This window comes from Passer montanus, unplaced genomic scaffold (genome assembly GCF_014805655.1).
Source record: "Passer montanus isolate IOZ18808 unplaced genomic scaffold, ASM1480565v1 scaffold57, whole genome shotgun sequence".
NCBI lineage: Eukaryota > Metazoa > Chordata > Aves > Passeriformes > Passeridae > Passer > Passer montanus.
This window is the reverse complement of record NW_024370705.1, coordinates 23569-94312: the sequence shown is the minus strand read 5'-3', so window position 1 is coordinate 94312 and position 70744 is coordinate 23569. Positions and strand designations below refer to the sequence as shown.

Genomic DNA, 70744 nt, shown 5'->3' with positions numbered 1-70744 from the left:
TGTGGGTCCTGTACCCGGTGCCCAGCCCTGTCCCGGCACCGTGCACCAACAGTCGTGCTGTGCCGTGCCGCTCCGGACTCACTCCTGTCCCGGACCCCACGCCGCTGCCGTGTGGCGGAACTTGGGCCTGGCCCCCTTGGGGTTGCACCCCAGGGCGTATCGCTGCCCGCAGAGTGTCCCCGAGCCCTGCCTGGCTGTGGGGACTCCCCACCCGCAGGAGCTGCTGCGCCCCTCGGCTTGCGGGATGCGGGGCCACCAGCATCTCCTGCCTAGAGGCCCTCCCCATCGGGCCTGGGGGGTCACACCGTGGGATGCCCCTGCATGATCTGGGGAGCTGTTTGAGCTGCTCCCTGACACCGCTGCAGGATTAATGCCCAGGGCACCCCCAAAAACTTGCGAGGGCTCCCTGAGGATGTGTTTTGCTCCCCACATGATCCTATTGCTTGCTCCAACTCAAAAGCTGCTTGTGGTGCCCTTGTCTTTACATCCTGTTCCAGGTCCTAGAAGGCAGTGCTGGGACAGCCAAGCCCTGGTGTCTCACTGTCGAGAGGTTCCCCTGGAGACCCCAAGCTCCTTACCTGCAGTTGAAGTGCAGACCTGCTCTGTAGAGGACAAACATGTTGAAGCTCAATCCTGTTTCTGGGCAAAGGCCAGAAGTATTCCCTGGAGAGGACTAAGTACCTGACATAACCCAGAGGTGCTGTGGGCTCTGCAAAGCAGGCAGCTGCCATCTGACTCCAGCTTGTAGGTGAGGGGGAGAGGTGCTGCTCCCTGCCTTGTCCAGCAACCCGGAAACCAAGGGGCTTCTCCAGAGAAGGTTATAGATATTAAATTCACTGCTTTTCTGGGAGTTCCCAGTGATCTGGGAAGATGGATGGGATGGAGCAGGACCATGGCATCATCTGACACAGGGAAGAACCCATCATGGTAGGCCAGAAAGGTGGGGTGTGGTAGAGATGCCTAGAAGGTCCAGCAGTTTCCATACTGGGAATGTTGGTTCAGATGTCTCACTTCAGGCCTGTTTGCCAGGGTGGGTCTCCAGCTGCACTGGCATTCCAGAGCCCTCTGCTGCCCTAGATTCCTCAGCAGCTCTCCAGTCTCCAGGCCTGAGCAGCACTGGGCTCCACTGGAGCATGACAGCCCCTGCCCAAGCAACTACACTAAAGCCGACCCCTCCAATCACTGTGCCATCTAACATATCACTCTCTGCCAGTCTCAGCAGCATCATCATCTTCACTTGCTGGATGATCCCTGCCATATCTGTCACAGAGCCGCCACACAGGGGCCTGGGGTCTGCCGTGCCCTCCATCTCTGCTGTCACACAGCCCCTCAGGAACCAAGCACCAGCACACTCAGGGGTCTGCATCACTTGCAGCTCTGCTGTCACGTGGGAGCAGGCCCTGCCACATATCCAGCTCCTGGCCTTCAGGCAGCACAGCTGGTAGCAGCTCTTCTGCCCTTGCAGTATGGGGGGCACCCTACTGCCAACCTTAAGCTATTGAAATTACATCAGGTTTCTTCCCCAGCCCCTCTGCCAGCAGCAGCACTGGGCAGGGCAAGGGATACAGATGTGGGGCTGGCAGCACGGATGGGAACCTCCCTTCCCTGTGTATGCTGGCATTTCCAGATGGATCTGTGCATGGTCTTCCCATATGGAGCACCTGGAAGCAGAAGCATGCTGAGCTTTGTGGATAAAGTAGCCTTGGATGCACAGCTCTCAGCATGTGCAGCGGCACTTATCCTGCCTGTGCTCCTACAGGTCTGCACCACTTCTGGTTCCATCCCCCCAGGTAGTGATCCTGTCACATCCTCACTGACCCACTGCCACATACCCAGGATCACCACCCACTACACAGCATATGAAGGGCTCCCCAGGGCTGAGGTGGACATGCAGCCAGCCAAGCACAGACTCCAAGCAGACCTCCTTATTCCATGAAGTGGAGCAAGGAGATATTTACAAACCCCTTGGAGAGCCCAGGGCTTGTTGTGGTGCACCAGTTTAGTTGTTCTCTTGCACTGGGTGATTGGGAATTTGCACAGAATAGTCTTATATTGCACTGTATAGCTTATGTTATATCGTGTGGTTTGTTACCCCCTTTCCCCATCACATAGTCTTTCCCTCACCTGTCCCAGTACCACTTGGTGGTCTCTCCCCTGGGTTACCCCTCCCCTTGCCACTCCTCACTGGTGTCCCATTGGCTGTGGACCTCTCCCTCTGTCCCCATCCCGGGGGTATAAAAGCTCCCTGCCGCCTGGGAATGCTCTCTCTTCTCCCATGGGTTTGTCTGCCTGATGTGTGCCTTGGAATAAAGGACAAGGTTTCCCACATGGAGGAGAGCGCTTCTCTAATCTTTTACCTTTGTCTATGAAGTATCATGTGGGCAAGGGTCTATAGCTAGCCGGAGTGGACCCCAACAGCCCAGGCAACACGATTCTTCAAGGGCTCCAGCTCTAAGCCTGGCTCTGGGAGGGCTGTGGGGAGGCTACCCTGTGCATTGGCACAGGGCAGGTGAGGGAGTGGTCTCACCAGTTTTCAGCAATCACAGTATGCTGTTGTGTGTTCTGTGCTGACAAAGGTGATCATATTACCCAGTAGATGGGATGAACCTGCATCAGGGGGCAGAGGCCTGGGTGGGTGCACAGATCCTGGGGGCTCCCTCTGCCAGGGGATAAGTGCCGCAAAGGGAGGAGGGGCAAGAATCCTTTGGGTTCCCTTTGGGGATGCTAAACATAATGTTAAGTAGCAGTGATGGAATTTTATTGTGCAAGCACACGTCTGGAACAGGTCTGGGCACCTGCCTGATTCACGGATGGGATAATGCAGACAAGGGTAGGGATGTGACTAGTGCCAGGCAGGGAGAATTCAATCAGTTCAATTCAATTCAATCTCATTTGGGGCATAGCCCTTCCTCTGGGCCCAGGAGCACAGTGTGGGGCCAGCATTACCCTGCTGTTCTGGAAGCAAAGACCCTCAGGCAGTGCAGGGCTACACAGGCGGCAGTGGGCAGAGGAGGGTCCTGGAATCCATCACTTCTTCTTCCTCCTGAAGCTTTCCTGGTTTCATACCTCCTCTCCTGGGAACTTCTGACATGCACAGACCTTTGTCCATCCCAGTGTCCACACACCCAATATTTTGTTACTGTTCCCAAAATCACAAATTGGCTTGACCTGGCTGGCCTCAGTCCCAGAGGAAGCCAGGGAAGGGAGACCTGTCACCCCAGGTGTATGTTTGGGCTAGGCACCCACTCCTAACTGACCAAAGCAGCAGGATGAGCTAAGCGAGGGGGAGGGGGGGGGGGAGGGAGGAGCAGGAGGAGGAGGAAAAAGGGGAGGAGAAGGGTAGTTCTTGGCTCCACTGTACTGTGCTGTTTGCCCATGGTATGCACATGTGAACCCTGATGCTGCTACTCCTTTGTATGCTGACAACAGGGCAGGTCCCACAGGGCACCATGCTATTATCAACAGTGACATCATGGTGGTTGAGTTTTGGAGCTCTCAGACCTACTTCTTGGGGCCTCCCATGGCAGAGTACTCCATGGTTCCCAGCTCCTCGTGGCAGGAGAGAAAATCCTCCATCTGCCTGGGCTGCAGGAGAAGCTGGGCTCTCCCTGCTTCCTCTTCCTCTTCTCACTCCTGAGAACTGCAGCCTTGGGTGTGATGATGTGACAAGATCCTCCTTGACAGTAATTCCCTGGGAACTATGCAGCTTGTTTAATTCAGAGGCTGGCACGAAGAGAGGCCAGAGCAACAGGACCTGGGGTGGATGTAGTGCTGTACCCTCTGAGAGACGGCAGAACCTGGGTATGGGCACACCTCAGAGATGGGTCAGGGTAAGGGATGGGTTAAGGGCTGCCCTTGGGTGTGGATGGAGGCTGGGCAGCACAGAGTGGCCAGGGTGACGCACAGGAATGTGTCTTGGGACACATAGTGCAGCTGGAGAGCAGCATCAGCAGAAGGGCAGCAGTATGGAAGCTCTGCAGCAGCCAGACCAGCCACAGGGACCACCTGCCTGCACAGAACTGGTGCCACTTGCTTAGGATAGGATACTCATGCCTAAACATATCCCCATTTCTCAGGAATGATTCATATCCTGCTGGGAGCCAGGGCAGGATCAGGTGTAATGGATCCCTCACATCCTGCTGCTGGCAGGGGCAATGGGCAGCCTCCTACCTGCCTGGAGGTGCTGCTTCATCTGGGATAGGAAGGAGCCATGTGACAAGGAAGGTCCCACTTTTGGGGTGCTACATTGCTGCCACATACAGAGGGCTCCAGTTGTCCCACTTGGCTGGCTGGTATGGGCACCAGCATGCAGAAAGCACACACCACTTCCCTATGAACTAGAAGCAATTTTCCCCAGGTGTGGGTCTCAGGGGCTGGATCTCTGTTGTGCCTCTTTACCTGCATAGAGGAAGAGAACGGGCAGGTCTATCTGTCAATCTGCAGGCTCTTGTCTGTTGCTTGTGCTGGTATAGGAGTAATGCTGGTGAGTCCTCGGGGGCTCAGGACATGCACCTGCACTCCTGGTGGAGCCACTCCAGAGGGTAGATCCACACACAAGGTGCTGGGTTAGCACCCTTCCTGTCCATGCCCACCCCAGTCCAGCTCAATTTGTGCTGTGGGGGTTGCAGCACTGGAGCACTGAGCTCCTGCCTTGGCTTGTAGGAGTTAAAGCGTGACTCCATTTCCTTCCAGTGACCTTTGGCCCCTGTCCTGAACAGAATCCCCCATGGATCCTGTGAAGCGAGCACAGTCTATCCCATTCCCTGCCCTGCCACAGGAGCCAGTGGGTCTATCCTTCAGCACCACATCTGCCACAGGAGCCTGGATCTGCTTCTGCTGCAGTGCCTCTGACACAGCCTGCTCCTAGCTGGGCACCTCTTGGCCATAAGTCTACCTTGCCCTGTGCCCCAGGAAGGAGAGGAGAGGGAAACACTCAGTACCCAGCACTGCAGGAGCCCAGGAGCCCAGGGCACTGCACAGCACCCCACAGTGCAGCATGCAGCCACAAGCCATATCCACCAGAAGGAGAGGGAGCCCACAGGCAGAGGCAGCCATGGAACTAGCATCTGCTCAGGACACAACTCCCCAGGCTGCAGCCTGTTCCCTGGTAGTGGGTCCAGATGACTAGAGTGCTTGAAAACTGTCAGGGCCTTGGTGTTAGCATCTCCAGCAACCACAGGTCTGCCAGCCTGCAAAGAAGAGTGGGAACCTCCCTTCCCTGCTGTATGCTGGCATTTCCAGATGGATCTGTGCATGGCAACATGTGTACCCAGGCTGAGTGCATGGTCCCTGTCCTGTTGCACAGCCGGTGCTGCCAGGGCCTGCAGAGATGCTCTGTGGCATCTGAACTTCCCACGGAGCTGTGAGCCTGCTTAGATGGCACTGGTAGGCTGCAGAGTTTTCCCTCCAGCCTGCCCAGACCTTCAAATCCCCCTTGTCTGACTGTTCTTCCTCCAAGGGGTTGTATTCCTCCTGTCATGCTGATCCACAGGACTCTCATCCTGCTTTTCTCTGTGCCTTGAGCAGTGGTAAGAAACAGGGTCCCAGGGGGACTTTAGCTCCTGGTCACATCAGAAACTCCACCTGAAGCTGGAGAGAAGTATCTTTCTCTCCAGAATCTGTGCTATCAGAACTGAGGGAGGCTCCAGCTCAGCTGCAGCTCTGGGATCTCACATGAAGCCCTGGCCATGTGTTACACTGAGGGAGGCTGCTTCAGTATTTCGACAGACAAGGCATTCCTGAGAGGTGACCTGACAGCAATCTTCCATCCTGCCTTTCCAATTTCTCTGTCATACTGAATGAACACAGCACTTTTTTTTCCATTTTTGAGACACCTCAAAAGCCCATAAATGAAATGTTGAGATCTGCTGTGGCCAAGAAAGGGTTTGGAAAAAGAACAGGGATTCAGGAAAGATACCACTCCTGGTCACTTACCCCTAAAACCCAGGTTCCAAATGCTGCTCAGCCTGGACAAGGCTCTAGGGAGACCTTTTATTGCTGCCTTCCAGTGCTTAGTGGGGGCAGGCAGTGATAGGATAAGAGGGAATGGTTTAAAACTGTCAGAGGAAAGATTTATATAAGATATTAGGAAGAAATTTTTCCCTGTGAGGATGTTAAAGCACTGGCACATTGCCCAGAGAAGCTGTGGCTGCCCCATCTCTGTAAGTGTTCTGGGCCAGGTTGGACAGGTCTTGGAGCAACCTGGGATAATGGAAGGTGTTCCTGCCCATGGCAGGGGAATGAAATGAAATGAGTTTGAGGTCCCTTCCAGCCTGAGCTATTTTGTGAAACACAATAACACTTTCAGGGCTTTCTCAGAAGACTAGAGCAGCCATCTGCATCTCCAAGAATCCTGCCTGTCAGTTAGGAGTTAGGGGTTTTGACCACCAATACACTGGGAGGCAATCAAGGAATTGTTTTCCAGACTGCCTAAAAAAATGTCTTTATTTACAAGCTGTATGTCAACAGCAAGACGATTCTTGCAGGGATGGGTTTGGGGAAGGTCCCCCAAATCACTGGGACTGGAAACCAAAGTAGCACTACTGTACCACAAGCAAGTGCCACTTGCCCTAAGCAAGGCCAAACAGACCTGGGTAGAGGTGGCCAAACCCCCTGGACTGCCCAGGTCTTCTCTGCAGCCTTGTGCCAAGGCAAACAGAGTGTTTGTCCTGGAGCTGTGACACTGCCTGCATGGAGGGAGACACAGCCCCAAGTGCAGGGTTCAGCATGGCCCACACTCACAGGCTGGCTGCAGGCAGCCCTGACTATGGGCAGCCCTGACTATAGACACAATTACACCTACAGAACTGAGGAGCTGGGGACAAATCTGCCTCAGCATTCAGAAGCTGCTGTCTTGTGGTCACTGGCAGTGTGGAAACTGCATCACAAGCGCCAGCGACCCCAAGAAGCCTGAAAGCTATAATGTTATGGAGCACCTGTACATGATCAGACCTGCAAAATATTTAGATATTTGCTAATGAGACACGTCACATGCTGACACAAGACAGTTGGGTGTGCTGCTCCCAATGGGTCATGTCCTACCAACAGGTGGACAGCCTGGCTCTGTGTCACACCTCTGGGCTTTCTGCTGCCTGTGGTTGGTGACGGCTGCCCCATGCTCCAGGACTACCACATCCTCATGGATCAAGAGGATGAGGTTTCATCTGTTACTCTCTGGTGACAGGTCTGTTTGCCTCTGCACCTGAGGCAGGGGCCCTTCTGTCTCATTTATCATGTAAAATATTTTAAGACCAGACTCTTTTCTGAACATATTCTCTCCTTATAGACACTTGATTCTCCCCAGGACAGTCACAAGGAATTAAGAAGACTTGGAAAAATATTCCTGAGTATACTCTTCAGGGCTGTTCCTCCCCACGACCACCCTTCTCCTTTCCTGCTGTGTCCTCTTGCACTACCTGAGTTTTGTGGGCTTACCTTGAGATTTTTCTTGGCAATGCTGCACCTTCTGTGTGCAAAATATTAGATGTTTTCCTAGCTGTAATAAATCTCACTAGTTACTGTTCTTTTCCATTACTTTTATAGTGGTTTCTAGACTTTTCTCTGATGCATAGCTGGCTGCACTACCAACATCCTTTTTCTGTTCCCTTCCTGCTTTGTACAAGATCAGATATGAAAGCTGTAGACTAGAGACCGTCTGTGGAGGGAGAAATACTCTCATGCCAGAGCATTGCTTCTTCTTGTCTGGGTGGCTTACCTAAGAAAGAACCGAACAGCCACCTGGTCAGGAGTCTTCCCTGCCCAGCTGTGATTCTGCCAACACTTGCACTGGACTCCTAATCCTTGCTGCTATGCCTAATATACAACAGGCAGGCTGAGCTGTTGCATTAAAATGTCCTGTCCATACACAATGAGATTCACAGAGCTCTTCATGGAATCACAGAATAGTCTGAGATGGAAGGGACCCAGAAGGATCATCAAGTCCAACTCTTAAGTGAATGGCCCATAGGAGGATCAAACCCACAGTCTTGGAGTTACTAGCACCATGCTAGTAACTGACCAACTGAGATTGCTAGTACTCCATTCAGCATTTTGCATGTGGTCTCCAATTAACTTTGGAGATAGATTAATTTATCCACTGCAAAGCCAGTATGAACAAGTATGCAGCAAAAACTTCCACCAGCATAATGTGATGCTCTGCTGGCTCCCTGTGAAGTGCTTTCCCACCCTTCCCTTTTCTGGAGGTCATTCTCTTATGTCCCAACTTCAGTCACTGAACTAGAGTCAACTGCAGCTCTATCATGTATGGTGGTTACAAACCAGCATTTGGCTCCTTTTGATTCATTTACAGCTGTCAGGTGCATCCCAATCCAGCTATCTCCTTCCATGATATTCCTTCTCCCTCCTTCGTGGTATGATGGTACACAGAGAAATCTTAAGATAACCTTTCACAAAAATTCTGCCATCCCTTGCAAGTTGTGCCCGCATTTTAATGTCCCTTATGCTGTGTTTCGTCCCTCAAGAAACTGCTCTGTCTGCCACCCAAACCATGCCCCATTCCTATCCCCACTCCAGCAGCTGTGATGCAGGACACAAAAACCAGCTGTCACAAAGCAAAGCTTCTCACAATCACCTCACAGCATTTATGTTTTATTCTTAACACCCACACACCTTTAACATCTTGCATATCAGCAGGTGGTGTTACAAGGCTTCTTCTCTTCTCTCTCTTTTCTCTTCTCTTCTCTTCTCTTCTCTTCTCTTCTCTTCTCTTCTCTTCTCTTCTCTTCTCTTCTCTTCTCTTCTCTTCTCTTTTCTCTCTCTAGTACATGTTAAGATGTTCCTGGCCCCAAGTACACATGGTAAAGTGAACCAGCAGAATAATGAAGGATATCATCAACATCCACCAAGATCATAAAATGGATCAAAGTCTCCATCTGATGTTACAAAAATTCCTCACAATTCTTCAGATGCTCCTATAATGGACTTCTCAAACCACCCCATGGAAACACAGCAGGTACTGCCAGACTGGTCACTGAGGAAACACCACAGAACACACACTAACTGCCAAACTTCCCACCGAAAGCAAAAAGAGCAGGCAGCTTGTCCCACCAACAGCTATGTGTGACAAGACACCACTGCTCCAGGTTCCCTTGAACCCACATGCTATGCCTAGTCTTGTGGCTCAGCCTCAGTGGCAGCAGGAGCCTCCAGTTGGTCCAAACCCCATTAGCTACACCTCAACATGAGGCTGGGGTGATGGGCTCCCAGCTGAATGTGCTTCCCTGTGCTGGGCAGAACTTGCATCAACACGCTGCATGCTGTTACTTCTTCTCTTGAATCCTTTGGCCTCCAGTCTTCTCATCTTCCTCCATGTTTCAGGGAAGCACTTGCTCAAGAGACACCCAGCTCCTATCAGTTACTGGCATCCCAAAAGGAAGTTGGGCTTCACACATCTGCATACCTGGAACCCAGTGCCTGCTCGTTCCAACACCTACAGCCCAGCAGCCTGATCTCAGCTCTGCCACAAACCTGGGAGAGGGGAGAGCATGCCCAACCACTTGGGTGCTCCAACAGCAGTCATGCCAAGGCGCATCCCTCAGTGCAGGCTCACACTCCTCTCTGCCTGGTGCATCTCCAAACCATGAATCCAGCAGACACTTGTGAACATTTCAGATCCTTGTGTGCAGGGCAGGATGTTTCTCCACAGCAGGGACCATGTGGTGTGCCTAAAACCCTTTCCACACCATGAAAGCAGGCAGCACCTTTGCCATCCAATGGGAAGGCAAGCTCCTTAACAAGCAAAGGCTTTGGAGAACCTCAGGGAGGAGCAGGCAGGGACAAATTCCAGTTGTGGCACTTGACCCACACTGCCTGCTCTTCACCATGCTAAGCTCCAGGGATCTCACAAGCTCTGAGATCCCATGGCATCTCTTTCAAGGGCTCTCCATTTCTGGCGAGTGACCCCTTCCCTGCACAGCTGATGCAGCGAGGGAGGCTTGGTTTCTGCCCCCCAATTCTCCCATCCTCTTCCAATGTGCATTCTTTCATACTCCTCATTCGAAGCGCATAAGTCAGATGGAAAACTCTTCCCAGGATTAACTAAGGATGAATTCTTTTCTCCCCCTTGCTATGACAGTGGCTGGATTAAGACCGTAGCTATATGTGAACAGTGTAGGGTAGCCCTCATCACAACCAGAACCTGAGCTACATAATCAGAAAAGGTTTAAAGCTCTGTGAGGCGGGGAAAGGAAGTACTGTCTTAGAGCAAAATATTTAGATTCTGGAATATTGGCTAATTACAATATTTTTCTTCAAATAGAACATTTATAAGAACACTGAAACAAATATTTGAGAACACTATATACCAAAGCCTTGAGTAATTCTTGATACAAAAGTGTTCCCTCATTTTTCAGGCAGCTTTCTCATTTAGTGTTTGGAGTTGGGATGACTTCAGGTGGGTCTGAGTTGCACTGACAGGTCTGGTGGCATGTATCCCTATGGCCTGGAAATGCTGAATCCCTCCTGGCAAGGGTCACCTCCCAGTTTGAACCAAATGGCTGGGTGTGCTAGAGTGTGAGACATGCTGTCAACTTCAAAGACCCTGCCAGCCGCAACATGGGAAAGGGCCAGCAGAGCTCTTCCTGGGAAGTGGGAGGGCAGTTTATGACCTACCTCTGTCTTTCAGTCCTGTCTGGAGAGTTGCAGAGGGATGTGAACACAAACGAGATTCCTTAAATGGCCTTTTCTGAGATTCTGATGAACTGAGCTGCTAATTTAAGTCACACTCACAGCTGCCATGTCAGGACACTTGTTCAGTGATGCTGGGGGTCACATCCCACTACCATGGCTGCAGAAGCAAGGCAAACCACCCAGAGAACCCTAGCAGATTTGGTGTCACGCTCCCAAGCTGATGCCCACCCTGGCACCAAACAGCCCCATCACATGCTTTGCCTTCTGTTTTGCCCCTATTTCCCCCTACCATATGAACAACCTAGCCCAGTTCTCTCTCAGGCTCAATTTCTGCTGATTTTGCAGAAATTGTTCAGTGATTGTAGCCTTGGTGAGTGATCCCAGTCAGGCAGCACTGCTGATACTCTCACCCCTTTGTCTGGCTATTTCTTGCTTTCTTCTCAGCCTTTGGACAGGGCTGGCATCTCTTTGGCTTAGCGGTCACCTCTCCGTTTAACCTCAGCCCAGAGCCAGACACCTCCTTTAAATTTTGCACTACTGTCATTAATGCTGGTATTCTCCTACATTTCAGCCAGTGCCACCTGATGCAACACCAAAACTGACTTTCAACGCAGGCTGGAGTCTCTTCATTGGTTTTCACATACACATTATCCCACATGCTAGTAGGAAACAAGCCACCACGACACTCCTGTGAGCCCATGGATACTCTGCTCTTTCTTACATTAGGTGGGGCAGGATTAGGGAAGGAGTTTGGGAGAGGCACAGGCAAAACCACTTTCACAAAACAAAATCCTTTGTCTTTTCAAAATATTATGCAGATTATGTATTATGCAGATCACCAGTGCAGGACAAAGAAGCGAGGCTTAGGATGTATTGAACAAGCAAAATTATATCACACATCCTCCAAATGGGATTATAGGATTGATGAGGACTGGTTAAACCATCATGAGATGATTCAACTGTGCTGATAATACATTTCCTGACTTTGTTTCTCTTAAAGAAAAAAAACAGGTTTGGACGGAAGATCTGAGTGACAAGAAATTACTTCAGGGTGAAGTTGCTGAAAAAATGACACTGCCTCACAGATTCTTCTTTTTTGGCCTCCCAAGAACTTCCCAGCTTCCTGATAGTCCTAGCTCAGGCTAGGGACAGTCTCCAGAGCTGTGTACTGATAGCGTACTGACAGCTTTTTCCTGCAGTATTTCTGCTCCTCACACCATCTCTTGACTGCCAGACCGGCCAGCTTCCTGCAAACCATGACATTCCGGGGAATATATTACACATCTGTGAAGTTCTCTTCATTCTCTCCCACCAAGGCAATCAGTTCTTCATGTTGATGTCAGATTCCTATAAGGCAGAAGGGCAGCCCAGGGTTCTCATGCACCTAGCACTTGTCTACATCTAAAGCTAGGGGAGATTAATGCCTTCAGAGATGACAAAAGACATTTGATAAATGATGGCATTCACAGAAAATGCTAGAGGAGCAGTTATCTAGTCACCACTGAGAGATGCTTTGATGGGAATGACTGGCAAAACCCTGCTTTCTCCATAGCATTCCCCATGCATGTTCTGTACCAGATATGGTGATACATCTGTTCATCTCTTCATTCGTACCACAGCTCAGTCTACTTGGATGCTGCTGCCATGAGACACCCAAGAGATTTCCATAAGCTTTTCATTATAAGAGTATGTTTTTGGTTGCTTTCAAGTTACCAGACTGAAATCACCTGAACTACCCACGTCAGGCACACATCCATCAGCCTGGGTAAAACAGACACTCTCAGTTGGACCAAACCCACAAGAAACACAGTCCACATATTTCAAATAATGAGACAGGAAAAACTATTTATTCATAAAAAGAATTGCACTAGTTAGTTACCTTATTAAGAAGCCTGCACACATTCTTACATTGGTCGAAGCCACTAAAAACATCATAGTTACAGCTTAGAGAAGAAAGCCTCTGGGCTTGGGTCCTTTGTAGCATCCCTGTGGAAAACCATCCAACCTCGATCAAACTATCAATTTCGACAATGAGTTCATACCATCCATAACTCTTTCAAGTTTGTGAGGAAAAGTCTTGTAAGACACCACAATGTCTCCTTTTCTACCATCTTCTCATAGGCTCTTCTGCCTGTCTTTCCTGGCAAGGCAGAGTGTTTTCTGCAGTAGGACTAAGGTGGTGACATGAATGCTGTAACAGCTGTGACATTTTTTTCATGTTATAAATTCATTAATCAAACACGGGCTCAGGATACTGGGAGCCTGACTGGCAGGAGAAGATCCTCCCTGTTCACCATTCTGCTGACAATTCACTCCAAGATGTCTCCCTGCTCTCAATCACCCTTTCCACTCTTTTGCAAACTCATTTACAAAGTAATTCCTGACCACCAGTGTCTGACTGAGAATGGTACCTAGACTGAAATAATGAATTTAAATCCATGATGTGACATTCCCTGAAAACGAAGCATCGAGAAGGTCTCTGAACTGCTATGCCAGTACCTTCCACACATGTTTAGGTGCTCATCTTTGACTATCTCGCTCTGCACATCTTGTAAGGACTGATAAACAGACTGTTCATAAAACTACTGTTCCAGAGAAGAACTGCAGGATTTAGGCTTCCCTACACAGGAGAAAAAGACACTTCCATGAAGAGAGGTCCAACTTCATGATACTTACATTTAGTCAGCAAATTGCTCTGCTACTTGATGCGAACAGTGGAGAAGCTGGGCAGATGTGCCTATGAACACAAGAAATAGGGCTGCCCCAGGTCATACAGGGAATAACTTCTTACTAGGAGAAGCCAGGAGGAAAACACTTCCTTCTAAATGTTTGACTTCAGGGTTCTGTTCTTGGATTGTATTGAATTGACACGGAGATACAACTCATGCCCAAGAAAAGGAATGCTTCTGATGCTTTTTGACATAGCTCTTCTCTGAGTGAGACTGGCATGCTCTGTCTAAAGGACAACAACCCACGCCGGAGGCAGCAACATTCCGTACTCATGGCAGAAGTTCCCATTCTGTACTGGGAGACAATGAGAACTCATCACACAGCAGAGGCAGCATACAGCATGACATGAAAGAATAAACCAAAAAGTTGTGAGGCAACATGACTTCAAGCCTATTAAAGGAAGCTGCTTTGAAATTCTTTCTACAAACTCAGGGCAATGGAAAAGAGATCCATGCCAATCTGGTTACTGGGGCTTGCAACTGCACCCAATCTTCTTAGAAGTACCAAGGTGAATGCTCAGTAGAACAGCACTGACCTAGAACTTCAGCAGTTTCTGTCATGAGGTAAGACAGAGGACTCTGCATCCAGAGGCAATGCCATTTTTTCCTTCCAGAAAAACAAAGGATAAAGGCAGGACCAGTAAACACCTGAGGATTACTGGTGATGTCCCAGATTTATTTTTCACTGCCTGCTTATTTAATTCTGACACTGAAAATCTAATTTCTACAATGCAAAGTTTTACATTTCTTCATGTACATAAACACAGAATAAAGCTACAGTTAACTTGGGAGACCTCACAGGTGTGTGAAAAAGACACTTTTTTGCACTCACAGCACTTGTCTGGTGCAGAATCTAGTACTTACCATTATGATGGCTCCTGCATTAAGTATTGCCTTAGCAGGGTAGCTTCTTAAAAAATAGGGAGAAAAAGAACAATTGTTGACTCAAGGCCCACACAGGTGTAGAAGGCGGCTAGCTTCAACTTGCACAAAAGTGGCCACATAAATAAACTCCTCAATGACCTCAGCCTGGACTCCAGTGGAAAGAGGCCTAACAAAATGCTGTGCCAAAGCACCCAGAAAACACTACATGGGAACTCACACCACAGCCTAGAAACATATATTTTGAATCAAAATGTGTGGAATCAAAAGACTAGTTTTACAAGTGAAGTTGGGGATTATTTCAGAGTAAGAAACTCAGCCTTAGGGTTAAAGAAGAGCAGTACAGTTTGCCCCAAGCTCCACTTGTACGGGCTGCACAAACCACCAGCCACAGGTCATTTATGAGGAAAGTTAGTGCAGCAAACTGCTGCCTTCTACTGCACTGGAGACTTCAAAAATGAGGGGGTACTGCCTGTGACACCTGATCAGCCAGACTTGTTTTGTTCATTACTGTAAGATGCAGAGATCCTGGGACTGAACAGAAACTCAGGGAAACGGTGCTGGTAGCAGAAGGAAAAAAAAACCAAAAAGGGAGGTTACCTGTCATAACCAGTATAACTGAAAGATCTAGAATGATTTAAACAAAGTTTAGGGAGAGAGTTTCCAAGGAAAAACAGCTGCCCCAAAAGAGGACAAAGGTGAATTTCCAGTAGGAAGACTTTCATCTCTACAAAGTACTGAGAAATTCAGCAGTTTGCAGCAGTGGGACACAGGCCAAACAAGCCTGTTATGTCTCCATCCACAGACAGAGAGGTTCCTATCAAAGCATGGCTCTGCCGTGGCCAAGGCAAAGCTGTGATATAATCTAAATGCTGCTTTGCAAAAAAAAGGTGAATTCATTTCATCACACCTTGGGCCAATGTCTGGCAGCTGAGATAGCCAGCAAATGAAGGTATAAATCTTTCAAGACTTGGGCAAAATAGACCAAAGAACAGAAGTCAGGAACATGTCCGAAACCTACTGCAGAACACCTAGGGAAAGTGTAATAATTAAATTCTCACTTCACTTTTGTCAGATTGATCACCACCAAATGGTGAGACAGTAATGAGCAATTTCCCGCCTGGGCTGGCCAAATGAAATAGAACCGCATTGTACTGGTCTTCTACCAAGGGCCAGATGGAAAGGACTGGCATCCAGCTAGCCCACCTACAGAACAGGTCAGATCCCATAGGAGCAGCAGGAAGGTGTTCAACTGCTCTGTCCACAGCACTGCAGTACTCAGATAATGTTGTCAACCTCTCCAACACCAGGAAAGAAACATTGGTTCCTCCCTGAAGGTAAGATGACAAGACAAAATTCCTGGTAGGCACAGAGACACTCTGATTACCTAAGAGGACAAGGTTGATATGATGCATAAGTTCAGGCTCATGTTCCTCAGGAACACATATTTTGGTAATTACCTTGCACTTACACTGATAGGATATTGCTTTTGAACATCTGCTGCTGACATTGACTACAATGTAACAAAATAAAACTTAGCACAACAGACGATGTTACAATCTGTAATAGACTCATTGATTGTCATAAACCAAATACACCTAAACACAGTTATCAACAGTAATTTTTATAATTCTTTCATGCAGTTCAATGTCCTGCTGTGCACAGCTTTTCAGAGATAAGGCCTAAAAGAGCCACTGCACACACATGCACAGTGATTTTTTCACGCCTTCACAAGAACACACAGAGAAATCCCTGACAGGAGGAATGATACAACTTGCCGGCCTGAACAGGCCAAACTGAGGGTAAACAGAACTAAAGGCTGTTGTGGGAAGTGAAGTTCCCAGGACAAAGCTGCAGACTCATTAGGTCATGCTCATACACAACTGGGGATAGAGGTCAACCAACTGAAACATGAAAGTCAGATATTAGCCATTTACCAATCATGAGTAACAGATTTAACTTTTTACCACCTCTTGGATACCACAGAATCATAGAATCATGGAATGGTTTGGGATGGAAAGGATCTTAAAACTCATCTTGTTATACCCCCTGCCATGGGCAGGGACACCTTCTACTAGGCCACATTGCTTCAAAAGCCCTGTCCAACCTGGCCTTGCACACTTTGAGGGATGGAGCAGCAACAGCTTCTATGGGCACCCTGTGCCAGGGTCTTGCCACTCTCCCATGGAAGTCCTTCTTATTATTCCAATAACCCTGCCCTCTGGCAGTGGGAAGCCATTATCTCTTGTCCAAAGTCCCTCTCCAGTTCCCTTGGAGTCCCCATAGGTACTGAAAAGCTGCAGTAAGGTCACCCTAGATGCTTCTCTTCCTGAGGCTGAATAATCCCAACTCCCACAGCCTTCTTTTTTTTCCTCTGAGTTCGATTCTATTGTTGGAAAATTATCAGACAAAATTAAAGTGCTTCTCTTTTCTTTAACAAAACCTCTACCTTTTCCCTTTGGTGCCCTATAAATAAAGTGTCAAATAATGTTTATCCTTTTTAAATCTGAAATCTTATATGTTTCATTCTTGCTGGACATTCTTCAAGAAGAAATATACCACAATAATTTCTGCACAGACTGAATTCCTTCAGATTTTGGATATTAAGTTCAGATTCCTATTATCCAAGACAGAGCCATGCTGTTTCAGTGTCCATGTCAGAAGAACAATTGGAGTTGTTTTTCCACCGGACAAGTCAGGTGCTCAGACAAGTACTCCTAGTCTTGAGGGTTCCTGCGTTCAGGCTGCATTTTGTGAGGGTAGAGGGGGGGAATGATGGGTGAAGGACAGAGATAGGACAGCCCCTGAGCTCAATCCTTTCACATTTCAAGATGAACCAAAAGCACAGAATTGAAGAATATTTATGACTTTATATACCCTTTACATTAATGTTTTTTGGTAAGTATGGGCACTTTCAGGAGCTTCTGCTCGGTGACTTCACAGAGCCTTCACCAGTGCAGCAGGACCGGCACCCGCCGAAATCTGCGCAGAGCCTTCATAAGAGATCAGCAGCGGGATCCTTCCATCCAGACGGGTCCTGGAGCCACTCCCGCCGTTCGGGACCGGCGGGCCTCACCCGCTCCAACCTGGCACCCGGCAGTCCCCGCCAGCTGGTGCCCTCCGCGCACGCCCGGCGAACTCACCCAGGGTCGGAGGGGGCTCCCGCTCCCAGGCCACCTCACCGCGCAGCCCGGCCCCACCACAGCCGCTCCCCCGCCCTAGGAGGCCGCGGCCGCCGCTCCCGCGGCGCTGAGGCGCTCGGCTGCCGCCGGGACGGAGCCTGAGGGAAACAGAGGATCCCGTGAAGGGCCCCGGAGCGGCCACGCGTGCCGCACTCGCCCACCTCCGCCGCTCCCACCCGGCCGCGCGCGCTCGTCACGCGGCGGCGCAGAGCCCACATTGGCCGCGCCGAGGCATTTGCATCACGTGCCTCTTCTTGACCAATGGGGGGCGGCCGCGTGGCTCCGCCCCGCGGGGGCAGTTGCGGTGCAGGGTGCGGTCCCAGCGCGGCGGAGACAAAGTCGCACCGCACCGCACCGCACCGCACCGCACCGCACCCTCACCCGGCGGGGGCCGTGACCGGCAGGGGGCGGGGCGGGCTCGAGGCGCGCGCGGCCAACGGTGCATGCGGCGCAGGCCCAGGCCCAGGCCCGATGGCGACCACTGCCGCCATGTCCCTGGGTAATTACAGCAGCCTGAACCGGGCCCAGCTTACCTTCGAATACCTGCACACCAACTCGTGAGTACCCGGCTGGGGTGGTGCGGGCCCGCGGCATCTGGCCTGCTCGGGACCCCGGCTCAGTGCGATGGGCCTGGCCGAAGCCACGAGGGCTGGTGGGGCTAAGCGGGCCCCAGCCCCAGGCCCGGGCGCTTCGTGGTCCTTCCGGGGACCGCGGACAGGTCCGTGGATCACGGAGAGCCGGTGCGTGGGGACAAGAAGCCCCGGGAGGAACGGGGAAGCCCTTTGGGCAACCAGACCCGCACGGTCGGACCTCTGGAGAACAGTGTGTGTGCGCTGTCGTGCCAGCCACCATCCCTCTGTGGCATCTGGCTTTATGCGTGACTGTTTTGCAGGTTTATTTTTAACAGGATTATGATAACATTTTTTCCAGTCAGATTTTTACATGTCGCCAGTGAATGCCCCAAAATAATACCTCTTGAGAAGAGGCAAAGCCATTATTTAAGATGAGTTTCTCGTGGACACATGTCTAGCAAATGAGAAGCACCATCAGGAAGCAGCACTTAAGCGGGGTTAGGGTGCCCATCAACACCCGCCTGCTGCTCCTAAGCCTTGTAATGGCACGTATAGAGGAGATAGAAGAGCTTGTTCTGCCCAAACTGGAAGAACTCTGTGGAATCACTTGGCATTGCTTCATTTTGATCAGCTGGTCACCAGCGTAAGATTGTCTGCTGATGTTCTGTGGAAGACTTGGCTTACTTTTATCCATCAATAGAAGAATAAATAAAGTGCAGGTTTATCTTTTTGTTTCCCTTTTCAACATGTGAAGGATCACAGTGGTCGACAGCAGTCTAAAGAAGGCACAGGAACATGGGCAACTTGATTTCAAAGGATTTTTGTCTGGTTCTGTTGGTAATGAGATGCATCTACAAGAGCAGTTAAGACTAATCTCACATATGTGAAGACCATTACAATCCACTTATTTTCAGAATCAGGAAAGTAATGGGCTTTGAACAGGGAAATAAACCTAGTGGTGGCTCCATGTCACATTTGGGTCTGCTCTTTAGCTTGGCTGGTGGCAGTTGGAGTGAACAGTCTGGTGCCTGAAGATAGACAATACTGAGTCATGTTGTGGTGCTATTGTTGATTTGTGAAATTCTCATGTCCAGCTCTAGAAGACATTTTTTTTATGGATGAGAAGACTGTGCAGATGATGGCAGTGCTCTGTCAGCAGCTTGTGTTTGCTTACAAAACTCTTCATAAGAAGATAAAGCCTGTGCTAAAGACTGAGTTGTTGCTGCTGCTCTCAAGTGTATTAAAGCTACTTCATGTTGCCATTGTGTTTACGCTGTTGTCTGCTTGTGGTGTGCTGCATGTCTGCAGTGATACCTGCATTACCGAATTCTTGGAAAGAGATGGAGATGGAAGCCAATGCTTGGATAAGCCAAAGCCAGAGCTCCTCATCCATCGTGAACAAAGAGCCTTTTGAGGTTATGGGAATCAGTGCATAAATGAAATGCTTCCCTAAGAATGGCAATGGGAGTTATGGAAGTCATTATAAAAACAAAGCAGCAAACTGACCCATAACAACCAACCTCTCCTGCTCCTCCAGAAAAAAAAAGAGCAAAAAAGAAAACGAGCTAATCCCCAAATCAACCCAAGGCCAGTATAGAGATTTTGATAGAGGAGACTGGTCTCCTCTGGACTGCTCTCTTGCTGAGGGAGACCATCCCATCTTAGATAAATTCTACTTCAGTGCTAAGTGTATTCTCATAATCAAGGAGGTAGAAATTCTTTAAATTGCAGTGAAAGACCAACCATCTGACTGCTAGGGTGCAGAAGAAAACCATGTGTTGTTTTTTTTTTTAATTTTTTCTCCCCTTCCTTTTAAAGACTTTCTTTCAGAAAAGTTTCCATATGTCCAACTCAGAGCACTCAATCTGAAGTGCTTTACAGGAGACAGTTGATCAGGTCCCTGAGCTTGAGGACCTGCAGCAGATCTTTCCAATAGCAGCTTAATGCTTGCATGTCTGATGGCACATGGAGTTGAACCTCCAGCATCTACATTAATAGATTCAGTTGCCATATTTTTAAAAAGTAAAAATATCGCTCTGCTTTCCCAACTGATTTATTGATGAATAGTTGAGGGCAGACAGACTTTTTTTGTAAGTTCTGTAGTGATGAGACAGAAGGCCATGGCTTTAACATAAGAGTTCATACTAGATAGGTTCATACTAGATAGAAGGAAGATAGTCTTCCCTGTGTGGGTGGGAAGGCCCTGGAAAAGGGTGCTCAGAGAAGCTGTGGCTGCCTCATCCCTCAAAGTGTCCAAGGCCAGGTTGGATGGGGCTTGGAGCAACCTGGCCTAGTGGAAGGTGTTCCTGCCCATGGCCGTACTTGATGACCTTTAAAGGTCTTTTTCAACCCTTATGTTTCCATGTTAAAGTTCTTTTAAATCCTAGAATGAAAATCAGTGTGCATAAGCACATGAAAATTACATGTGAATTGTTTTATGACTTTCCAGCGTCACCTGCTTACCTTTGCATTGGTTTTCCTTAACAATTAAATGCTGTTACATTAAGATACATTAAGATACTTCCAAAGTTATTAATTGAGATGATGCCAAAAATATAACAGAGACCAACTAATTTGTATTTGCATATTTTGAATATTTATAATAAAAAATTGAATTATTTTGTTAAAAGTTGAGGACCTGTAATTGTCTTCTAGCAGTAGCTAGCCTTTAGCTTGCAACTTGTGTGTTGTTGTATAACAAGAATTGTCCTGGTGAATACAGTTGGAGTGGAAGAAGGTCACTCGAAGAGACTTCAAAATGACTAAATGATGGACTTGAAGAAAACTAGTAATAATAGACCAACAGTATTTCACTCCCTCACCAAATTCCCTCTTCATGTGCTTTTTCTCTATTTTGGCCTGAAACAGAGTGCATTATTTAGAGAATGGCTGTTGTTCTCGATGTGCCAAAATAAACTATTTTCCCAGATGTTCTCTCCTTCAGAAGAAAAGTGAAGTCTTAAGTCTCTCATTAGTAATTAGATACTTGTCTGCAGGGTCTGGAGTCCACCTAGGTTCAAGCAGGAGGTTCCTGTAGGAATTTCTCACAAAACAAGTTTTTCTTCCCTTGGGACACTACTCCAAATGATTCTTTGTAGAGGTGTTTGAAGTTGGTTGTGTTTTAGAGCCATCTAATTTGACCTTTTGTCACTTATGTTTCAATAAATTGCCAAATTCAATGTTGGACTCCCCTTTTTAGATTCCTTATCAAGCCTCCAGTTCTGCATGGAGCTGGCTCAAATGGAAGGCGCACATTGTGGGATGATCCAGGCCAGTCTTTGTCTACCCAGATGAGCTGTTGTTGACACTATGGATTTTGATGCTACTTTCCTCCCTTCCATATGTCGTTTCACCCATTGTATGGCAGTAATAGTTGTATTTTGGATACTCTGATGCAGGTTGTTTTTGCCTCTGATGATGCCTATCTAAAATAAGCCCACCATGTTTGCAGGTTAGTAGCAAGCTCTGATAGGCTTCATTTTGCCAACACTTTGTCTTGTTTTTTGAAGTTGTGCTGCAAGTAAAATCATCCCAAACTTTTTTGAGGAGGTGTGAGAAATGGTCACCGGTTGATCATGATGGATGTGAAGTATTTCAGGCACTTTTGACTGTAAGGCAAGACCATTTGGTTTGTTTGAGATTAGCTGATTAAATCAGGTCCCAAAGCACTTCATCTGACTTAAGTTAGATATTGACAAGTGTGTTCAAATTAATAAATTGAATGGAAGACTTTCATAGTATATATTCTTTTCTCTTAGTGATAAATAGGTGGAGTGAATTTCATTGGCTTGTGGCAAAGTCAGTAGTCAAGGTCAGTAGTGTTGGGCTATGCAGTGTTTTGTTTTGCCTTTCTTGTCACCTGTAGCTGTGCTATCAATTGTTTTGTTCCAGCATCTTTCTTTGGAAATCCTTATTTGTATCTTATCTGCATATTTTCTTTGAAGTATTCCTAAAATTGTGGAGTAAAAAGTGCTCATAAAGCATAGTTACTAGTGCTAAAGCATCCATTTGCTTATGGGTTCCTTCCTAAATAAACTTTGGTGATGTTGACCTGTGGAGCTGAATAGACACTTTTAAACTCAGGAGAACATTTGATATCTGTAATCATCTTGCATATCTGCTCACTCACCTCCCCAGTGGAATGGAAAGGTGAATGGTACAAGGCTAAAACCCATGGGCTGAGATAAGAACATTTCAAATATTGAAGTGAAGAAACATATGATGATAATAGAGAGGAATAAACCCCAAAAGTCAAGTGATGCTCAATACGATTGCTCAGCATCCACTGACCCATGCCCTGCCTGTCCCCCAAGAGTGATTGGCCCCTCCTGGCCAACTCCCCTGGTTTGTAGACTGGGCAGAACATTCTGTGGTACGGAATATTCCTCTGCCCACTTTGGGTCAGCTGCCCTGACCATGCTCCCCTCCAGCTTGTATAGCTGACTACTGCAGGACACTGAAAAGTCCTTGACTTAGGGTATGAATGGCTTGGCACCAGACATCAGTGTGTTATCAACATTGTACTCACACTAAATCCAAAACACATCTCTTAACACCTACTGAGAAGAAAATGAACTCTATCCCTGCTGAAACCAGGACAGCAGGAATTCCTGTTCAAAGGAAGGAATACCAAGATTGTGTTTCTATGGAAGCTTTCTGGTGGGGTAGATAGTCTTCCAAACACTGTTCCCATTGGTCTTGTCTCTGCGGGAGAGTGGAGATAGGGAAATCTCTGTTTCTGTTGTTTTAGTGGTAACTTTAAAGCCTGATGTCTTTTCCTATGACTGGAGCTGTGTTGATGGGTTCAGTGTAATCACCCTGAATATGGCTATGGAAGTGTGTTTTGTGGTTATTAACAGTGTGGACAGCTATATATTTTATGTGTGGGAAGTACCTATGTGTCTGTTCTTGGAAGGCTGAAAATATGAAGAAATACATTCTTTTTGGTCACCTGTTGGCTGTATGTGAGGGTTTTGTGCAAACTGAAACATGTTGATTAAACTGGTTTCCGAGGTCTTGGTCTCTTCATTGAACACCCTAGAGGAGTAACGTATTCCATCAACTGTTTCTCCATGTTTTTCTATTAAACTTATAGTGGATGTGGATCATCTATGTTTGAAAAAATTGTTAGATTTTGAAGTTAGGTTGCCAGCTTGGGCATGAAGTGAAGATATGGCATTTATTCCAACAGACAGTGTATTATAATGATTTTTATTAGCTGCTTAAGTTTTTGTCACTATCTGTTTCAGTTATGAGGCATATAATTAATGGCTTCCAAATGGAAACTGCTTAAAAGAGGTGTCAGTTAAGAGGCTGGAAATGAAACATGTCTCTTGAGATTGTGCTGAAGTGGTAGCTGGGTTCATTATTTTAGTGTTAATTTGGAAAGGTGGCATGGTACAGTGGTGTCAGAAGACTTTCTCTGGATTAGTAGCAGTTGCACCTACTGGATGTTAGCCAGGATCTGGAAGCATTTTTCTGTCACAAATAACTTCCGCAGTAGGACTGTGTGCATGGGGGAGACTCACCTTGTCAATAATGTTGTTCATGTCTTGTTGCCCAGAGTGGCTGTGGGCTACCGCATTCCCAGAAGTGTTCAAGGCTAGGTTGGACAGGGCTTGGAGCAAGGTGTCCCTACCCATGGCAGGAGGATTGGAATAAAATTTGCTTTAAGGTCCCTTCCAACTCAAACTGTTCTGTGATTCTATGGTAATCCTCATCTGGCCATATTTACTTGTAGGCAGTATTTAGTTGCTGTGAAAAGACCTGTCACTGTGCTGTATTAGGACTTCCATGAACTGTTGACTGGATCATAGGCTCATTGGATCATCATGTTCTCTGTCATGTCTGTGTAGCTGCAGTATGTTCTAGACCATAATGAGCTGCAATTTGGGACAGACTGGCTGCTGCATGGCTGCCTCTGGCAGACAGTAAATCACTCGTTCCTAGTCTGCTGTCAGCCAGACCATTGTGTTATACCTATTTGACTGGATTTTTTTAAAATGTAGTTGAGATTCTTGCTTATTTAAAGGTCTCTCTTTTTTTCAGTGTTGGTGTAACTCTGATGATTTCTGTTTCATTGCAGAACTACCCATGAGTTCTTGTTTGGTGCCCTTGCTGAACTTGTAGATAATGCCAGGTATGTAGCTGAGACTGCCTAATTCCTGAGGTAACTTTGGTTAAGATTTAATTCACCTATGTATTAGTTGATCTTAAGCAATTTTCACTTCTAGTAGATTTTACAAGAAAATAGAATTTTAATTTAGCATGAGTATTTCACTTTCTCCTCTTACATTGCCTCATCAACCCCCTTAAAAAAATATTCCTGGAAAGACAGGTTTGAATGAATCCTGGAACAACTCATATTGGAAAAGAATTTGATAGCAGACACAAGAGAGTTTTAAAGAAAAAACTAGTCTGCCCTTTTGTGTAAAGAAATTGCTAAAATAAATATTACAGGAGCTGTGACTCTTCTGATATCTAAAAAATCATAGTATCAAACATTACAATGAAAATCAAATCAGAAGTGGGATGTTGAAAAATAAAGCAAGAACTGCTAAAGGAATTTTGACAATTCAGGAGTTATGGTCTTTGGAAATGGCAGGTGTTGGGCCACCTGTCTCACCTGTATGTGGAGGGAATCCCTGCTACAGAAGCCTCCCAAGCCTTGTGTGCTTTTGTCTTGAGCTAGAGGAAGTACTGTCATGAAGCACTATGGAAGTATTTTGGGATTGTTTTCTCTCAAGTGTGATTTGTCACAGTGTGCATTTTGTGATGTAAGTAGTTGAAACTGGGGCATTTTTGAGTTGGAAAGCTTCTGTTCAGGGAATCAGCTCTGTGTGCGTGTGTGCACTCACATGCGAGCTGGTGCTGTGTTCATGGTTGCAACAAGGTAAGAAAAAGTAGGGGGCCTTTGGGGGTGGTTTTCCCTTCACCTCTTGGCTCCCCTCTGGCTATAGAGAGGTTGTCTTCTGGGAAGAAGTAGCTAGCCTGGGCTGGAGGTACAAAATTGAAACAAAGTGGCTGTGGCATTTGTCAAGTGGGGCTTTGTTACAGCTCTATAGTACCATGCCTCTAGTCAGCAAACCCAGGTTGGTTTGGGAAGAGAGCAGTGGTGCTGTACCAGCTATACTTTCAAATACAGAGAGGATGCAGTGTGTGAAGTGTGGCACTTCAGTGATCTTGTAATGGCAGTTGCCTGTAACAATCTTGAATGTATTGGAATGAGGCTTTATGTGGAGTTACTAAACATTTTGTAGGCAGCTCGACAGAAAAACCTATAGCTGTTGTTTGTTTTGTACAGGAGGGAGCTCAGAAGTGTATACTCATTTGATTCCCAGCCCCAGAATGACTTTTGTTAGAATGCCAGTGGTACTTCCTGTCACCAGACCCGTTTGTGTGCTGGCAATGTCTTATGCTGGAGTTTAGGTTCAGATAAACAAAATGTAGGACAATGTTTTCTGTCACTGATGACTGTGGGGCCTCTGTGGGCTTTGATCTCTACAGCCAGTTATTTTGGAAATGCTTGTGTATGCCGGGATTTTTAGCTTCATTTCTGTTTAATGTTTGGATATCAATTGTGGTTTTATTTCTTTGTAGAGATGCAGATGCCACAAGAATAGACATTTATACTGGTAAGTAACTCATGCTGCTACCTTGCCTGTCAGCAATTAAGTCAGTAGTTAACTTTGATTTAGGCTGCAAATGTATGTTGTCCTTGATTGAATAAGAGCGAGGGTGCTTATGCCCAATCCTGGGATCAGTACTGGGCCCCTCAAGACAAGAAAGATGTTGAGGGGCTGGAGCATGTCCAGAGAAGGGTAAGGGAGCTGAAGAAGGGGCTGAAGCACAAGTCTGATGAGAAGTGGCTAAGGAAGCTGGGGAGCTCAGCCTGGAGAAAAGGAGGTTTATGGGGGGCCACCTTGCTCCAACAACTCCTGACAGAAGAGTGTAGCCATGTAGGGGTTGGGCTCTTCTCCCAGGTAATAAGTGACAGAAATAAGAGAAAAGAGCCACAAGTTGTGCCAGGAGATGTTTAGATTGGATATTAGGGAAAATTTCTTCACTGAAGGTGTAGTCAGACACTGGCACAGGCTGCCCAGGGCAGTGGGGGAGTCACTATCTACCCATATTTAAAAAATGTAGATCTGGTGTTTAGGGACATGGTTTAGTGAACTCAACTATGTTACATTCGTGGTTGGACTTGATGATCGTAAGGGTCTTTTCCAACCTGAATAATTCTATTCTACCATTTCTTCTGTGCCGTAGTGCCTTTTGTCTTTCAAAAAGGAGTACCTTTACAAATATCTTGGGGAAGCAATTAAGTCAGCCTTCACCTGGGGTCAGGTGAAGTGAGTGGCTCTTTGTAGTGAGTGCTAAAAAACTCCACTGACACAATACAGTTTTGTAGTGAAGAAGTTCTTAGTCATTCTGTAACAAAAATCTGGTGCTCTTTCTTACTGCTTAACCATATTGCAGGTTTAAAAGTCCTATTTCTTGTGTTACTTTTGTTGTTAACATAGATCCCATTTTATGGAACTTTTAACTTCTGTTTATGGGAACAGTGAATAACTTTTCTCTTGCAGAGCGACGAGAGGACCTGCGAGGTGGATTCATACTGTGTTTTTTAGATGATGGAACAGGAATGGATTCAAGTAAGTGACAGAAAGTTACATCTGCATTTGCAAGCTGAGGTTTCATGTTCTAGTTTAAGTTAAATTAACAGCTTAGTTCCATTGAAAAGGACATGTTCCATGCCTGTGTACATGCTTCTGCCTCTCCACTTGCTCTTTCACACCATATTACATGTCAAACCATTTACCTCTTCCACTGCAGAAAACTAATCTGGTCAAAAGAAAGTTGTTTTGCTGCAATATAGAGTTGGATCAGCCTGACTTGAAGTTTCCCAGTATGCTGAAGTTGGCCTTGGGGCTGAAGGGAGAATAGTGGAGCAAGAAGGGTAACAAGCGCAAGGTTTGATGGCATAAGCCTTTTCCCCATCTGGCTGCCAGATGATTATCGTATCTCAACTCTAACGAGAAAGTGTGCCATGGCAGAAATTAAGGTTCTGCTTTGAAAACAGTTTGCCATTGTTTCATCATGGACGTTGTGTTTGAGATCAATACTGGACAATATAAAACCTTAGTAATATGAGAATATAGCAAATGTATTTCTGCCTTGTAAGAATTGCTGTAAATTGGCGTTGTATCTAGCAGGAGAAAGCGAAAAGCTTTTCTACTTTACTTTAGCATCAATGAGCAGCACTGTCAACCCACCTTTGAGTCTTGAGGATTGGTAAGTCATCCTGTGAGGAGTTTCATACACAGAAAGATTGGGTGAAATTGGGAGGTGAATTTGGAGAAGACAAAGGAAATGGGTAAATAAGCAACAACTAACATTTTTGCACTGATTCCTCAGTACTTTAAGTTCCTCTTGTGATATTTTCGTAGTTCAATCCCAGCTGGCAACTCAGCCCTACACAGCTGCTTACTCCATCTCCACTGGGATGGTGGAGAGAATCAGAAAGGTAAAATATGAAAACTTAATGGGTTGAAATAAAGACAGTTCAGTAGGGAAAACAAAACCTGTGCATGCAAGCACAGCAAACCAAGGAATTCATTCCCCACTTCCTGTGGGCAGGCCACCCCCAGAAGACAGGCCTCCATCATGTAAAACAGTGACTTGGGAAGGTGAATGCTGTAAGGCCGCACATGCCCCTCTTCCTCCTACTTCCCCAGCTTTATCTGGTGAGCACTACACCAAGTTGCATGAAGCTTGGAACAACCTGGTCTAGTTGGGAAAGCGTCCTTGCCACGGCAGGGGGTGGAACCAGATGGTCTTCAAGGCCCGTTCTAATCCTAACCATTCTGGAATTTTATGATCCTGTCTGGAATCCCTTGGGTCAGTTCGGATCAGCCATCCCAGACTTGTCCCCTCCCAGCTTCTTGTACAACCCAGCCTGCTTGCTGGTGGTGCAGTTTGAGAAGCAGAAAGGACATTGATGCTATGTAAGCTGTGTTCAGCACTAATGAAAACCCTGTATTAGCAACACTCTTCTCTAAAATACATTCCCATGCCAGTTAGCATGGAGAGATTGAACTCTATCCCAGCCCAAACCCATATAGATATGAAGCATTTAATTCAATTTAATTTGTGCTTTGATACACAGATTTGTGACTTCCATAAAGGAATTTGGTTTGAACTATTGGTACCTTCTGTATATTCTTTGGAATACAATTAAGGATGCTAAATGGGTCTCCTAAGAGTACTTTCCTGCCATCAGTTTAGTTGAAGGAAACCGTAAAGCCCCATCCATAAATAAAAAGCTCTGAGATTGAAGTGTGGCCTTCTGATAATCTTTAAGATCAGGGAGAGGAAAGTACAACCTTCTCTGCCTGTGTGGAAAACTGTGCGTTTCTCTGGAAGGTGCCAGATGTCTGTTCTAATGCCGCAGAATTTTATGGCAGCTTTTATACAGTTATTGCATCTGTAGTGCTGATTTTTAAAATGGGATTTAAGTAGTGGCTATTGTCTTGGTTTAAGACAATTTAAGGGGGATGCTCTGAAATGAGTTATATCCCCTTAGTTTTAACCAACCCCTTTCCACAGAAAATAAATGTGTAAAAATAAGTGAAAAAATAACAATTTACTAACAAGCAAAACAGCAACAGGTACAAACTAACAGTAAATAGTCACTAGATACAAAATTGCTAAATGTCATGGACTCCTTGGGAACAAAGAGGAAACTCAAAATGGCAGTGACACCTTTCCCCAAGATGACGCTTGCCATGGGCAACTGTGTGTGGGGAGACAAAGGGAAAATGACAGCAGCTTCGTGGGTATATGTGACTGACACACTCTGGCAGCTGGTACTCAGTCAAGGACTAGGACCTGTGGAAGGACTTCACCTTTGTCTTGGCAGAGGATGGCAGGGCAGCCAGTTAAGGTGGCTCAGACTCTGTGATTTCTCCTGTCAGCTGGGTGCTGCTGGCAGCTGCAGGGTCTGGGGCCTCTTCACTCCTCTTAGCACCATGCTGCAGCTGCAGACACATGTTGCAAAATTCACTCTGAAAGTTTTTTATTGTGACATGCAGCATCCCATTTTGTGGCAACAGTTGCTACTGTTGTGAGCACAGAAAACCTACCTGAAACAACCCCCTCTGGAGGTCAGAGAGAAACAGAAGAAAAAAAAAAACAACCCCAAAGCAGAGCCTCTGCCTTGAGCAAAAGCTATGAGAGGAGAGAAGGTCTGCCTGAATGCTTTGACTTTAAAGAGCTTGACACTTGCCTGTCCCCATCCCCAGCCCTCTGGTTCTGATTCTGGCTGCACTGCTGGGTCTTAAAGAGACTTTCAACTTTGAGCACAGATGGATATGAAATATAATAATATTTGGGTTACCTAGAACAGCTATTAAGTGGCTTCTTTTGACTAATCTTTCAGCTAAATGTTGAAGAATTTTATCCTGATAGCCTGAAATGCTCAGTAAGGAAGATTGGCAGATACTGTGAGTTGCAGGGGTGTTTCACAGCACTGTGAATTTATATATAGCAAATTCCATGTAATTCATGTTCTTTGACTGTCTTGATGTTTGACCAAGGGCTGCCAGATGGAAGTTCTATGTGCTGCACCATTTGCTTGTCAGCATGGATGGAAGCAGCTAAGGAGAGTCTTTCATTCAAACTTGCTGCATGGGACTCTCTGGTTCCATCCCTGGATGTAGGGATATGAGCATAAATTTCTCATATTGCAGGGTCTACCAGTTTTAAAGATATCCTGAAGATCTCCTATCTGACTTTAAGAGATGTCAGCAGAAAACTTTTTATTGGACTTTTCTTCCTCAGTACAGATCTTGCTTCAACAGAAATCATGGATCTTGGGAGTATTTTATTTTTATGCATGATAACTTCAATTAAAAATCATTTTTATTGTACATAAAGCTGACATGTTAAAAAAAATACCTCCATGACTTGCTGTAGGGCTGTTGTAGCCCATGCTAGTATGGGATCTTCACAAGTCAACTGAAAGGATGGCTTGGAAGGCTGCCACCATCGGAGAATGATAAGTGAATAAACCCAGTTGCATCTGGGCACTTCTGAATGGAGGAAAGAGATGCAGGGCTTAAGTTAACTGTTCCAGTAACAGTTTGTGTTACTCTGTCTTGTTGCTGTTCTCTTTGGTCTTGTTCTGTCTTGGGCAATTCTAGATTAGTCTTGGCAGGCTCTGAAAACGGAAGGGTATAGTGAGGCAGTTGGTCATATTTGTGTGCTCTATCTGAATGGCTTCTGATTAGCAAGCCAAATGACAATTCCTCATTTCTAAAAATGAGGGGTGTTTGTCAAGTGATTCCTGCTGCAGTTGCATTCAGTTTTCACTGCATTGGCTCTCTTAATGATCACTCTGGGTTGTGTGGTCTCAAGATCAAAATACGTTTGCACTCAAGCTGGAGACATCTCACATTGTAGTCATGAGTTATCATGAGGTCCAAGGATTCTGTGATGTTATAGGACAGCTCTTTTCAAAAGAACCATCACGTCACAAGGTATCAGAATTATAGAATCTTCTGAGTTGGAAGGGTGGGATTTTGGGGTGTTCTGTGCCTGAGAGAGTTGTCCAAATGCTTCTGGGGCTCTGTCAGGCATGAGACCATGACCACTGCCATGGGGAGTCTGTTCCAGTGCCCGACCATCCTTTTGGTGAAGAACCTTTTTCTAATTTCAAATATTAATAAATATATTATTATCCAGTATATACCCTCTGCTCCCAACACAAAATAATAATACTGGTCCAAAACTGGCTCTTTTGTAAGAAATAGGAGTCCATAGAAAACCAAACAATAGATCTCATGCAGCACATCACATTTCTCATACTATCAGTGAAATCACTACTCAGACTTGAAATTTTACCTAATGCCTGGCTCTGGAAGTGCTGCGTGAATTTAAAGAGTCAAAATACAGGTTGAATGATTCAATGAATCAACTTGTAGGTTGAGAAAGTGTAACAAGTAGTTTAGGAAGTGACTGTAGTTTTATTCTTAAGCAATTGAAGAAAATAAATCTACCTGGCATTTTCATCACAGAAGTGCTCAGGTTGGAAAGTACCTTTGGATCATTTGTTCCAGCCTTTCATGGGAAAGGGAATAGATGATTTAGCACCTTGTCTCTCCAGTGGTTGGGGACTCCACCACACACCTGGGGAGGTTTTTCTAGTGATTGATTAAATGACTGATTGATCTCTAAAAAATTTCTTACTTTTTTAAGAAGAAACCTCTCCCAGTGCAACTTGTATCTGTTGCCTCTTTTTCATGTGGCTCCTAGGGAAGTGTAGCCTTTGTAGCTACCCTTCAAGTACTGTAATACTGTGATGAGATTCCCCTTGGGCCCTCTTTCCTCAAGAAAGGAGACCTAGTTCTTCTCATAGGACAGTTTCTGCTGCCCTCTGATCATCTCCTTGTTCCACCACCCTGTTAAGTCTGTCTGCATCCTTCCTGAATTGAGGAGACAAAACTGGACACAGTACAGCAGGTGGGGGCCTGACAAACACAAAGTTGAGTGGGCTAATCACATTTCCATCTCTTGGCAATGTCCCTGTGGATACAGTCCAGGATCCTGTTTGCCTCAGTTGCTGTTGTGGGACACTGCTGGATCATACTCAGCTTGCTGTCTACCAGGATCCTTCCAGCAAGGCTACTCCTCCCAATCTGCTGATTCCAGTCTGTGCTGGGCTCTTGGGTTATTTAATCCTGGGTGCAGGACTTTACAGTCCCTTGAACTTCAGACACAATCTTGCTTGCCCACTATTTCAGCTGGTCCAGGTGTCTAAGAAAACATTCCTATTTACCCCTATCAACAAAGCTGGTGAGGATTCAAAAGCACCCAGCTGTCCAGATCCTGTTTGGAGATGTTGAGGAATGTGGGGCACAGCATCAGTCCCTGGGGTCTCTGCTTGTGACATCCTGCCAGCCAGAGTGAAAACCATTGATGATCACTTCTGAGCATGACCCATGAGCCAATTCTCTACTTGTTTTATATACCACTTGCCTGGTCTGTGTCTCCCCAGTTTGTCCAGGACCAGGCTGTGTTAAACTGTGTCCAATGCTATGTTGAAGTCCAGCCAAATAACACCCACTACTCTCTCCATAAATACAGGAAGTGCTGCCTTATAGAAGGTGACCAAATCAGTCAAGTGTGACTTGTCTTTGTAAATCTCTGCAGACTTAGCCCAGTTAGCTGCCTTGTTTGGTTTCTAATACTTTTTAAGAGGGCTTGTTCCATTGTTTTTTGAGAGATTGAAGCAAATATATCCGGTCTTACCTTTTTCAACTGTATTTTTGAAGTTTGGAAGCTCAAAACAGCTTTTGTTTTAATGGAAGCAGTTAATTAAGTAGCTGTGTCTTGGTTGCTTTATTAGTATTTTAGTTTTTAATATTTGCTGTTTAGTATTTTAGTAGTTGCTTTATTTGTATTTTAAAAATACTGTTTATCCAAGGCTCACAGTGGTGAGGAACAATGTTTAACTGGAACTCCAACTCCTACTTTAGAGTGTATACACAATCGTGTGTGTGGACGGTGACTCTTGGGGGCTACTTTCAGGGGAGCCACACAATTCTCAGGAGAAAATGTCTCTTTAACCTTGTTTAAGGTTAAATCTTTAACCTAAACATTGATGTTTCCTCTAAAGTTAACACATTTTTAAAACAAATTACAGGAATATATATCAAAGCGATTTGTCAGTCACTGTCTGTTTCCAGTCACTGCCCCATGTGGGGCTGGTGTCCTGTGTTTGTTACAGTGATAAAGGACCACAGCTTTTCCCTTGTTCCCCCATCCTCAGAAAGTTCAACTTGGCTTTAGGCTGATTTCCCCCAGGTAATGAATTAAATCCTGCCATCTTGACCATCTTGAGTGAATTTCTTCAGCTTGTTTTTTCTCTTCTTTGTTTTGCATAGATCTCCCTTCTCTATCTTTCATGCTGGGGAGTTTTGCTTTTTTAAATCCAATAACTCTGAGGCACAATGAAACAAAAATAGGGTGACTAAAATAGCCTTAAGTGGAAACACCCTCCAGAGCCTTTAAAGAGCTGAAAAAAAAAATGTCTTGATTCTTGGGAGGTTATAAATATTAAATCTCTCCTAAAGACAGCCTGGAGAGGGGTGCTACCTCACATTCCCCTCTGCTCAGCATCACTTTTGTCACTCTGACCTGAAAGAAGAGTCATAACAGGGTGGTTTCAGACATCCAACATTGAGTGATAAACCATCTGGTAACCTTTCCTGAGAGGGGAAATGCTTTGGATAATTACTCTTTACCCTTTTTAGACTTTCTAAAAGTTTTTTAAAAATAGTTACTGAAAAATGTTTGTGGAGCAAAAATGTTCCAATAGTCCTTCTCTTTTTAATATCCCGTATCTACTTTCCTCACCAGGCTTTAAAATAACACAGTAATAGTAGTTAGAGTAATAATAATTGGATGATGATCATCATTGCCAACATCCTTACCCAGATCTCAAATACAAGACATTTCAGTGTTTTCTTTCTTTGGCTAGAAAATACTACAGTAGTCTGAAGGGAAGGCAGAGGTACTCTTATCCAGTCCAAAGCTGTTTCTGGAATAGCTGTGGAGCTCCACTGAGAACAGCTGCAGTTGAGGCAGTGAGGTGTTTGCACAGTTGTTCTCCTGCATTTATGTCTTTAAATCTGAATATAGTTTCAACTGAAAATGGTGTTCTGATACCAGCTCAGTGGTGTCATGTCAGACCAATGGTGTTAGTACTGAATATTTTACTGTAAAACTGGTCAATGCTGATAGGCCTGTGTGAGTCTCCTGCATCCTGAAATCTAGCCTGTCCATGGGCTCAGCCTCCCCCCATAGTTGCCTGATGGGGTGAATGTGTCTTGTGCTCCCTTACAGCTTGTGTATGCTTTTGTTTTTAGCCCTCACGGTAAGGCACTTTGTGTTCCTTGTCTCTGGAATTAAACTTCAGTAAACTCTGGTGAAATGATTACTATCTCTTGGGGGAAGGGAAAGGAATCGTTCTGTCCTAGGGATGATGTTAAAAGTCTATCCCTTGAACAATAGAAAGGCTGGAACTAAAAACGACAGACCCTCTCAGCTGTAAAGCCATTGTGTCCTTTCATTTTGTCCTGTGCTAATGAAGTCCTCTGCTAACTGCTGTAGGACCTGCTTGTGGTGACTTTCTCCCAAGCTGTCTGGCTGCCAGGAGTCCAGCAATTTGCTGCCAAAGTTAGCTTGTGTCCTACTGGTGCTTTAATTAACCAGAGTGTTCAGTTCAGCACTGTGAAGAAATAGGAGTGTTTATTCTGGATTACTGACCTTTTTAATAGTCCTGACTTATGCTCTAGTGCCAGTGCTCTCAAGTGTGTGGTGTCAGCGGGACATGGGATACAACAGACCCACTGTATCCTAGGGTCTTAATTTGTAAGAATTGACAACTGTGATGGACACAATAGATCATTTTTGTGAATTTTTTTTTCCAAAAGAAACATCTTCATGCAGTTCACATGGGCCAGTGGACTAGACTGAAACCAAAACCGTTTTTGGTCATCATCAAGGCACCTGTACAAATCTTCTGGTAACATCAGTGCCCTCAATCAGCATGTATCTCGCAGGGCTCTGTGGTACAGCTTCAGGATGCAGCTTGGGCTTTTGGCCTCTTTTTCTGGCCTATTTCCAGTGGTGAAGGAGTTACCTTCCTTCTTTATCTAAAAGATGTGTCTGTGTGTGTCTGTACACTGAAATAAGCCTTTTGTGTTCCCTGTCTCTTGTTGCAGATGAAGCTGCCAGTGTTATCCAGTTTGGTAAATCAGCCAAGCGATCACCTGAGTCCACTCAAATCGGGCAGTATGGGAACGGCTTGAAATCGTAGGTACAACGAGAGCCAGCCTGCTGAGGCTGGGGAGGTCGTAGTCTAGGTGATCAATGTACTTTTTGTTCAGAGGTGTATAGCTTTTTTCCCAGAAAAAAAAAAAAAAAAGCAGATGAACTCTAAGATTCCCTGGTTTGGTAGACAGGAGCTCTCTCAACATCTGTTGTAGTTTTCCAGTGGCCAAGAAGGCTCTGTACAGCTGACAACAGTGATTTGGGACTATGCCTGCATAAGGCAGAGGGTTAGAGCTTGGGGAAAATAATGGAAGAGCTGGAAACAAAATGGTCATCTCCCTGTTGCAGACAGGCAGTAAAATTTGAGCAAAATAGTGCTTCAGCCTCCCAACAGGAAAGTTATCTGGTGCAAGGCAGATGGACTTAAACCGTTTATTTTTGTTCTTAAACCAAACAAATGCAGGGAGAAGGGGAATGATGGAAGCAATGAGAGGAGGGGTAGGATTAAGTGCAGAGGAGCACATGTGGGAAAGGAATCCTACTGGTTGGAGTGGATTTGCTAGGAAAGAGGAAGAAGTTTGCTGTGTCTTTGGAAAAGTTACAGGGCTTTGTGACTTACTCCAGCTGTTCTGCTTTGTGCTCACCCATGTGGCTTGATTATATGCATCCCATTGGGAAATCAGTGGGACTCAGTAACCTGGGGGAAAAATTAGGGGATCTTTTTAGCTGCAGTGCAGGACAGATCCCAGATCCTGACTGTATGCTTCCAGGACAGATCTCTGTCCTTTCCTAACCTTGAGCAAGAGGTGTACTTTATTACATCAGAGAGATGCTGCCTGAAGCCCCAGCACATGCGAAGATAGGTTGTGGAACTGCTGTGGTATGTACTTAAGGCAGTCTGAAGAGAAATGCTCTGACATAACACCCATACTTCTTTTGATGAAATGTTAATTGTTACCTGTTAAGGTGTTTTGGATGAGCTTGGTAACAGGATAACTTGGTAGAGAAGATTGAGAAGATGCAAAGACACTATTTTGGATAGGAGAGTGGGGAGAACGAAGGGACTGTTTTGGATGAGCTTGGTAACAGGATAACTTGGTAGAGAAGATTGAGAAGATGCAAAGACACTGTTTGGGATGGGAGAGTGGGGAGAACGAAGGGACTGTCCCTTTTTGTGACAACAAGCTGCTAAGCTGCCTTAGCTGAAGTATCAGTAAGGCTTTAGTTAGGTTAGGAAATGAATTTTCTGTCTCCAGACTGCTAAACTTGATTCTGGGTACAGTGAAATGAAGAATGTGCTTGCTTTCACACTGACATTTCTGCTCAGAGATTTGAAGGTTATTGTTACATCTCAGTTGTCTTTTAATTTTTTTTAAATTTTTGTTTAAACTTTCTACATAGTATGAATCTGCAGTGCTGTACACCTTTTAATTGTGACTGATGTTAAATGTTTTGAAACATTGTGAAAATGCTCAAATTGATATGCCTTCTGAAAGGAATGAGATGTTTAGCGAGAAATGATAGTTGCTGTTTCAACCCTCCTGCCTAACTCGGTTTTGGCATCTCATAACTGAACATAATGGGAAGAAAGCTCATTAATGTGGCCTGCATTCTGAACAGTATGGTGCATCAGATGTAACACACAGTTTGACCTCTCCCTACAGGGGTTCCATGCGGATTGGGAAGGATTTTATCCTGTTCACAAAGAAAGATAACACCATGACTTGCCTCCTTTTATCACGGACGTTCCATGAGGAAGAAGGCATTGACGAGGTTTGCATGTGCTTCTTGTAATGAACTAATATAGTGAATGCTGCCTCATCTGAACTTGCCCAGCTCTCACAGAAGAGTCTGTGTCAGGGCTGTTTGTGACTCTGGTGGGATCAGTGTAAGGCTTTCTTTTGGTATTATGCTGTAGGGCTTCTGCAAAGTCAACAATTTTTTTTTCCTTTTTGTTTTAATTCTAATTCAGAAGTCTCTCTAGAGTAGAGCAAGTTTGGAGGGCTTATTTCAGTCACTTAAAGGTGTGCTTATGCTAAGTTCAGGACATGCCCAGACATGTTGCATTTTCCTTTTCCCACAAAATTTGAGTTTGAAATGTATTTAATTTTACTGTGCTGATTTGATTTTGTGTAGAGAATTAAAAGTGTTTAATGAAAAAGTGAAGTTGCTACCCACGGGTCATTAACTGCAGGTGTGTCTTCTTACAGATATTTTTGATTTTTAATAAAAAGTCAGTGTAGTTCTACCTATGAAAAACTTGCATATTTTAATAGATAACTCAGGCATTGTTGTTCCAGGAAGGGTTGATAATTTAAATTTGCACTGGGATGGCATCTCAGAAAGCATCTTGTAGTATGAGGGAGGGATTGAAGGGACCTGTGCAGATAAGCTGGGGAGGGGCAGTGCATGCTGGTAGCCAGCCCATGACTGAAGCAGATTGGGAAGAGTAAAGTAAGTCTAATTGCCCCAGCAGCTTTGGCTAATTTTTTGGCTTGACCACAATTCTAGAATGGGATTTGTGTCATTGATGTGCAGCTGCAGTTTATAATTCTGTCTATATTTTTACTCTAAATGGGAGAAACCACCTTGCTAGCATCCTTTAAAAAAATCAAAGACTGAGATCAGGATAAATATGAGTGAAGGATATCCGAATTCAAGAGAGGAATTAAGCCAAAGTGGATTTTTTAGTATTATGAAAATTGCTACATGAAAAGGGCAACAAAAGCCATTGAGTGTGTGAGTAGCCAGTACTAATGTGACTTGGGAATGGTTCACTCTGAGACTGGTATTTTAAGAAGGCAACTCAGAGGCTGGCAGAGAGGGTCTGTGAGCATTTGACAGACATGCGAACTACTGAAGAGCTGGAAAGGGCTCTCATGGTGACTTAGGGGGCTGTCAGGAGGGGTAAGTCACTGGACCATGACCTGCAGGAGGGGCTGACTGGAGTGGGAGAGCCTGAGTCACTCTCAATACAATGGGATTTGCAGGTCATTGTTCCCCTACCCACCTGGAACGCACGGAGCCGTGAACCCGTGACGGACAACATGGAGAAATTTGCTATCGAGACAGAGCTCATTTACAAGTATTCCCCTTTCAAATCAGAACGGGAAGTGATGGACCAGTTCAATAAGATACGTGGTGAGAAAGGTACATGCGGATGGTGCAGGTCACAAGTGAGGTATTTGGGGTTTGGTTGGGATTCACCTGGCTGACTTGTTACTTGCTCAGGCACCCTGGTGATCATCTTTAACCTCAAACTAATGGATAATGGAGAGCCAGAGCTGGATGTGACTTCTGACCCTCAAGATATTCAGATGGCAGAAACACCCCCAGAGGGAACGTAAGTGTGACTGGTGTAACAGGCCCTGATCAAATTTGGTGTAGGGTATGGCTATATACTGTGTGCATGGATTTTTTTTTAAATTCTCTTTTTGTAGTGAATTAGAGAATTTAAAAGATCTGTACTTTGTTCTTAAGTATTTTGGGGTTCATGTGTGTGTCAGCCCATGGGTGTTGTGGCTGTGTTTGGGGTGAATGCCTGCAATGGCTGATCTCAGCTTAGCCATTAGCTAAGAAGACTCACTGTCCTTTAGGCACCATAAAAAAGGAGCCTTAATTTTCTATACCTATCAAAGATGCTTTCATCAGAATGCTCCCAAATTGCTGTTCAGTTTTGTGGCAAAACATGAGGTGCTGCGCAGGTCAGCCTCTGTAGGTGGATAATATGGAAGGCAGGTGGGGTGTATCATCACATCTGTCAGGGAGCAGGGAGCACTTCTTCCTGCAGAGGGGCAAGAAGGATGTGCTCAGAGGGCAGCTGGAAGAGCACAGGCTCCTGTTTAGAGAGAGCTGAATGTTTGCTGAGTTGATCACCTGTAGCCTGAAAACAAAAAACTGAGCTGAAATGAGCCGAATATCCCAGAGCTCCGTGGGCACACCTAGCAAGCTTTACCTTTTTGATGAGATTACATGCTCTTTCCCTGCAGTAGTTGAATTTTCCATAGGAAGTTTCAGACCCTGTAAAGCAGCTCTATGTATTAGAGTGATGTTACTGAGCAAATTCCTTGGGGCCCTCCAAGGGATCTCAGTATCTTTAATGCCTGTTTGTAAGGCAAGCATGATTTCCACTGATCACTGCCTCTTCTTTCGGATGTTGTGGTACCATGTGTGTCAGTGAGTAGTGCAGGTTCTGTGGCAGTATACCACTGACTCACTGAAGGATGGAAACGCTTTGGTAGGTGGACATCCTTTTAGTGTTAAATAGTCCAGTTTATAGATTTGTCCATTATTATCCAGATGTATTCAAACTCCCTCTTCAGGTTGCAGTAACATGAGTATCAGTGTCTTGTAGCAGTAGTTGTGATGTACAGTTCAACAAAGAGTCTGGAGAAGACATAAGTAGAAAAAATGTTAAAGAAAAGCTTTACTTAATGTAGCTTCATGGTAATTAAAACAGAGAGACCTTTTCTTTCATCTGTCTGTTTTGCTAAGGGTATCTCTTGGGCATATTCTGAAGTAGATGGCTCTCTTTCAGCAAGCCGGAGCGCCGCTCCTTCCGTGCCTATGCTGCTGTGCTTTACATTGATCCCAGGATGAGGATCTTCATCAATGGACACAAAGTACAAACCAAACGACTCTCATGCTGCCTCTACAAGCCAAGGTAAGTGTTGGATCCAAGATCTGTGGGTGTGTGGGACCATTTGGAGTTAGAGAAAATATGTAGTGTTTTGCTCTCCAGGTGTATCCTGCATAATTCCATTCCTAACCTTAACGCCACAGAATCAGACGATAAGAGAATGGCGTGTGCTGTTGACATAATGGGAAGAAAGATACATATTGGAAAAATCAAATGCCTTTGAAAATTGCATGAGTCATTGGTGCAATTTGGCTCCCTTTCAGAGCAAACAAAGAAATTAAGATCCTTGTTGTATGTAATGCCATATTCACACAAAACTGTTGGGTAACTATGTTGTTGTTTTTGAGCAGAAGAAGGAAATGCATATGGTGGGTGTTAAGATTATTTCCAAAAAGAAGCTAGACTGAGTGCTTTGAAACAGTTGCTTTTATATGTAGCTAATCCAGGTTTGAATAGAGTTTGAGAAAAAGCTTTCCCTATATTCCTTTTAGATTTTCTTAAACAAAAAATGTGACAGTGAGCTGGGGTGTGCTGTCAGTTCGCAGAATAGAGACTGGAAAAGGTTACGGGGATGGGATGGGAAAGGGAAACCTGTATTTCAGTCTGCTTGAGGCAGACTCTCTCTGGGAGCACACAGTCTGCATTCTACATACCCTGGCAAAATTTATTTGAATCAAATAGTAATAATTTTGTAGAGTATTTGTGGTTTTTTTAGTATAGCATTTTGGGCTCATTCTCAGCCTACTAGGCACTGTTAGCAGCCATAGGCCAATGTTACACCATTGTTAGTGCCTGAAGAGCCTGGCTGGTTTTTAACTTAGGCTTCCTCAGCTCCTTACATGAGATTGTGTGAAATGGTATCAGAAACCTGACCAAAAGAAAAGTATTACACCCACTGCTCCTCATGCTGGCCAGGCCAGTTGTTCCCCTGTGGAAGGCAGGGAACTTGCCACTGTAAATCCTGATTTACTGGGTAGAGAATCTCTGGATTTCTGTATTTTTGACTATGTTTTATCTACATGGGAGGGCCTTGTGCTGCTTCTGCTTGTGCTGTAGTCCATCAGAAGTACTAGGGAGGGAAACCAGGGGAGGACACAGATTTTTATCTCATCAGAGACAAGCTTCTTGTGAGACTCATAAACAAGATGCCATCATTGTGAGTGATGCTGCCTAGCATCATGACAATATTAGGTGTCCCAGGTCACCCCAGATGTTCATCTACCTCAGTGTCTTCTTCAAGTGGTCAGTAGTCTATTCTAAGGAGCCCCAAGCTGATGTGTGCTGATGCCAAGTGTATCTCACAGATCTGCTTGTGCCACATCTGAGCAGACTCCTGTAGATCTGCTTAGAGTGATAGGCCAATGCAAATTCCTGAACATTGTAAAGACATCTACATTTAAAATCCCCATTCCTGCAACAGATCAGTAAAGACTGCAACGCCTTCCTGCAGAGCACAGTGTAAATCTTCTCAGTCTTGTGGCAATTATTGTGGCTTTTTTGGGCCTCTCTGGAGAGTGTCCAGACTCCTCCCTTCTGTCTGGACTTCCCAATGCTGGCTTTGGGTACTAGAAGAAGGACAAGCCATCAAAGCCTTTACTGTGGGTTCTGAGAGCCAGCACTGTTCTTGGGGTAGATGCCGTGCTGTGCCCTTGGCAGGTTGAAGAAGTTGTCTTTTTCGTCAGGAGAGCTCAAATCTGCCTTGGGTGGTTCTTTCTAAAGGGAAAACCAGTAAATCAGTCCATTCTGAAAGTGGTTACTTTGCTTTTACTACCATAGCTGTAGGGTTTTTTTACATTTCTCTCCCTGAACCTGCTGAAAAGGGTCACTTATGCCCTCACTTTCCCTTTAGAGCTGAAGCCAGAGCTCACCATCCTCATTTATCTACTAGGCTTTGAGTGCTCTGCAGGTTAATACTGGGTTAATCCCTTGCATTTGTGCCAGCACTGTTTTGTCTGTGAGTGCATGGGGGAAGGGACCTCCATTATGGTGCTCCTTTGGGGTCAGCTGATGTAGCAGTGATGCTCAGCTCTTCAGCATTGGCTGTGCTTCTGGCCCAGTAGCCTGGGCCAGGTAAATGCTGAACCTTCCTGGTCAAGCAAAGGGATGGGGAGCAGACAGTGGAGGTGCTGCTGCCTTACAGCCTGAGTAGCCGGTGTGCTTGTCTGAGACATCTGAAGGGCTCTTTTCTATCAGAGGGGGCTCCTTCCTGCTGTCCGTCAGGTTGTCTTTATCTCTGAGGGAAAAGGCTGTACAATGGCTTGTCTGTAGGTTCTGGTGTTGGTGTTAGGGGACAATGTATGGAAATCCACTGTGGATTTAGGGTATGTAAGTGCCTTTACTGAAAAAAAGATTTTGCAGCCCTTGCACTGTTTTTCAGGAATAGCACTGCATCACCTGAGCAGGACACTAGTTTTCTGTTTGTCACCACCCATGTTTCTGTGGGAGAGCCTTCCCCTCATCTTTCTGGAGCTGATAATGTTGTGGTGGCAGAGGCTGGATGGTTTTGTGTGGATTCTTCACCAGCCTTTGTGGTTGTGTTACCACATTCCCAGCTTCCCTGGGAGTGGCCTGTGTCTCCTGAAGGATTGCTTCCATCTCTTCCCCAGTACCTGTTGGACCTTGTTTAGCAGTATGGGCTGTGCAGGTAGAAATAGCCAGGCCACATGTAAGGCTTGTGCTTCCATGAGGGCACTCCAAGGCAGTTGGAATGAGAGTCTTGAAGGTCATGATGGTTCACGGTACCATCATCTAGGACACCCAACAGCTGCTTACAGTGCTCCCTACAGCAAAGGAGTGCTGTCGCTACGGTCCCGCCAAGTGCTGCCCTGCCTGCTGAGCTGGGCATGGGGGGATAATTCAGCTTCACCTGCTTCTCTGTCTTTTTATTTTTGCCTTAGAAGTCAGGCAGGTGTGGGTGAAGTAGTGTAGTTATGCCAACATGTTGAAAGCAGCCTGGCTTTCAAAGTGTGCTGTCTCCCGGCCCCAGATAGCTTTCATCAACCTTACATAGGTTAGAGATGATGCCACCAAAATCCTGACTCTTTAGCTCCTGACATGATGAAATCACCAACTGTGATTTCCGGAAGTCTTAGCACTCACCTGCTTTTTCCCCAGGGAGGAAATCCTTACAAATACCAGAAGATGAGTTTAGCAAAATGTATTTCCGGGAACTGTGCTTGTGGTATTAATTTTTTAGATTTGGGATCAAGGGATTCCTGTTGGTGAGACTATGTCTGATGTCAGTACCGTGTGTGCTCACCCACAGAAACAAACCTAAACAAAGCTTTTCATAAATACAAGGTTGTTTCTTGTGAATCCTGACAGTTTATCTGCCATCTGGGGGGAATTTTGTCGCTTATTAGGGTCTAAGTGTGATTCCAATCAATTAGCCAGTCAAGTGTTACATCCCCATGTGTTTTTGCCTCTCTGTAAAAACAGCATTTTTAATGGCTTTTGTTTAGCTAAATACTGAAAAAGTTAATCCCATCCATTTGGGATGGGATTTTCCTCTCTTGGTATATCCAAAACCTCATGTCTTAAGATGATCTGAGTTCCTGCAGGCTCTGCTTGTCCTAGGTGTCATTTTTCCTTGTGATGTGCTTGGAGGTGATACACACTGATGAGCTTCTGCCTCACAAACACCAGTCTCTCACTCTGCAGCAGTCAGTGAATTTGGATCTGTATTTGGCATGTTAGCATACAGGGAAGGTGAAACAAGCTGCTCCATCTCCAGCACAATTTACAAGGTTGTGAGTCAGAAACAAAACATACAGAAGTGTCTTGAAGTTCTGATCAAATTGTTGTTCTGCTTTGAGATAGCAGAACAACAACTGTGTGGGATGGCCCTGTCAGACTGCACCTGTGGACAGCTGTTTACAGGAAAGGTTATTTAGCTGTGGTAGGAGGGTTTCGAGAAGCTTTCCATATATATTCACTCCTCCTTTTTACTTCTGAAGAAATTATTTCTCTAAGTCTTGATATTTGCTACAAGAATTTGGATATATTTCACCACCACTTCTTAATGCAGAAGAAGAGAGTATATTGTGGTTGGAGCTACTACTAAAACATCGCTGACTTGAAAATATTTTGCTTAGCTTCATCCAAAAACGTCCAGTTGATGATATGTAAACCTCCTCCATTTATTGAATCTGTTGGGAGGAGTGGAGTAGCATGTGGGGACCTTGTTCTCTCATGCAGTGATGAAATTTTAGTTTGACCTTATTGCTGAATTTGCTGATTAATAAATTTTGATCATCACAGGATGTACAAATACACTTCAAACCGTTTCAAGACCCGTGCAGAGCAAGAGGTGAAGAAAGCAGAGCACATGGCGAGGATAGGTAAGTCATCAGGGTACACTTTCATTTGTTACTAAGGGGAAGACTAAACCCTTGATTGGTGTGACCTGGGGTTGGCTGCTTCTGGGATCACTGGAATTGCTCAGGAACTGAATTATTGCAGCAACTGCAGATGACACAGACTTATGTTCATGCAATGGAAGGAATGTACATTGTTCCCAGAGACCATTTCATCTGAGTAGCAGATGTACAGGATAACTCTTGGAGTCCCAGCAGTTTGCCCCCACTCCAGCAGAAGCCTGGCTGACCCCTGTCATCCTGCAGTTCTTCTCTCACCTTTAAGATATTATGAGCTTTTGGTTGTGTTTTCATTTTGCACCTTTCCTGTTAAGGCAGTTAAAAAGTAGATTTTTATTCTGTCACTTAATGTAAAAAGGAATTGGTCTGGGTATAAAAGGGAGCCCTAGTTTGTTTGGTTTTAACCCTTCTAGGCATACTTTTTGCCCATCTAATCTTCCTTTCCTGTTAAGTCCTGTAATCCTCAGGGAAAACTTAGTTTGTAATAATTGGATATTCAGCATATAGCAATCACACAAGCATATAAATACAGCATTAAACTGTATTATAACTGCATTAGATGTCCAGAAATTTAATACAAAAAGCAGCGTCCCTCCCTAACCCTTGATGCAAAAACACCATAGTGAAGGCAGAATCTTGAAGTTGTAAGTGATTTATGACCTGTATCTTCTGATAGGTTTCATAAATCAACTACATAAATCACTTGGAGGCATGTGTCCTCTGTGCCTGTATCAGAGCTGCTTTGGGCATGTCTGTGTGTGGCTGCAGGTCATATATACAAGGGATGGTGCTGCATTCAGCCTGTACAGCATCACAGAGAGCAGTGTGATTGTGACCTTGCCCCAGAGAAAAGGAGCAGAGTGAAATGATGTGAATTGCCATGCTCTCTGTTCCTCCTTTAGGAAGTACAGCCTGGCAAGATAGACTTGGTAAGATGAAGCTTAAGCAGATTTTGTTGTGTGCCTCAATCCTCATAGGTGAATTTATTTTTACATTGAGCCCTATAGCTAGGGCAGGTCTTGAGCACACACTCCCACTGCTTTTCAAGAAGATGCAAAGAGCAGGATTTAGAGAAGCTTCTCCCCTGAAGCAGTCTGTGAGGCTTTAATGATACTTAATAGTGGAGCTTAGTGTATGGCACTGAAAAATGGTGTCCATTGTTGTCCCAGTGCTGAGAACAGGTCCCATTGGCCATAAAATGACACATATTTCCATCACCAAACCAGCCTGGTGCCTTTGGGTGTGCAGGGATCACTGAACCTGCAGTGTGCCCAGGGCAATGGCATCCTGGCCTGTGCTAGAAATAGTGTGGCCAGTAGGACCAGGGAAGTGATTCTTCCCCCTCCTGCCTAGTACTCAGGACTGGTGAGGCCAGACCTCAAGTACTGTGTCCAGTTCTGGGCCCCTCATTTCAAAAAGGACATTGAGGTGTTAAGAGTGAGTCCAGAGAAGGGCAACGGAGCTGATGAAGGGTCTGGAGTGCGTGTCCTGTGAGGAGAGCTGGGGTGGTTTAGCTTAGAGAGAAGGAGGCTCAGGTAAAACTACCTGAAAGGAGGCTGTAGCCAGGTGGGGGTAGGTCTCTGCTCCCAGGCAAGTAGTCACAGGATGAAAAGACATAGTCTAAAGGTGCGACAAGAGAGGTTTAAGTTGGACATTAGGATTAATTTCTTCACAGAAGGGATCATTAGATATTGGAATGGACTGCCCAGAAAGGTGGTGGAGTCACCATCCCTGGAGGTCTTTAAGGAAGGACTGCATGTGGCACTTAGTGCTGTGGTCCAGTTGACATAATGGTGTTGGTTACAGGTTGAACTCCATGATCTCAGAGGTCTTTTCCAACCTAATTGATTCTGTGAACTGTCCCCGTGCTTTTGGTGTGCAGGGATCACCAACCCAGCCCAGTGCTTCAGGGAGTGCAGGGATCACTGAATGGGCCTGGTGTTTCTGGGGGAAAGAGGGTGCTGAGCAAAGGGCTTAGGACACTGTGGTGAAAACTCCCAGCTGACCTCAGACTATTACTGCAAGATTGGAGCATACATGTAGCCTCACATGGAGCCTCCAGGACTAAAACATGCTCAGGGTATTATCCTCTGAGGCCTACGTCTCATTGCTTTACTTGTAGAAAAATAGATTTAATCTGTAGCACCAAGCTTTCTTGTTCTGCTACTGGTAGAAATGATTACTTTCTCATGGTCTCCAGTACTCCAGAGGGATCATCACTCAGGAATGATTTGCAGTTTGCTCTTTTAAACCCAGGAGTACATTGTGACAAACGGTGGGTCTCAGTTGAGCAAACAGCAGTTCCAGAATGCCAGAGATATCTGCCTACAAGGAATGTGTTGGCATCAGTCAGACTGAGAGATTGCTGAGTCTCTGGAAGTAGCTTATGAGCTTGTGGAATTAAAACAGTATAACCAAAACTAGCTGGGTGGGGAAGATGTATGAGCAGCAGTGACTATTGGTGGCATGGCTTTAGCATATCTAAAAAGAGCTATGGCTCAGGAGTGAAGACATATATATATTTAAGATGAGGAAAAGCCACTTTTCATTCCACAGGAACTAACTTCCTGCCTCATGCAATAAGCTTCCTAAGTGAGTGGGTGGACCTAGGAGAAAAGTACCATTCCTGGGCAAGGTGGCTGTGAAAGACCATCACCTGCTTTCTGTGTTCTTCTGAACTGAGACTGAGTACTGCACTGAGGCACCTTGGCATTGCTTTGCCTCACTTCTGGAAATCCCTTTCCAAAGTTGGGAAGGCAAACAAATGGAAGGGGTGAGGAGTCATGCAGGTGTCAAGTACTGGAAGCTAACAGCTCTGTGCTGCTCTAGGTATTATTTCAGCTTATTTTGGTGTGTCCAGTGACGTGCTTGGCAGTGCCATGGGTACACCATGCCTGCTGTCCCCTGGGAGGATGTGAATATGGGTTCCAGTTGCTGCGTGCTCACTGTCCTGCATAGGACACGCATCTTTATGCCTTGGGGCCTCAGCCCTGTAACTGTATCGGTCCCTGTCAGCTGTCTCAGTTGTCACTGCGTTAGTGGAGCAGGTTTGACCTGTGCCCTTCTGGGTTACCACTGTGTTTTTTCCATTAGCTGCAAATATGTTTAGCCCACCAACAACTTCCCTATAAGCTCTGATTAAGTGGACCAAGTGCTTTAAGCAGCCTCCAGCCTCCTGTTGGCTTGATTTAGCCAGACTGTCTCGTGATGAGGGCTAGTTACACAGCACAGTCTTTGATAAGCAGCTGTGAACCCCAGAGCATGCTGCTGTGGGAATGTGGCAAACAAAACTCCCAATGGGACAATGCGTAGAAAGGAAAAGAGATTTGTGTTGTAGTCGTCTGAGTGAACTGACTGGCTACAGACTCCAGTTTCCTTCTGGCTGGCAACCAGAGTGCTGCTTTTTGGAGAGATACTGGTAATCCCTAGGAGCCAATTGCTATCCTGTCATCTTCTTGCTTACCTCATCCTATGTAAATCTTAGGCAAGGTCGTACCTCCACTGGTGTGTTTCCTTGTTTTGAGTGTCTCACAGCCACAGTTTATCTCCCTATGAAGAGAGCAAGGAGGGAAATGGCTTCTGGGTGTGCTGTAACGATGCTGCTGCACTCCCACTTGTGGGGGTGCAGGCATTGTTTGCCATGGCATGAGCTACGCCATCCCTCAGCATGTACCCTTTGTATTGCCAAATTACAGAATCACAGGATGATTTGTATTGGAGGGGATCTTAAAGCTCATTTTGTCTAAAGTCTCCCTGAAGCCTTCTCCAGGCTGAATACCCCCAGCTCTCCCAGCCTGTCTCCAGAGCAGAGGTGCTGCAGCCCTTGGAGCATCTCCTTGGCCTCCTCTAGATGCTCTCCAGCAGCTCCAGCTCCTTTCTGTGCTGAACCCCAGGGCTAGAGGCAGCTCTGCAAGTGGGTTCTCACCTGGACGGGGCACAGGGGCAGAATCTCCCCCTCCCTTGCTGCACATGCTGTAGGATCAGCTCAGGTCATGGAAAGTTTCTGGGGGCCAGAGCAAACAGCTGGAAAAGGTCCAACTCTCATGCACCAGCACCCCCAGTTCCTTGTTACTCAGGACTGCTCTCAGTCCATTATATCCTTGCAGAGAATGAGGTTTATTGAATGACTCTTAAGTAACACAAGGGTGGTATGTGCCTATTGTCAGCATTCCTGTTTGCCTAGGAGAGAGGCAAAAAGGGGAGTTCCTTTTACATGGTAAGTTTCTTGCATGTGAGATCATATGCAGGGTAGGTTTTCCGAATGCTGGGTCCTATGTAACATGTAGCACAGATTTGTCTTTTTTCCAGGCAAAATTTAGCAATTATTAGAGATAAAAGCATTTCTGAGGGTTGTCCTTTCCCTTAATCTTTGCAAGAAAATTGCCTCTTTGGAAGTCCTTTTCAAGCCTGAACTTAGTCTTGGTTTTGTGAGAACCTTTCTCTGAATCACATTACCAAGCAGAGCAGGCAGGGCCATAGGAATCCTTAGACTTTGCAGTTCCTTGTTGTCTTCCTCACAGATCCTTCCTTCAAATGTGCTTTTGCACAGTTTATCCCTGCTATTGTGCCAGTGTTGATTGTGACCTCTGAGCATGTTTAAGATGCCATGTCAGTGGGACCCTCTCATGTAAGGTTTGATTTTTATACATTTTCGTGTTTCCTTTGTACCTTTGTACACATCAGTGCAGCAAAGGCTCTCTGGAATTGCTCTCTTTGGGTGAATGCCTAACGATGTCTGTCTGTACCAAATGGCTGACAGCATCCTTGTGCCTGTATGTTTCAGCGGAAGAGAAGGCTCGTGAGGCGGAGAGCAAAGCCCGTGCCCTCGAGCTACGCCTCGGAGGGGATCTCACGCGGGAGTCCAGGGTGAGCCTTGTGTTTTTGGCAGCATGTTGTGTTTTGGGCACCAAGGGATGTTCAAAGCAGTGGAGTGATGCTGACTGGGCAGCACCCCATGGCAGCATGTCGTGTGCTGATTAAGCACATGGTGGCTACAGTCAGCAGTGAACTTCCAGCATCATTTAGGCATCTCCATGGCTTCATTGCCACTGGATATGTTTCACCATCTTCACGTGGTGTGCAGCCCAAGTGAGAAGTGTGCTGGCATTCCCCTGCCTACACACCCAATATATCCTGCATGGGAAGGTGACCTTCAGATTCCAGGTGCTGTTTGCTGACAGCCTCTGTTGTAAGTGGCCCAGGGAACAGAACTAGAGCTACGGGCTTTTTGGCTGTTCCCTGCTGCCTGTGCAGCTGTCTCTGTGGCATTTGGGCAGGGGCTTTTGGAGAGGGCTTCTTTGCTTCCTTCAAGTGGGACTGTGGCTTTGAGGGGCAAGGCTGAGCCCTGGCACCAGGAGTTGGGAGGAGGGCTGGCAGGGACACCAGAAAGGTCAGCAAGTAACACCAGTTTAATATCACTGAGCTTCCTGTTGGTATGTAATGGAAACAGTAGTATCCAAGTGCCCTGGATGTCTCCTTGTGCTCCAGTGGCACTGTTTTCAATTTCCTTAATCCTGTTTTTACATGTAGACATTTTCCTCCAAGCAGCTGTATAGCTGCTTAAACAACTTAGCATAAGTTTGCCCTACCTGTGGAGTCACACTGGTTGTACCTGTCTACCAGTTGTGACTTCTTTACATTTAAAACATTTCTCAGCTCTTCCTGAAAGAGCAGAAAATCATAAATTGAGTGAATTTTATGGATTTCCCAGCTTGACTATGCAGTGCTTGACTTTGCAGGTGACATTGCGTCAGGTCCAGAACTCGGCCATCACCATGCGGCGGGAGGCTGATGTCAAGAAAAGGATTAAGGATGCAAAGCAGCGGTGAGTGCAGGGGCTTCCAAACTCTGGAGTGCCTAGGCTGTTTGCTCCAGGTGCTCATATAGCTCTCCTGTTTTGCATGTATTTTCGGTTCACCTCAAAGGTTAAATATCCATGGGCGTCTTATGTGCCTGGGTTGTTAAACTGAGCAGCTGGCGCACTATGCTGGTTACCTCTCTGTGTCCCTGCATTCATCACTGGTGATCAGAAGCAGTTCAGAGGATTATGCTTTTCCACAGCATTGTACTTCATTCAGAAAACAAACAAAAAAAAATCCTGAAAGATGTGTATAATAGGATGGCTTCTGTACTAACCAATCCCTGCTGTCTTTTGGAAAATTCTTGAGTTACAGAGGATGTCCTAGGACAGTTTTTTGCTGTTTCCCTGATCTGGGTGCATCAATGAAAGAACTGCTTTCTGGTTTCCAAAGGCTGTGTAAGATCAGGTTGGATCTGAATCCAGACAGTAGGACAGCTACTAAATTTCCCATAATTAAATCCCTGACTTTTGACCCACCACTTCATTTTCCATGGTTTAGATGATAATTTTACTTCCTGTCCCCTCTGATAAAAAATGAGGAGATGTCCTTTTTGTTTTGTAGGTGAGTACATGCTATTTCTTGAAGTATAAGGCTCTACATTCTTTTCCAGAAGTTAGTAAAAGAAAATTAATCCCTGAGATGGATGTTTTGCCACACTTGCTCATGCTCTTGAATCATGGTTTTCTACCTCAGTGAGCTGAGACCAAAGAGTCACATTCCAGCCCAGCAGTTGACAGTGTTCAAAACCCCTCTTGGCAAAGGTTGAGATTTGAAATTACTGAACGCTTCTATTTCAGTTGTTTTCCTAGGAATGTACTACAGTCACCTGTTTTAAATGAAGTTGTGTCACAGGGTACCATTGCATCTTTGTGGGGGATGATGGCCTTAAACAAAAAATTAGTATGAATTTTATTTAATTTTGGGGTTTTTTTGAAAAGTTTCACTATTAAGACAGACTCAGATCTCATATCTGCAGGTGATCATTGTGTAGGTTCATGTGTGCATGGTTCAGGTCTTCCTAATATTTTATATTAGTAGACAGTCAACAGAACATTTTAAAGAATTCCACTATCTTCAGCTAACCATTTAAGCAGAAGTCAAATTCCTCATTAAGATAAGCTACATAACTGCAAAGGATTTGATGGGGGCAGGGGGAATATAAAGCAGGTCAAAATTGAGAGGGTTGGGCAGGACCATGGTATAGGCTCTGCCTTGCAGTAGTTTGGACCTCATATTTGAGGATACCTTCATCCTGAGGCTGAGAATCCTTACAAAAAATCCTTAGCACAGCTATCAGGGAAGCTGTGGAACCTCATTAATTTAGTATGTTGAAGGGCAGGACTTGTTTGTGAGACACAGGGAGTTTGATTTATGGTACAAAGAGATCAAAATCTCAAGGCTTTTGGCCTTAATGGAAATAGAATTCCTGGTAACCAAAGGTTCAGATTGAGAAATCTGTATGGTCTCACAAACATACTCGAGGCCAACTTTTGCTGGAGTCATCTGCTGCATAGATAAGGGAGAAATCATGCAAATTGATATCTTGACATTCCAGAAAAAAAGCTCTGCTTGGGCTGTATATTGTATCCTCCAGCTTTTGAACTTAAGGAGCAGCCTTGTGAAACTTGGAATTAGGAGAACTTTCTAGAATCATCATATCAAGACTGTACTTTTGTATTGAAGTCTGAATTTCCATGCTTTATCTAGAAAGGGATAGATAGCTGGAAAATACAAACCAACATAGCATGGGAAAGGACCAGTCTGGATTCAACAGTGCTCTCATAAAACTAATTCACTGAATAAAAACATCTGAAGTAAAAACCAGAATCTGTTCTGATGGAGAAAACATATTCAAATGAAAAAATATCTGTCCAGTCTAAATTAGTATTTGTATTGCAAAGTTTTTGTATTTTGTTCATACTCGGTTGTAATGCTCTTTCAGCAAATATTTTGTATTTTTCAGAAGTAGCAGTTTAATGCTCAAGGGTGCTGGATTTCCATGCCCTCTCTCTCTAAATCAGCAAATAGTATGCTTTATTTCCAGCATCCCTAGAGGCTCTGTTTTGTCCCCTACAGGGCACTGAAGGAGCCCAAGGAGCTGAATTTTATCTTTGGGGTGAACATTGAGCAGCGCGAGCTGGATGGCATGTTCATTTATAACTGCAGTCGGCTGATCAAGATGTATGAGAAGGTGGGCCCACAGCTGGAGGGTGGCATGTGAGTCCTGAAGATTTTTCTGCAATCTTTGCTTAAGCTTTACACATTTCTATATCTAACTTAGGCTGTGCAACAACTATGTTTTGCATTAATCATTCTTCATGAGCCTGAGGCCTGCTCATTTTGTCAGCCTTCAGTTTGCATTTTGACAAATAAGTTAAATTTAATACTGCCTCATATTTCCCTGGTTTCTTGATAGAGTGTTCTTTGCACAAATTTTAGTCATCCCTGCAGCAGTATGAAGTGCTTGGCATTTGGTGCTGATGAGTGCTAGTAGTACTAGTGCATCATTCTAGAGACTGGCAAAATAGGTCTTGACAGCAAGTACAAATATTTGAGCCCATCTTACATTTTGCATGACAGTTCAGGTTGCCAGCCTATCAGTTTAATCTGTGTTCCTCTGTGTCACTCTATGTTCCTCTTCCAGGGCATGTGGAGGAGTGGTAGGCGTGGTGGATGTGCCCTATTTGGTTCTGGAGCCAACCCATAATAAACAAGACTTTGCTGATGCCAAGGAGTATCGACACTTGCTGAAGGCCATGGGAGAGCATTTGGCTCAGTATTGGAAGGATGTTGCAATAGGTAATGAAGCTTCCCAATTAGCAGGGTCTGGAAGGAGAGATTTGGGTGGCTGGAGGTCAGCCAAAAGTGCAGATGGTGATTTTGTGATAATGGCTCCATATTGAGCAGGATGTGGTTTGTTTTCCAGCCCAGAGAGGTATCATCAAGTTCTGGGATGAATTTGGTTATTTATCAGCAAACTGGAACCAGCCTCCGTCTAGTGAACTGCGCTACAAGCGCAGGAGAGCCATGGAGATCCCCACCACAATTCAGTGCGGTGCGTCTGATCCAACTGCTTCTCTCTGGGGAATGGGAGGGACACTCCTGGCTGCAGATGGGGACAGTTAAGTGCATAGGAGATTTGGGATGGACTATCATTATCCCTTCCTAGGGCCTGTCTTCTCTGCAGTTTGCCTTTGTCTGCACTCAGTGGTATTCTGTGACATCCTGGCATAAGGCTCCTTTCCTTCACAGTTCACGAACTGATCTTCACAACTGATCTTCTGACAGAGCAGGGCAGGTACGGCCAGTAGCAGTGTTGAGAGCAGGCTTAGAAATGTCAAATGAACTGGAACTCATCTATTCTAGCACCAGAATAAGATCTGAAACATCCTCACAGGCAATGGGAAGTGGCCAAGTCATTTGTACCCTGATGCACTGGCCTGCACTGTGTCAGCACAGAGGGAACCTTTTACAGTTACCGTGGAATTCAATGCAAGTTCTCTTCTGTTCACATCTAAACAGCTCTGGCTAAGCCCTTGTTAGAGTAATGGGAAGCTCCACACCATCACTTTGTCACCTGGCAGAGGGTCACCAAACTTCCTTATTTTCTCCCCCGTACTTGAGGATGTGGTTATAGGAAGGAATGTGAGGCCATTCTTGTGGAATTATTTGTTAGGCTCTTCTGCCTTGATGGTTGTCTCAGTCTTTTCAAGGTTCTTCTGAAGGAGGAGGGGCTTTGCTCTCCTTCTTGTCTTCCCTTGTTGATATTCTTCCAGAGCCTGATTTAAGGACATTTGGATTTTCTTGGCAGAACTTGATTTTGTGAAGCTGTTGGTTTCCTGGTAGGCTAGCAATATGCTGGAAGACAAATCTGTGTTCCTGGTTCATCAGAAATTTAATAGAATTTTTTTTAAGTGGGTGTGTCTGTGATTTGTGTTACTTTGGTATAATTGAGAGACAGCCTGGCTGCTGGGCTGAGCTATGATGTCTGGACTGGCTGTTCAATTCATTTTTTATGTCATAGTTGCAGCAGGAGTGTGAGGTCCTCTGGTGTTGGTTGGTGCCAGGCTTCATTGCATTTGAGGGTTTGTCTTTGAGGGTTTCATTCAAGTGTTTTGTGAGCACAAAGAAATAATTGACTCAATATATTCTGTGACTGTCTCACTTTTTTTTGGCCACTAGTCTTACTGTTGTTTGTGTGGTCCTTGGGCATTAAACGGGCTATGGGGAAAAATGATGTGTCTCAGGCTGTGTATTTCTGACTTGCAAAGCGTCTGTCTAACAGATGTCTGTCTCAAGTGGCGGACTCTCCCGTTCCAGCTGAGCTCAGTGGAGAAGAACTACCCTGATAGCTGGGTGTGCTCCATGAACCCTGATCCTGAACAAGACAGGTAAGAATCAGTTAATATTAAGACTTTTCTGCAAGGTGCTTTATCTGCACATTTGGAGCTTTTTCCTGGTAGTCTGTTCTTTGAAAACAGTTGGAGGGATTCCGTACCTTTAAGTTGTACTCACAGTCTGTGAAAAAGCAGCAATGGCAATTGTATAGGGACCTGAATGCTGAGGGGGCGTTTGCAATGTACAAATTGCAGAGGACATCCTCAGCAAGTGACAGGTAACACCAAACTGGGAGGAGCAGCTGACAAACCAGGCAGTCACAGATCCATCCAGAGGGACCTGCAGGTTGCAGAAATGAGCCAGCGGAAACCTATCCTGACATTCAACTAGGAAAATGCAAAGTCCTGTCCTTAGAGAGGACAGCCCCAGCACTGGTGTGTGCTGTCCATCCCAGACTGATCAGGCTCAGGGCATTCTCATCAATGTATAGAAACATATAAAGGCAGGCTGCAAAGAGGACAGAGCCTGGCTCTTCCCAGTGGTGCCCAATGGCAGGACCAGACACCAGGAGCACAAACTGGAATGCTGGAGTGTCCCTCTGTATTGGAGTGTACCAGTATTACTGCCGGGATTGCCTTGGTCTGTCTGGCCTCGGCTGCTGACCAAACAGCGGCACCTGTGGTCCTTCCTCCCCAGAGACGCTGTTCAGTACCTGTGGTCACAGCTGGGCACGTGGGGACAAGTCCGGGCACGCCCCGAGCTCCAGAGCTTGTGGGCTGGAGCTTGCTGCTGAGGGGGTCACTCCTCAGGCCTTCCTGAGCTGGAGAAACCTTTGAGGCGAGGTGAAGAAAGGAGGGGGTCCTGATGGAGATTTTTAATCCAGAGTTTTTACTTTGGTGGCACAGCCTCTGAATCTTGCAACAACTCCAATGAACTCTCCAACCGATCTCTCCACCAGGACCCCGACCGTGTGGTCTGCTTGCCCTTTTACCTGGGGAGAGGGGACCCAGGGACCACCAACGAGGAACAGGGGGAGGGGGTCTCTGGTGAGAGGGACACCTGGGTGGGCCAATGGCCCCCCAGGGGGTGGAGAGCATTCTTTGAACCTGCCAATCCCTCGATGCTCCTCTTGGAATTTCTGGGTTGATAGACAGTGCCCAGAAGAGGTCAAGGGTGGGGGAAGGAAGGGTGATTGACACCCCACCTGGGAAAGGAAATTTCAGGGAGAAACCAAGGGAACTGAGGCAAGCCATGATATCACACCACAACACCTCTGCGTATCAGAAACACTTTTTTTCCTATGAGGGTGACCAAATCTTGGCCCAGATTTCTCAGGGAGGTTGTACAGTCTCCATCCTTGGAGATATTCCAGGATGTGGTCCTGGGCTCCTGGTGCTGGGTGGCCTTGCCTGAGCAGGGTGGAATGAGGTAGACCCCAGATAGCTGCCTCTAGCCTATCAACCAAGTGATACGGTGAAATTTGAATAATTGGTTGTTTTTCTGCACTGACACCAGAAATACTATTATAGGTTTAGATTATATTAATTTTGCCATGGGCAGGATAGATGGCAGTTGGAGAACTGTCATGATGCAGGCTGGGAGATAGGTGACTTCAGGGGGCTTTGCAGTTGTCTTTATTGTTCCTACTGCTCCCACCCATCAGACACCAAACTGCAGCAATTCCACTTGGTTGGGATGAGCCCAGGAGGGGCATTTTGCATGCTTGAAGAAACAACACAATGGTTCACTTTTCAGTGACGTGTGTTACAGTCACAAAATGTAGGTAGAATCTAGTCATTTACTTGAGTGAGGAAAATGATTGCTCTAGGCTGCTTCTCTGTGGAAAGCAGCACTGCTGGAAGCCAGTTCTTGGCTGTATTGTGTAAGGAAGGAAAGCTGCTCCTCTGTAACTCAGGTCCCTTGGCTCAGGGCTTAAAGACAAAGGGGATGAATCCAGACAGTAACTTTTGATTGGAATAAAAAATTTAACATCTATGGCTGAAAATTTTGCTGAATATTGATGCCATTTCGAAGTATTGACTTTCTGGCTTCTTCCTTTTAGTACCTCTTAGTGGAAGAATACCTGTTTGCTCCATGTGTATGTAGAGCTCCTGCTGTAGAGCTCTGAGCAATGGCAGTGCTGAGGATGTTCCTGGACAAAATGCTGGGGCAGGGCTGAGCCTGCAACCTAAGGGGCTGGCACATCACCAGCCCTTCAGGTGGAAGGAGTAGCGAGGTTTGAAAGATGTTGCTTGTAGACACACACAAACACAGACAGCCCCACAGATAGCACAAGTGGGCACGTGCAATGCTCCCGCAGACCATACCAGCAGCTTCATCCTTTTCCCTCTTGACTCATCAGGATGAAGGACCACTAGTGGAAATACTCATGTCCATATCTGGCCTTCAGATCCCATGCCTCTGGTTACTTCCACTGGGATAGCTGGGCCTTGAGGCGTACAGTTCTGGGGGGAGGTGTACAGACCTTCTGTGGTTACACATAGCACACACATAACTCCAGACCTCCCAGTGTCTCACACTGGGGGATCTCTCTGTCTTGATTGGGTTGGGATCTTTGCACTTCCCCACATCCCTTCTGCCTAGAGACACCCACAGTTCCACCTACACCCTTATACCCATCTCCATCAGCCGGGAGACTCACCCATGTCTCCAGTGATCAGCTCCTGCGGGCCACCCTTAGATATCCCCTCCCCTGCTCCCAGGTAGCCTTCTGGTTAGCTCCTCTGGCCTGACATTCCTGTGGCTCATGTTCATTCACTTACCCGTAGTCACAGCAGCTGGTGGCACTCAGGCACATGAGTCACTGGGACCGATGGTCCCGCTCCAGCTGCTGGCACGGACCCCAGTACACAGGTGCGCATGCGGAACAGAGGCCCTCGTCTAGGACAGGGGGAGACATGGAGGTTAATACACAGAGGTGTACTGACCAGCCAAAGGTTTATGTACAACTGCCCCTTTTTATAGTGTATTTTTCCCATATTTGTTCTTCCCAAATAATCTCAGTCCTTTCCTTGCTTTTGGTTCCTTGTGTTGGTCCAAAAGATGTTTCAGAGAGTTGCCCACATTGACCAGACACCGGGGCTGAAGCAGCCGTAGGACAGTCTTGGCAGGACCCCAAAAGGGGTTTCTGTTCCTCTGAACAGATTTGCATTCCACCATTCTCAAAAAGCCCAGTTCACATCCCCTGAGCTGCCTTTGGGCCTCTGGGCTTGTGGAAATGGACCCTAGATGGGCTGATAGCTTCTGGGATGGCAATTCCTGTGATGGCCTGAGTGTAGCCATGGAAGGGTGTCATTCAGGTCTCCTCACTTGCCATTATATTTGTGCACTTTTCTCTGCAAATGGGGTCTTTATTGTATCTCCTACCAGGAACTTGATTTACTGATGAAAGAATTTAGATTTTTAATTTGCAATACCTTGAAAATTGGGGGTGGGTGGCTGCTTTTCATGTGAGAACTTGTTGAGGTGTTGTCTGGAGTGGGTCCGAGTACCTCCGCAGTGCATGCTGTACCATCCTACATCCCCCATGCAGGAAGCTGAGAAAGGGCAGGTGGGGCACTTGGCATTGGTGAGCCAAACTTCTGGTCATTTTAGCTTTGAAAGGGATCTCAGGAGTCTTACTCTGGGAGAATAAATAACTCCAGGACATTTTTTGATTAAGTAGGCTTACGTGTGCTTTCCAGCAGTGAGTGCAGTTGTGTCCTTTACATGGAGCAGAAGTTTCTCCAGCACTCCTCTGACTTTTGGCTGGGGCAAATTCCAAGTGCTGCACTGTTGGATCCTTGTGCAGATTTTGGACGCCTTCATATCTGTGTCCTGACCATTACAGGTATTTGTAGTGTCTGAAGGATGACAGGATTTGAGAAGCACATGGGTGGCATCCTCAAGCTTGTGTACTGTGAGGCTCTCTGCAGGGAAGCAGTTACTCCCTCCAATGCCACTGTCTGTGTTGATGTCAGCACCAGGTGCCACCATCGCTCACTTTGTTACAGAGAAGGCAGTGTCCCTGTTTCACATTGTGAAATAATGTCAGGCTTGCTTGCCTCTATTCTCCTATCTGATATCCAGTTGGATCCCAAATGTCATTTGAATGGGTGGCTGAAGCACCAGCTGAAGATGATTGTGTGTCTCAGAGCTCCTTGAGCACTATCAGAGTCTTGGTTTTAGTCCATTCGACTACCAAGATAATACATTTGTTCAGATTTGCTCCGTCAAGTGATGCAGTCTCTGGGTTTGGATGCCATGAGTAGTCTGAATTTTTCTTTACACAGAACTCAAAGTGCTTTTGTTCTTTACTGTGCTGTAAGACACAGCTTGGCAATGCTTCCAGCCTTGCCATGAGCTGGAAGATGCATTTCTGTGCTGAGAAATTTGTTTAAGGTGCCACTTGTTCAACTTTATCTTTGGGAACTGCATGTTTCATGTCAGGCAGTCATTTTGCAGTGATGACACACACTTCCTTAGTCAAGGAAGTAACCATGGAAAGTGCATCAGCAGGGAAGAGGCTGATGGAGGAACTGCTGCTTGTGCTCCTTCTCACTCACAAAGCTGATCAGAGTGTATCTGGTAGATAGAGATCTTGATAGAATCAGCTCTCCCCAGCTTGTTGGAGCTTTGAGTGTTCTACAGTGAGAACAGGGTTCTCCCTTTACTAGTAAGACTCACATCTGCAGGTTACCAGCTTGGTTCCAGTGCAGAGTGAGATCTGCTCGATCTCTTGTGTTGTAAAAGGGCTGTCTGCTGCTTTTCTGGCTCAAATCATTCTTCCATGACTTTACCCCAGCAGCGCTGATCCTTGTCTGTCTTTCCATGACTCTGTTTGGTGACAGGAGATGAGCCTGGGCTCAGTCCTCTCTTCTTCCTCTGGCAGTGCTCCTGAGGTCCAGCTACTCATCCAGCACTTCAAAGGTGATGCCAGTCCATTTGAGAGAGTACTTCCTACCTCTATTTTCATTCAAGGACTCTTCCAGGATTCTGCACCTGAGAGGACCTGGAAGAGTAGGATACTCACCACTGTTGTAGGCCATGGGCTGAACAGCCACAGGAAAGCAAAGGACAAAGAAAATAGCTACAGAATATTGTAAAGGACGCTGCCTGGCCTTGAGTGGCAAGGCCGAAGGCATCTGAGACTGGAAGGCTTGTGGTAACATCTTAGCCACGAGTTTCTGGTACTGTGCTTTCCTTTATGAAGGGAGAGAGGTCTGTAGAAAGAAGAACTGATATGAACAAATAAGCTGATAGGAAGGAAAATTGCTGAAAAAGTCTGGAGTACAGATGCAGTACACAAGCTGTCACAACTGTCACAGTTCCTGGGCTCTGAATTGGTGATTTCCAGCATAAATGCCTTTTTATTAGCAACTATGCTTTTGATCCTTAATTCATATCTCTTTTCCAAGATGAAAACCACTGCTTTTGAGATTGTGAGTACTGCAGAAAGGCAAGTGGCTCTCCTGCTGCATTTGGAATGGGATGTTGGGATAATCCTGTGTGAGATTATACAGGTTCTGCTGTCCTTGCTGAGGTTGTCTTGCATTCCCTCCATGCTAGATGTGAGGCTGCAGAGCAGAAGCAGAAGGTACCACTGGGAACTCTAAAAAAAGACTTGAAATCAAATGAGGAAAAGCAGAAACAACTGACAGAGAAAATCCGCCAGCAGCAGAAAAAGCTGGAAGCTCTGCAGGTGAGTCTGGAGGTCTCCAGCTAAGCAGAGTAGGTGTGATGGACTTCTATGTGCAAAGGGCTGCTGCTGAGTCTGAAACCATCTATGCTCCTTTATGGGGCTGGGGCTGTTGTAATAACAGAAATTTACCATCTCAGCTGGCATTTAATTTTCTGTTGGGAAAATGGAAATGACAGCTGAAGGGATGTCTTTTGAAGGACACAAAACACACCATATAATTGTTGGGTTTAGCCTGGAAAACTGCTGGGATGGGTTCAGGCAGCCCCTGGCAGCTTGTAAACATGAACTTTCTGATTTGTTTTTTTTTTTTTCTTGTTGTTGTTTTGTTTGGGGGGGTTTTTTGTTTGTTTGGTTGGTTTTTTGCTTTTGTTTTTTGTAGAAAACCACTCCAATTCTATCTCAAGCTGACTTAACGAGACTGCCTCTGGAAGTGACTACACGGCCTTCAAGGGAGGTAAATGGGATCCTGCTGTATGCTTTTTACTCTTTTGTGCTTCCTTAGCACACTGTTCACTGAACAGCAGTTCCCCACTCTTGTACACTTCCTCTCTCTCTACCCTCCTTTGTTTCAGCACACCCGAACTCAGCGCCCACGATCTCCTCCTTTGCCTGATGTAATCAAGAATGCTCCCAGCAGGCCACCAGGATCTTCACCTCCTCACAAGTCTTGCACTCACCTGAAAAAGAGCTCTTTAAATCGTCCAAATACCAGCTCCCCAAAGCTAGCCAGCATGCTCTTCAAGGAGGAGGCCAGCACTTCCAGGACACACCATCACACTGTGAAAACTGGGAAGTCCAACAGCACTTTAAAAACTCTTGCCAAACCAAGTACAAGCATGAAGTCGCTCTCTGGCCAACAGAGCCCCAAAAGCTCACGTGAGACACCCAATCCAAAAGCAGCCAAGGTGCCAGCAGTAAGGAAATCTGCCTCTGGCAGATGTTTACAGGTAAGAATCAATGGGATGAAACCCCTCAGCTCTTCACCCACTGTCCTGTAAGCCTGTCTGTTCTGTATTGTGATATGTGCACTGTGGGCACTGAACAGGACAAAAGAGCTTCTACTTTACTCTTGGGTTAGGGTGCCATTTACACCCCTTGAGAAGACTGGTCTCATCTCTTTCCTCTTAGACCAGATTGTTTCTTCAGGGAAAAAAAAGTCCGTGGAGTGGTGGCATGAGTGAGTGTTTGCATGATGATGTAGCACCTCTAAAACCTTCAAGAAAAGCTCACTAACTACCACTGGATGTTGTTTTTTTTTGAGGGGGGGGGGTATTTTTTTTTAATTTGGCTGCAAGAAGGTTTTGGTTGGAAGCAGGCTGGAATTAATACCTAGAGCTTGTTTGCTTCCTTCAGGCCTCCAGCACTCGAAAGAGGGCCTTGAACATCCCAGAGGATGGCTCTGAGGAGGAGGGTGAGCCCAAAAAGGAGAGGACAAAACGAGGAAAATTTTTGGCAGTGAAAGAAGAGAAGGATTCCAATGAGGTGGTGGTAGAGGTAAGAGTGTGCTCGTTTCCCCAGCAAAAGGTATTTGTCAGGTGTTTATAATCTTGATGGGAGGTGACTAATGTGAGCTCTCTCTGCTCCCAGCTCACAGACAGTGCTGGAGAGGAAGAGTTGTTGGAACTGAAGAAAGCACAGAAAGGTAAGAAATGAGCCCTTGGGCTGCCGCCAGTATCTGATGTAGAAAAGAACTGTAGTACCAGTTAAGCGTGTGATTTCATTAATGAGATTTTAAATTAAAAAATAGTGTAGATTTGAATTCCAAACCCCAAGATTACTCTGACTTGCATGAAAAATTTTGGCTGAGAACCCTTTGGTTAGACCAGTGGCAATTGTGACGTGGAAAGGTCTGTGATTGATGGTTGTGTCATGTTGTCAGGGGTGAGGCTGGGCTGCAGAGTGTACCTGTTGGCATGTTCACCCATCCTGAATGGATCATGCAGCCATGTCAGCTGGAAAATGCTCAGGACTGTATCCAGATCTGCTGCACTGCTGTGAGAGAAGAGTGACTGGGAGACCCCAGGAAAGGTGATAGCTGGGGTGGTACTGCACCATCTGCCAGAGCAGGGCATCTTTTCAGCATGCTTCCAGGGAGCTGTCTGGAAAGTGGCCCACTAGGGATATGTGGCAAATTTTCCTAGAGCCCATCATGAGACTGTAAAGCCAATGTCAAACTGCTTGGAGTACAGGAGAAATCTCCCATCTGAAATTGCCAGCTCATTTCCATGCATCTTCATGTTTCTCAGCAGGAGCTGACTTGTGTGCCCATTGTGTTTTGATGGTGTGCGTACTGTTTGAGGGCATTGTCACAGGTGTGCTCTGTGCTGAGGTGCCTGAATCTCTAGAGTTCTGTGGAATGTGCTTTTCAGCCGCTGAATGTTTACAAACACCTTTGCTTCCCTCTCACAGATAAGGGGCTGCACGTGGAAGTGCGTGTGAACAAGGAATGGTTCACAGGCCGTGTCACAGCTGTGGAAAGGGTCAGGCATGCAATCCGGTGGAAGGTGAAGTTTGATTATGTCCCTACAGACACCACACCAAGGGATCGCTGGTAACTATCTTGAGCTACTGAATTTTGGAGGCTTGGGTTTTTTTTGGGAGGAAGGTTTTATTGCCATAAATACTGAAGACAAATATGCTGCTGTCATGTCAGGAAACATGTGAGGTCAGGAGTGTCCAGGGCTTCATAAGGAATGGGCATGACAGACTCCATCAGTCTGTCACTCTGATGCCAGCCCTGGAGGCAGCTGTTGTGTGTCTAGAGGTCTGTGTGACACTTGGGTACAGGTTCTGATGAAACTGTTAACCGTGTTTCAGGTATGTCCAATGTAAAAAAAAGATCCCTGACATTCCCTTAATACTTTTTCTCAGGGTAGAGAAGGGCAGTGAGGATGTAAGGCTTATGAAGCCTCCCTCTCCTGACTACCAGGCTCCAGACACACAGCAGGAAGAGGAGGTGGTCATGGCTGAACCTTCTACCTCAGATTGCGTCAGAATCGAGCCTGACACCACTGGTCCCAGCAGCAGCCAAGAAACAGTTGACTTACTGGTCCAGATCCTTCGGTGGGTTCACTGCAAATCTTATGAGTTCTGCAGTCTGATTACTTCAGTCTGTTAAACTCTCAGCTCTGGCTTTGCTTTTTGTTTTCCTGCATAGGAATTGTTTGCGATACTTCTTGCCTCCAAGTTTTCCAATCTCCAAGAATGAGCTGAGTTCCATGAGCTCAGAAGGGTTGTTGGCATTTCCCTTGGTGAGTTCAGTACTTCTAGAAAAGTAAGTTTATGTGTTTTCCCCACACATATTCCATTCTTGTGGCAAATGTGCGTCTTGATAATGCAGGAGCGCACTCTTGGAAAAATAATTTGGACCCTTGGCAGACTAACATAGCTGAGGAAAAGAATGAGAGCTCTGAGAGATGCCTTGAGTCTTGTAAGAGTTGTCTGAGGATTTTTCTAATTACCATGCATGTGTGTGGGAATGCTGTTGTCTGCTACTATCTTAAATTCTTAACCATTGTTGTTAAACTTCTAAAAAATAGAGACCAGGTTACAGGACTGTAGAAGCAGGAGGTAGACATATCTGCTTGTTTTGCTTTCAGCCTTATAACTTATCTGGAGACAATCTTATAAATAATAACAAATAATTATCCCCAAATTCACAGAATATTCTGAGTTGTAAGGAAGCCACAAGGATCACTGAGTCCAACTCCTAGGTAAATGGCCCATACAGGGTTTGAAGCCACAACGTTAGTGTGGATTCAATCCCTTTATAGGCCATTTACTTCAGTGTGAGAGAACATGGAAGTAAACCCCTTCCCACTTCCCCTGGAGAGCAGGTTGACTGCCAGCAAGTCAGCTGCACACATTAAGACTTTTGACCTCTGTTTATCTGAACACAGGACAGGTGGGACTGAGCTTCCACCAGCAGCCGGGTACTAGGAAGAATGTTACCTGGTACTAGTGCTGGCTGGAATGCAGGGCAAGAGAACTGGCCTCTCTTACTTTTTCCTTCTCCAACATACCACCAAGAGAGACCTTTCCAAGGAGGCACATGTAAAAAGCCACCTGCAGATGAGCACATGACCAAAGATAGTTCTGTTTTGCATTCCCAGACTTGCAGTGTGTGTATTGACAGTCTCTCTCTTGTCTCCTCCCCTGCTGTTAACTCTGGTATCTGCTGGCATTTGCTGGAGTTACTGTTCCTGCTTCTTCCATGGGACACATTGGTTGTGGCTGGGGCTTTTGGTTACTGTAGCTGTCCCTACCTTGCAGTGAGAAGGTGTGATGTCTGGGTGATCTGTACCAAGGATACTCACAGTTTACAGGGTGAAACAGGCCTGCAGCATACCTGTGGGTTCATGCTTTTTAAAGTACCCATTGCACCCTTAATCTAAATTCAAGCAGCTTTGGGGGCAGTTCTGGTATTGGAAGAAATTGAAAACTGTGTGAATTCTGTGCTGGCTGGTGTAGGCAAATCAGATGTAAATATAAGTGTGAGCAGAGTGTGCAGGGGCACACTGCAGGGTGGATTTGATCATGGGGGCCAGGAGTTTGGATCTTCTACAGCGTGAGTGCTCATGTTTTTGTGATGCTTGGTGCTTTCTCTTAACATGACATCTGTTGTGTTTTGTCTGCTACAGAAGGAATATTTTAAGCAGTATGAGGTGGGTCTGCAGAACCTGTGCAATTCATATCAGACACGTGCCGATGCCCGGGCCAAAGCCTGTGAGGAAAACCTCCAGAACTTAGAAAGGAAGCTGAGGGAAACAGAGGAGAAACTGCAGAAGTTGAGGACCAATATCATGGCCCTTCTACAGAAAGTGCAGGAGGTGGGTGAGGAATAGTAGCAAATCCTGAGCTGTCTCAGAATAGCCAACTGGCTCATCCCCTTCTGGCATTACAAGTGTTTCACTCCAGTGTCTCACTGGGCTCCAACTTCCTCAGTTGGGAACAGCTTGGGCTGTCACTGCCCACACTTGGGATCCAGGCCGTGGGAGTCTGATGTGTGTTATTTCTCAGAACGATTTCTCATGGTGTATTTCTCATGTAATGCACAGGTTCTGTTCTCTGCCGTGAGGCTGCTTGAGAATTTCCCCAAGCACAGGCATAGACAGTGCTCATCAGGGAATTTTTGCCACAATCTTGGGCAGATCCTGAACTCCACATACAGAAATGCAAACCTTTAAACAAACAATATAGAAAAAGTATTGTGGAAAAATTGATACATTAGTTATACATTATATATTAAAATAGAAAATATATAATTAAAACATTTAAATAAATAAACTAACTTTAAACTAAAAAACTACTTCAATAAAATCAGGATCAACCTGGAAAGGCTACTGAAAGCATCTGGAAGCATTTTCTCCCTGTAAGGAAAACGTGTTAAATCTAAAAGAGCCCCAACCAAACCTGCCTCAACGAAAATCAGTACAGTAGTCCATCACTTGAGTGTGTTGTTTGAGCATCAGGTGTTGATGCGTTTCCTGTCTTTTGGATGCTGACAGGGAAAGCTAGGGATGCTGTCATGGCAAGCTGTCAGCAGCTGGAGGGTGCTGGAGGTTGAGGCAGAGAGGTTGAGCAGGCCAGATGTAACAGAGGGTGCTAAGCTGCTCTGACTCTTCTTTTCTTGTGCTGTTCCTCAGTATTCACTTCTCACTGGTATTCCTTGTTGCTTTGGTTTCAGGACATTGATATTAATACAGATGATGAACTGGATGCATATATTGAGGACTTGATCATGAAAGGAGATTGAGCAGCTGCAGTACAAGTCCTGGAGAAGTGCAGAAGAGCTGGCTGCTGCAAAGGGAGATGTGGATCTCTGTGCGGGTGGACTGAGGCAGCTGATGAGGAGAGAGTTTTTTAGACAGTGCTCGTGTTGGTGTACAACTTGGTCCTGTGACTGTACAACATTTGTACTGTTGGCAGGAAAATTTTTAACTTTGTAGCTATCTGAATCTCTTCCTTTTGTTTATAAATATTTATTTTTAAAAGAAATGGGAACTGTGCCTGATACAATAGGTGTTTTTAGTGATGTAGAAGTGTGAGTACCCATTTTGCAATTCAAGTATATTCATATGCTAAACCTGGGAGCTTGGAGCACCCTGCTTAGCTTACTGGTTCTCCAGCAAAAACCTAGCAGCAATTAAAAAATAAGCCTTGAGTTGTGGTAGAGGGTGTCAGGCTTTTTTTGTGGAAGATACTGAACTTGAGGCAGAGAAAGCAAAGCCATGAATTGGAGCTATAGAAAGGAGATGTCCTTGTATGAGTGTGAGTAGAGGGGATGGAACCTTGGTGGAACTCGGAAATTTGGCACTGGCACCTGTAATGAGCTTCCTGAACAGGAGGTTGCTGCAAGTGGGTGAAACTGCCACCATGGTACTAGCTAAGAGGCTCAGGGTCCTTCTAGAAGAGGATCACCTCCTGGACTGCTCACAGTGGGCTGTGAGCATTAGAGGAAGAATGCTGGCGTTCAGAATCTCTGCTTGCAGTCACTTTATCACTCACTTCTGCTGCTGTTTCTTTGAGACATAATTACAGCATCAGAGGAACTCCTCGTCCACCTGACAATAAAGTGACCTGTGTTCTATTTTCACCCCTTCAGGTTTGTGTTGCTTTGATCAGTTTGCTCTACCAGGTAATTTTATTATTAGAGATTTCTAATTATTAGAGAGAGGCTATTTGGGGCCTTTGGAGCCCTACACTGCTGATTGGCATCTGGCACTGTGCCCACAGCAAGGAAAACACCTGTCCCTTATCCTTCAGCAGCCAACTCCTGGTAGGCAACTTGTGGCAAGGGAACTCGGTCAGAGTTTGTCAGCTGGCCAGCAGCTTCTCAGGCCTGCTAGGACAAAGCGTCTGTGGACTCTTGTTTGGAAACTGGAGTCCCCTGTAAGCTAGATGGTTGTAAACAAGCAAGAGGTACCCACTAACAGAAAGTCAGGTGGAATGGACCCTGGGGGTTGACACCTGGATGTGTAATAGATATTTTGCAGCAAACCCTTCCAAATTAAATATCTGTTGCACCAAAAATTTTGGCACTAATTGTTTATACTCCTGAAGAACTCCCAAGTTTCTACACACCACAGAAGAGGGGAAAGGCTTTTGCTTATTGCTTGAATTCCAGGTGCTTGTCACAGCACATGGTGAGACTGACCAGAATCTGGGCCAGATACCCCACAATAAATAAAGTTGAGGAGTATTCCCCTATCCTCATAAACCTTCCTGCACAAGGGGGCAAGTGCGTTTCTTAAGCAAAGGAACAGGCTCCACCAGTCTCCATTTCCTCACACATACTGGAGGTTTATTAGTTGTGATGACACACTGCAGTTTCTGATGACAATAATCCGGAGAAGATGCATTTTTTATTAAGGTGAAAGAAGTCTTTGTCCTTCCCAGGAGACAACAGACATTCTAAAGAAGTATCTTCACAGAGGCGTATACAGTTTCCTTACCAGTTTAACGAGACAAATTCTGGGAGAAAAATGCTCTAAAATTACTGTTTTTCTCTAAAGAGAGAGGGCTTCAATTGACACGTGGAGAGAGACTCTAAAACTCATAATGGCTTTTAAAGTAGGTATGTTTTTATTTGCCCAGATGCATGGCGATATCTCCACAAAGACATGTGTATCCCTGGTACAGAGGCAGTTTTATCACCTAGAATGTTACATATGCATCAAGTTTCACAATAGATAATTTCCTGGCTTCCCTCCCTCTCCACTTTGTATGATAATAATTTTATCAGTCCTTTGGGCCTGCACGGTTGTCTTTGGTGGTCATCTGGAGGGTCTCAGGGATTGCAGGGGATGAAGTCTTCCTTAGGACTGACCTTTTAACCCTGCTGCCTTGCACGTGCTTACTGATCTTTTGGCCACTGTCCAAGCTAGGAAACCAGATTCATTTGGTTTCAGGGGCCCAAGGAGCCTTGTTATCTCAGTATCCTTGTATACTGTATTCTCTTCTTGATAAACATCTTTCTCCTTATCAGGCATCCTTGCATTCTTTCTTGCTGTTTTGCACGTATTCCTTTCCTGTATTCTTTTCCTTCCTCACACAACTAAGGATGCAGCAAATGTTAAGCAATGTCCATCATCTATGTGCCTATTCTTAATACCTTCTAATTTCTGTGATTAGTGTATATCCTCTAGTTTCTGATCCCATGTTTCAGTCCCCCCCTTTTTAAATAAAGTAGTAAATTCTTCTACTTAGTAAAAATTCCAATCCTTATGGTATGTGTCTTCTAATGCTTTACCATGTACTCGGGATAAAGAGGTTAATATTGCTACTCCTTTTAACAGTCTCCAATTCCAAATAAGTATTTCAAAAGATAGTGTTAAACTTATACCAACTAATACTAGTAAAACAATGATGGGGTGACATAATGTATTTAGGATTCCAGTTGCAGTGGGCAACCATCCGAAAAGTGAATTCCACTAATTGTGACTTGCATCTTGTTTTACTCTTTGGAGAACCTTGCTTATTTCCTTTGCATCACGATGGACAGTAATGAAAGTTTCCTCTCCAGATTTCTGAATATCCTTTAGAATTTTGACAAGGTCCTGATGCTTAATTAATTGTTTGATTAGAATGAGGTTTGTTCCAATAGGTGGGGACAACATGTGATACATCTTATTGTCAGACTTAATTAGCTGGTGAGATAGAGAAAGTCACACCCTAAAATTTTAACAAAGTTACAAAACAAAGGTTTAAATGACTCTCACTGAGAAGTTCATTGTTCTTGTCTATTTTTATAAAAGTACATGCAGTTCTCAAATACATACAACCTTGACAAATATATATACAAGCACAGTCCTTTGACTAGTATTCGGATGAATTTCAAAGAGACAAACACCCTGTTCAGCATCAAGACGTATATCTTGAGCATCGATTGTGTTACTCTCACAAATGAACCCCTGTTGTTCCCAGGTAATGCAAGATTCTAGATTCACAGTTTGCCATTTTTCATTTACTCTTTGTGCCAATGTCCTGTGTTCTGAAGGGTAGAGCACTGATTTAGTCCTAATGCTATAATAGGATGAATAACGTAAACTATGGTGTTGCATACGGTGAGCACAAAAGCATTAGCTACATTATCACTTAAGTCATAGGTGAAGTTTACTTAAAGTCCACCAAGACTGAAATTTCTTTTCAAAATCCATAGCATTGTCCCAAACGGCTTTTCGAGTCTCAATTGGTAAAGCTCCTTCACTTCCTTCTCTCATAATTGAAGCAGTTGTTGATTGCAACCATAATTGTGCTCGTATACAACTAAAAGCCAGAGACACATTATCTTGAGCCATAGCAAGTGCATCTATAATTAATCCATGGTCTTGGTCTTCTGCTTTTTTCACACTTGGTAATATTTTCGAAACCTGCCACTGACTGGTTCCCAATGTTAACAAGATGACTGTAAGGGTTGTTTTAATTTTGTTAGATCACTTGTCGCAGTGGCCAATTTATTCACTAATATTTCTGAATCAATTCCATTCAGAACTCCCAGCCCTGTCCCTAATATTCCAGTCAGATCTCTTCACATTCCACCTCTGGTATATGTCTGCTTTTGCAACCGTGTCAGCCAACCCTCAAAGGATGTCTTTAGGAAAGAAGAGCAGGCTGGTTGAATTTCAGAGATGTTAGTTTGCATTAATAATTCAACACACTTAAGAGAATTCTGGTTTAAACAACAACTGCTGTTGGCCTGTCTTCCTTATTACATATGGGCCAATTTTATAAATTTTGGGTTCAGGCCTAGGTGCCGTGATTTGGGTTTGGGCTGGGGTAATGGGCTCAGTTGTGGCATTTATTTTAAATTTGAAGGTGAGCCCAATAGTATCGTGGGCCCAGTGACAAACCACCTCAACGGTCTGTACTAATGTAAAGTTATACCAACAGTCTGATTCACTTGAACAACTACAAATCTCCAGGTGTTTGCCTGTGGGAGAGGTTGAAACACTAATTTGGATTGCTTTCTTATGATCTGTTCCATTAATCATCCGACACCCTATCCTAATTTCTTCTCCTATAGTCCCATGAAGTGACCATAACCTTTGTCTTTGCCACTCTTGCCTTCCATATACTTGGTTTTTGTGCATGGCTACACTTGACAGGTTTAGATTTTTTATATCAGAATATTCTCCCATGAATCTAGTGTACCCAGTAAAAGCTTGGCACTAAGGCCACTCAGAATTATCCTGGCTAGAGGTATTTTCTAGTTCTGGTTTGGTTTAGGGCAAATTTGGGAGAAAACCTCCAAAAGGGCCCCCCCCCAGAAAGCAAGCTCACACGGCCCTGTCACAGACATATTTTACGAAAAATCCTTTTGCCAGAATCTTTTCTCCTGAGAAGCTTCAGCTTCTCCGTGTTTTGCTGCTTTGGAATGTGATTTGGAGAATTGTTTACCCAGCATATGAAACTGTTTTTACTTGATGATCAATGACAGCCACCTGTGTCAAGGCTGTGAGCAGTCACAGGACTTTATTATCATTCTATTCCTTTCCTTTCTGGTCTTCTGATGGATCCTTTATCTCTATTCTTTTTAGTATAGTTTTAGCAATATAATACAATATCATATCATATCATATCATATCATATCATATCATATCATAATATCATCATATCATATCAATATAATAAATCAGCCTTCTGAAACATGAATTCAAGATTCTCATCTCTTCCCTCATCCTGGGACCCTCAAAGACACCCACACAGCCCCTCCCACCAGCCAGTTTGGGAAGAATTTCCTTGGAGAGAAGTGGAAAAAAATGGTTTATTTAACAGGCAAAGCACTCCCCAGCACAAGAAATGAACAGTACTGGGTGACAAAACTCATTCACCACTCTGAAGAGATGACAAATTCCGAAAAGTCTCTCCTGGGAGTGGTCACTCCGTTATCAGTCCCCCTGGTGCTGGGAATGGCTGCTGCCCAGAGCAGACCCCAGTAGGCCATGAAGTGTGAGCTCTCAGTGTTTCCCTGGGTCCTGGT

General features: G+C 45.4%; 1 protein-coding gene across 8 annotated transcripts; it reads left to right on the top strand.

The window, feature by feature from the left end:
- The first annotated feature begins 17822 nt into the window (after window positions 1-17822).
- MORC2 (MORC family CW-type zinc finger 2) lies at window positions 17823-66358 on the top strand. Of its 8 annotated transcripts, none has more exons than XR_005629438.1 (26): window positions 17823-17997; window positions 24098-24151; window positions 25612-25646; window positions 26598-26666; window positions 34800-34890; window positions 36513-36621; window positions 37839-37998; window positions 38080-38191; window positions 39386-39511; window positions 43748-43827; window positions 48647-48729; window positions 49602-49687; window positions 51801-51941; window positions 52369-52523; window positions 52651-52779; window positions 54010-54115; window positions 59631-59763; window positions 60143-60217; window positions 60336-60710; window positions 61117-61257; window positions 61351-61405; window positions 62173-62314; window positions 62635-62826; window positions 62921-63037; window positions 64404-64592; window positions 65450-66358. XR_005629438.1 is itself a non-coding variant. In XM_039725809.1 (26 exons), the coding sequence occupies exons 1-26, from the start codon at window positions 17912-17914 to the stop codon at window positions 65516-65518; spliced, it is 3087 nt and encodes a 1028-aa protein (XP_039581743.1). In that variant the 5' UTR covers window positions 17823-17911; the 3' UTR covers window positions 65519-66358. The 8 variants fall into 8 exon arrangements, 7 of the variants coding, with proteins under 7 accessions (XP_039581743.1, XP_039581745.1, XP_039581748.1 ...); XM_039725809.1 differs by having other exon boundaries at window positions 62921-63014; XM_039725811.1 differs by lacking the exons at window positions 64404-64592; window positions 65450-66358 and adding an exon at window positions 63104-64372 and having other exon boundaries at window positions 62921-63014.
- Window positions 66359-70744: the final 4386 nt, after the last annotated feature.

Excerpts from the sequence above, each read along its gene's own strand:
- MORC2 (XM_039725809.1), top strand. The coding sequence starts at position 17,912 with ATGGCGACCACTGCCGCCATGTCCCTGGGTAATTACAGCAGCCTGAAC. Across the intron at positions 36,622-37,838 it reads AGGAAGAAGGCATTGACGAG|GTCATTGTTCCCCTACCCAC; the intron begins GTTTGCATGTGC and ends TGGGATTTGCAG. Across the intron at positions 43,828-48,646 it reads AGAGCACATGGCGAGGATAG|CGGAAGAGAAGGCTCGTGAG; the intron begins GTAAGTCATCAG and ends TGTATGTTTCAG.